Source organism: Aphelocoma coerulescens, chromosome 1A (assembly GCF_041296385.1).
Source record: "Aphelocoma coerulescens isolate FSJ_1873_10779 chromosome 1A, UR_Acoe_1.0, whole genome shotgun sequence".
NCBI lineage: Eukaryota > Metazoa > Chordata > Aves > Passeriformes > Corvidae > Aphelocoma > Aphelocoma coerulescens.
Genome location: NC_091014.1, coordinates 44959073 through 45031161, shown reverse-complemented (window position 1 = coordinate 45031161; position 72089 = coordinate 44959073). Strand labels below are relative to the sequence as shown.

At 37.0% G+C, this 72089-nt stretch overlaps 2 protein-coding genes and 1 long non-coding RNA gene across 3 annotated transcripts; 2 read left to right on the top strand and 1 right to left on the bottom strand.

Moving 5' to 3' along the window:
* Nucleotides 1–5320: 5320 nt before the first annotated feature.
* On the top strand, nt 5321–14047 carry KERA (keratocan). Its single transcript, XM_069003911.1, has 3 exons — nt 5321–5459; nt 7022–7916; nt 12498–14047. Exons 2-3 carry the CDS (start codon nt 7031–7033, stop codon nt 12668–12670), a joined length of 1059 nt encoding a protein of 352 aa, XP_068860012.1. The 5' UTR covers nt 5321–5459; nt 7022–7030; the 3' UTR covers nt 12671–14047.
* Nucleotides 14048–33217: 19170 nt separating this feature from the next.
* LOC138104674 (uncharacterized) lies at nt 33218–37502 on the bottom strand. Its single transcript, XR_011148213.1, has 3 exons — nt 37422–37502; nt 36108–36461; nt 33218–33528 (listed from the first exon to the last, which is right to left on the bottom strand). It is a non-coding gene; the product is annotated as an uncharacterized lncRNA (long non-coding RNA).
* On the top strand, nt 34851–52603 carry EPYC (epiphycan). Its single transcript, XM_069003910.1, has 6 exons — nt 34851–35018; nt 45128–45281; nt 48844–49002; nt 49606–49808; nt 50808–50903; nt 52433–52603. The coding sequence occupies exons 1-6, from the start codon at nt 34851–34853 to the stop codon at nt 52601–52603; spliced, it is 951 nt and encodes a 316-aa protein (XP_068860011.1).
* The last annotated feature ends 19486 nt before the right edge of the window (nt 52604–72089 follow it).

The window sequence follows — 72089 nt, the reverse complement described above, 5'->3', positions numbered from 1 at the left end:
TTAGTTTCAACAGGTTCCATCTGAAAGGATAATCAGTGACTGGAGTGGTCATGGTGAGTGAGATTTGAGCTTGAAGTCGGGACTCTGGAAGAAAACTCAAGTGCTTTGGGAAACGCCAGCTCTTGGAAACAATGACTGATATCGCAATTTAAGAAAATAAAAATCACATAGTTTAATGTTTAATTTCAGTATTTCCCCAGAGTATCTGCATTAAAAATTAGAACAAAAATTGCTACAATTAATGGAAAATAAGACCTGAGTTTTCATATAGCTTATGCCATTTGGCTTTTCTTTCTAAATATTAAAAAAGCCCCGAACCTTGAATTTCTCATGTGGCAAAATCACTATAGCAGAGCATTACTATAAGGGGAATTTTTTTTTTTTCATTAAGTTGTGGGAGTTCTCTTTTATGAAACCCTTGTCATTTATTTTAGAGGGCAGAACTTCATATAAGTTTCAACGTCTGGTAATCTGTAGGGATCCAAGATGAAGACGAATTAAAATATTTTTGGACTTTTTAACAACAGAAGAAAATAAGAAAACAGAAGTTAACATAAATTAAGGATGAGGATATAATTAAATGATAGTGAAAACAGCTTGTTTTCACTATCCTTATGTTATCTCAGAATATTTAATCCTTGATGGCCTATGTTTCAAAACTGCGGGTTTACAGAATGGGCATCCAAACACTGATACATGTTTTAATTTACTGGTAAATGTCTGGAAAATATAAATCATCTAAATAGCCACATGTGGGCCCAGTAACTCTATATATGTGTGTAATTGATAAATGCGTATTAGATATTTAATTTAAGATACATTTAGCATTTTAAAAATCTAAGCTTGCTACCCTGGGTAGCACAGATTTGTTTCAGTGTTGAAATTGTTGAAAGCATGAAAACAAACTAAAGTAAGAGATTGACAGCAACATTTACATGGTAGGTAAAGTAAACCTAGCAAGCCAAGACAAATACCAGATCTTGGCATTGTGTCATGGAACCTTATGGTGTCACTGTGGTAAAGAGTTCAAAACAGAGAGAAAGAGAACAGAGTGCCAAAAAATTACTTAATGAAGCATATTCAGAAGACCAGTATATTTCTCATAAAAGTTGAGCCCTTTTCCATAGTTGTTCTTTTTTGAAATGTGTTGCTCTGCAATGATCTCTTTAAGTTAAGCTACTCAGTTCCCACTGTGGTTTTTACAAGGGAGTGAAGTTGTGCAAAAAGTAAATCACTAGAGTTTTGTTTCTGGACTTTTAGAATAGGATCTTATCTTCCTAAATCCTATATAAACAGGAGGTCAGGTGACATCTCCGTTTAACAAATTAAGCCAGTCAATCTGTTCTCCAGGGTGTCTTTCAGCAATGTATTCTGATCTAAACTGAAAGCTCCCCAGGTAAATTCCCTACACTTCATCTGCCTGCATATGCACAAAAAATGCCTATTTAAATAAGAAATGCAATTTCTTCCACTGAGAGGTCTAAGTGGGTAATTCTAGGCTTTAGGAGTGGTGCAGCATTCCTTCTCCTAAGTCTGTTTTGTTTTAATTTCTTGCGTTCACTAGGAATGATGTAGAGTAAAATACATCCATAGAAGCAGGGTCTGGAGCATCTGGCCTGGCCCTTTGATCTGCCTGCAGTGTCCCTTGGGCTAGCCTGAAGGGCTCAGTCATCTGCTTTATTTTAGACTCTTTGATCTTGTTGACCTTTTGAGGCTTTTTTTTAAAAGGAGCAGCAGATATTATTAATTGAGATATATCACCGTCTGGTGATCAGGGAACTGTTTGGAAATAGAAGTTTTGTCTTTTTGACTCTGGGTAAAACTCAGACCCACAATGCAGAAAGAGAGATGTCTACGTGCTGGTCATCAGAAGTGAAAGAAGCAGACTGAACCCTGAGTAGAAGTCAGCACTCCACTGAAGAAGTCTGGAGCTACTATTGGAGTATATGTTGAAGGATACACAAACTGGGCTTATTGTCTTCAGATTTTGAAATGTTACCTTTCCTCTAGTAACCATGAAGATAATTCAAGGCCTGTTTCAGATGAACTGATTGTCCTGTGGAACAAGGCGCATAGCTTTTTGGTAAAGTACTGCCCAAATTTAGGCAGTAGAGAGTGTGGACTGCAGCCTTTGCTAAATGGAGCAATCCTCAGGGCTAATGAATAAGCTCTGCTTGCAGTGTACTCTTGGGTTTGCTGGTGATGAACTATACACATGCTTGATGCTTAACAGACCTTGCTTCGAATTAAATCTGAGACATATGGCAGCCATTACTGAAAGAAAGCAATGCGTTTTTTCACTGTCAGCAACTCTGATGCTGAAACAGAGCAACAGCTCCAAACAGCACTCCCAGTTGTCCATATCTCCTCCCAATGGGTCTTACTTTTTTACTCTTCAAGTCTTTCTTAAGGTTGTGAGCTGTTTTAGTTTCAAGCATGTACATTACTCTTCTCAAGATGTTACCACCCCCCTGCAGTTGTTGATGCTCCTTGCTTTTTTTATATATTTTTAATACACTTTCTCTTGATTAACAGTGTGGATTGAAAGGAGATACATGTAATAAAAATCCTGTAGTAGCTTGAGACATCTTTCTCAAACTAGACCAATCCCAACAGTATATTTTAGAAATTATCTCCAAAATTCAGAGTGAGTATCGACAGTATTTTTACTGTAATATTTTTTACCACTTCTTTTTATTGCTGTCCAAATACATTTCATACTGTTACTTTTTGGGAGATTGTTTATGGTCTCAGGAGCACTTTGTGTTTCACTGATATTTGCCTTTGATTGCTCAGCTTCTCAAGTTCAAAATTACCTCATTAACACAAAATTCTTAGCTGTCTCTTACTGAAAATAAGGTCCTGGAAAGGGTCTCAGGTTGGATACGCAAAACAAAAAGTCACCCAAACCATTAGTCATTTTTTAAAATCTTGGCTATGGTCTTTTATTAGTCTGTAAAACTTTATCATCATATAGTCCACCCTTTAAATAAGAAATATTTACACCAGATGATGGAGGATTGAACAGAACAAATGCATGATTTGTGCATAATCTTGAAAGTTTCATGGAAAGCAGGCTTTTTGCAAAGTCTGCTTAGACACCCATGTAATCAGTTGTTTGTGCAGAGATATTTCAACAGTTTTTGAGTGCATGTGAGAATACATCTTACAGTTGTCACACCCTCGCTTCCTGATTTTGAGGACATTTCTTGTCTTTTTTTTTCTGCTCTTTGTTTGCATCAGAAGAAATGGAAATTCACATTATTGAGAAAATCTTAGAAAACATATTTTTTTGTTTTCTTCTCCTAATGAAGAACTCCTCCTTTGAATGGGATGGAAACATGTGCTTGATAAAGATGAAATACCTGGTCTCTAAATCCACAAAGGGCAGATTGTGACCCCTTGCTGAACAGCATTTCATACAAGTAGTACCACTGCCTGCCACAAGGTAAACAGCCAGTCCCTTTGCCAGGGACTGCTGTGATACTATAATGAATATCTGGACATGATTAGCAGGTAAATTCAGACCACCATGAAGCGTAAGATAAATCAATCCTTTTTGTTGTTGCTAGATGTAAACGTCTGGCAGCATGAATTTAAGTGTGTCACAACAGATATCTGCCCTCAGGACTCACAATTTTAGACTCTCCAGTACAACATTCGGGATGGACTTGGCTCGTTCTTTAGTGACAAAGAGACCTCAGTGTCTCCGCATTCTCTCTACACAATTTGTGAAGATTTAGAAGAAATTCAAACCATTTTTATATTGCACTGCTTTTTGTTTACAAGAATCATAGATGCAATTTTCATGGTGAAACCTCTTAAGTGGCTCCCAGCTGGACACACAACTATTTTAAACTTCACACAGGGGTGCCTCTGCCTCTCTCCATCTCCCATGAGTGGACTCCAGCTGACAAGCACCCTTGTCACTAGTGTGGGGTACTAGCTCTGCTGCAGGAGGTCCCAGTCTTAAACATGTCAAGTTTTAGGTGTTTAAAGTGACACTAATAATGAAATTTTTTTATGACTTTTGTCCTATGACTAGTACATCTGCTTAAAACTAGAACTTTTACTTTTAGCTATAGATATAAATTAATTTAGTCTGAATTAAACTATTAAAATAATCTACTTAGTATGCATGAAGGAAACAGCTTTATACATGCTTTGTAAGAAATCCCTAATAATCTTTAAAAGGTGTTGAAGGGCCTGGAGTTTTAGCAGAGTGAAACACTTAAGCACTTCTTTTATTTTCAAGCACATAAACAATGCAAAAAATACTGATGGTAAGGGTGCATTTTTTCCTAAACAAGAAACACGGCAGTACAAACATATACTCATGAAAAAAATGTATGACATATTTAACATTAGTCTTACTGAAGTCAGTGAAAGCTGCCCATGAATTTAAGGTTTGCTTTTCTTTTTTGTCTACTTTTTGTCTTTTCTACTTCAAAGCTTCTTTTGAGATATTCTGAGTTTAAGGAGCAAGGTTTTAAAAATTATGAAAGAGGTTGTTACAGGCTTTATGGTTAAAATCAGATAAAATTGAATTAAAATAATTATGTAACTAAGTTTTAAAACTAATATAACTCATTAAAAGTATCAGGATATATTTTATATTTTCAATATTTTTCATTAGCTTTTCTCTTAAAATAGGTATGTCATTGTTCTGGCTTTGAACATGGATAGTTTTTCTGATATTAAGTTGTTACTTTAAGTTTGGACTAAAAAGGAAAACAAAAATCTTCCAAAATACTTAATGTGAGAAATATGTGTCTGTCTTTGGAGAGCAAGTTGGCTGGAAAGAGTTTGCTTTAGATCAATGATAAAAGAAAATTGCAGGAGGCACTGGAGAGTATTATAACTTTGTACAAATATTTGTAAACAACTCTCTCAACAAAAAGGAAACGGTAAGGTTTAATCTTTAAAGAACTGAAAATATGTTATTAAAAAATTCTTAGCAAATGCTTTTGCTCTCTTCTTCTCCTAATCAAGAATTTTGTCTTTAAATAGCATGACAGCATCTGCATTTAATAAAAATCAAATAAAATATTTCCGTAGAAACAGATGGCACTGGTTTTAATTCTTTGTGGCCAATTCAGGTATTATGAGAATGAATTATGATGTAAGTGAGCTTTGCATGTAAAGTGTCTTCTAACAAAAATTTTGAATAAATGTACATTTTGGGTTACCTGTTTCATCTAGACCAGCTCTTATCATCTGATAGAACATAAAAAATCAAATGTCTTCAGCTCTGTGGCTGCTTGATATTGAGGCCAGGATTTCCTTTTTTCCCTGCCTAGGTGCTGGGGTGCCTTGGCTATTTCAGGGGTTAAAAGCTGTAACCACTGATGCGTATATATGAGGCCGTATTCCTAGAACACGGCTTGTAGCCTGACTCAAGCTATTACAGTCTAACAACAGGGACCAATAGAAAGAGAAGAAGATCCAAGAAAGCTGAGGTAAGCCCAAACTCTGAAGCAATGTCAAATTAGAAGCAATAGCTAATAAGGTGTGCATGGAAATACATCTGGGAATACTAGTATGTACTTCCAGTTTTATATGCTGCTAATTCTTAGGAGGACAGGAAACAAACACAGTGGTTAGCAGCCAAAAGCGGTGAATTTACAGTGATTTCTAACTGGCTTCAGATAGCTCCAGGAACCTGACTAACAAGGTAAATTGCTTTATATTTAATTTTTAAATGTTATTAAGGTTATGAATATTTACAGAGTAAGAAGGCTGCAAATTCACTGTGTAAAATATAAATGCTATTCTTTAGAAATACTTTATATGTCCCTTTTTTTGGAATGCTTCCAGATAGCAGTTTCTGGGGCTGGAAAAGCTATAGGATACCACACTTGTTACTGCTAATAACAATGTTGAAAACTATTAAATTACTATATATCATATGCAGCAACTTAACTGAGCTCTTAACTTTACTGATGCATTAATCCTATGAGAGAATATACTTTTTATTTAAATACTATTTTTGCCAAAACCAACCTCCTAATTTTGACCAGAAATTTCAGCTTTCAGTCTTTTGCCTCTACATTGCAAAATGCTTTTTAATCTTCTTGAGGCAGCAATCAAGATAACAGAGTTTGTAAAGCACTGTTTTTGTGCTACACAAATATTTCCTTTTGGAGTAAATTATCTGTGATGATTTTTTTCATCATTCAGTGGTGAAAGAGGCTAAAAAAAGCCAATAATTAAGTAGGAAAAATAGTTAGAAGGTGCACTAGTGTATATGAATAATTTGGTTAGGATTTACTTTCCGTGGACATACTTTTGTTAGGACTTATTTTTTGTGCCATTTAGATCAGGCATTTGGTTTTGTCTGTTTGCTTTAGGGAAGGAAATTTGTAACTTTGGATATGAGAGAGTGAGGCGGGGAATGGATTAGTCAAACATATTCCCTCCAAGCTTTTTAAGAACATGCCCAACAAACAGCTGTTAAAACAGTATTTGATCTTCCACTTTTGAATGAAGACAAAAGACCCTGGAAAATCTGATCCAGATGCCATTATAATTTAAGAGAGAGCAAAAACAGAAAAGGGGCTATGATTGATTTTAAAAGGAAGAACACTGAGTACAATAGTATTTATATCATTGGTATATATGGTAATGATATCTTTTCTGAAGATTATTCATTATATAATGTAGATTAGAGGTCTTTACAGGAAAACTTACACAAATTTAAAAGAAGCACTAATTTATTGTCTAAAAATGATCCATGTTTTCATATTCTTTGAAATGACACTTGTATGAACATCAGTTAAGCTGGTAGCCAATGTGGAGTCTAAGCTGAATCAGGTAAATGTTTATTGACAGATAGCACTGAATCATTTATACCTCTTACATTACTTTTCAGTTTTTCCTTAACATGCCATGGATAATACCCTAGAGAATTTGGCTGTTTATAAAGGAAATATTATTTTATATGCAAAACTGTTTTGTTAATCTAGTATTCTGCTATGGAGTTTTGTTGAGAAACAGCTAATTGTTTTTTTCCCCTCCCAAGGCAAACACAATGATTCTAAAAGTCTATACAAGCCTTTTACTCTTATTCTTGGTCAATTCTGTGTGGACTCGAACTGTGAGACAAGCTTATGATGATCTGGGTCTTGACCATTGGTCTCACTATACTTCTGAGTGTCCACAGGAGTGCTTTTGTCCTCCTAGTTTCCCCAATGCATTATACTGTGATAACAAAGGACTAAAAGAAATACCTCCAATTCCAGCAAGAATTTGGTACCTCTATCTTCAAAACAATCAAATTGAAACACTTTCAGAGAAGCCTTTTATGAATGCCACTCATCTGAGATGGATAAATCTGAGCAAGAATAAGATCACAAACAGTGGAATTGAGAGTGGTGTGCTGAGCAAGCTGAAAAGACTGCTTTACTTATTCCTTGAAGATAACGAATTGGAAGAGGTGCCTGCCCCATTACCAGTGGGTCTGGAACAGCTAAGGCTAGCTAGAAACAAAATCTCCAGAATTCCAGAAGGAGTCTTCAGCCACCTGGAAAACCTTACCATGTTAGACCTGCACCAGAACAGTTTGTTGGACAGCGCTCTTCAAAGTGACACCTTCCAAGGACTCAACAATCTTATGCAACTCAACATAGCAAAAAATTCACTCAAGAAAATGCCTTTAAGCATTCCAGCTAATACACTGCAGCTGTTTTTGGACAACAACTCCATTGAAGTTATACCAGATAACTACTTCAGTGCAATACCCAAAGTGACTTTCCTTAGGCTGAACTACAATAAATTATCTGATGATGGTATCCCTCCAAATGGGTTTAATGTTTCATCTATTCTAGATCTACAGCTGTCTCACAATCAGCTCACTAAAATTCCACCAATCAATGCTCACCTTGAGCACCTTCATCTTGATCACAACAAAATCAAAAGTAAGTATGCATTACCAGTGTGGGAACCTTCAAAACGATATCTATTTTAAAATGTCTATTTAACTATAAAAATACCCTTTGAGATAAAGTGATTAAAATTATAGAATCATTGAATAATTTGGGAAGGAAGGGACCTCTAGAGGTCATTTTTTCCAACCTTCCTGCAATAAGCAGGAACATCTTCAACATGATGAGATTACTCAGAGCCCTGTCCAGCCTGACCTTAAAATTTGCCAGGGATGGGGCATCCTCCACCCCTCTGAGCAAAATGTTTTAGTGTTTTACTGATTTTACAGCATATTTGTTCTACTAAGATTTATGTCCTCAAAATTTTTCCATTTTGTGTAAGTGAGATAAGGTTTTTGTACCTAAGGCAACAGAAGCCTGTTGGTTTTCATAGTTTCACATCTAGGACTGTTTCCAAATTCATCCAGGTGTAGTGGGGATGTGATTAGGAACATCACATACACTATATAATGAAATTATCTGCTCAGTAAATACTTTTTTTCATACCAAAAGCCAAAATAAAACTTTTTATTTACCTCTACACAGAAGGAAGCCAAGTTTCTGTATTTATCTTCCCTTCATGGTGATTTAATTGAATACATGGTCCCTTACCAGTCTTTTGTGCCACTGTATTTCACAAATATACTAAAAATAATGGTTTGACTTTTGTACGAAATAAGGACCTATGAAAGGAAGATACCTATTAATAATTTGCATTTGTTCACTGCATCTGGCAAAATAAATGTATGAAATCATGCAAATGAAAATAAATTTTGTGTAACTGGCACATATTTAAGTGGCCTGGAAGAATTCTAACAGTTAATCAGCGTTAAAGCTTATGACAGATGTTTTTTCTGAATATATTTAATTGCCCCCTGGTTACAAGGGGATTTATTTTAATTGCTCCACTGCAAGGCCTCAGGTACAGTCTTTATTCTGTCACTTTGAGTGGACACAAAATTGAAATCACTGGAATGTAGCGTGTCCAGCTTAAGAACAGTTTTGTGTATAGGTAGTATTTAAAGAGCTGTCCAGTTCTCTTCCTTCCCTGAATAAATTTGACAGAGCTTAAGACCATGAAAATGAACTTTCGTTGTGTGTGCAAACTCAAATCTCACGTTCCAATGACACATGAGTACTTGTGAAACAAAATCATGATAGCTTTCCACAAGCCTTGTGCTCCTTAATGCCTTTACTACTTTCCAAAAATCATTGTCAACTCAAGCAAAAAACTGACTTTAGCAAAAAAAAAAAAAAAGATTCTTAGTAACAGAATATAAAATATTTGCAACCTGATACCTTAAATAAAAACCAGGTATTATGTAAGGCACATTTTACCACATGCCATAATTGTTCAAGAGGTAAGGGGTAATGGTGTAGTCTTCATGAGACTTTGCTCTAATAGAGGATATCTCAAAGGGCCTTTAGGATTGCAAACAAGGAATGTAATCCCATCAGGTCAGAGTAATAAGACATGGCATTATTTCTGCAGATTGATTTTGTCTTCTTAAATCCAGATCAGTCATTATTTTAAGATAATCAATGAAAATTTTGAAAGAAAAATAGCTGTAAAATCCTGGATCTGGTTTCTCCACAAAAGAGTCCTCCTGAAGGTTTACTTTTATGTGTGCAGTACAAGCCCTTTTTATAATATTAGTTTTCAGGTGTTCCCTCACAACTGCAAATCGCTGCTTTATTTTCTATTGGTCAGTTACACTGTTGTTATTGCAAGAGTTCAGACATCAGCATTTTGATGAAAATACCATTTGTCTATGTTTTGCTGTATGTTATTTTGGAAGATCAATTCTTTGTATGAGTGCACAGCCTAATTTCTCTGTAGACCATTTATGAAGATATAAGGCCTTCTTCTGAAGCCCAGGACAGCCAATGATAATCTCATCATTTGTCTCAGTGGAACAAGAATTTCACCTGCATTCCTTCCCTAAGGATCTAGTCCCTTCCCTAAGGATCTCAACACACAGAGGAAAAATTGCTATTCTAATTTGGGAAGTAAAATCAACTTAAAACCAAAGCTAATTATGGCTCCAACAGATTTGCACCACATTTATTCCATGGCATTTTAAAACACACATGCCAACATATTTACCTAGGAGCCTTATGAGGCTCTGGGGAGCTGTTAAATAGTGGAAAAGAGAATGTTAAAGTAAGCAAAGACAAGCTATGAAATGATGATGTAGCAAGTGAGCAAGGGTAAGCAGGTGGTATTACAGTGCTAACAAAGGACAGATGAAAGGGAGCAAACAGTAAGTTCCCCTAGAAGAATAACAGGAGATTGAGATAGATACTCTGAGATAATATTATTCCACATGTAGAGAAAGGGAGAAATCCTTGGGTCAACTACCTAAATTTTGTTTCTAAATTATAAGTTTTACTGGAAAATAAACAGGATCTCCTGCAGTTCTTCAGCAGACATACAGTATTAGCCATTTACGAGAACTTCTTTTGCAGTTTTCCCTTACAGCAGCTCTGCAGTTTTATCTTTCAATATTTTATAACGTAACAACTCTGTTAACAAGCAGTTGAATTCATCTTTTTCGAATAAACTATCCCAAAAGTCAAACAGACTTCCTACTCAATTGATGGAAAGGGATACACTATTGCATAGGGAAACTCATCCCATGTTAAGGAGATGTCAGTCCCCTTTTGGAAGCAATCATCTCTCTCTAGAGTTTATAAATGGAGTCTAAATGGCTTACTTAGACTGACAGTTAACCTCTATATGGATCAGTTTAGGCAGGGTGAATTGCACCTGTGGAAGGAAAGACCTGTTCTTCCTGCTTAAAAAAAATTCAGTAATATGTCCATGAAGAGGGTTAAAAGAGAGAAAGAGAGAGGCTTTTACTCCCCTGATAGTTTGGGTAGGATTTACTGTTTATGGGAAGAGAACAATAAAACCCAAACCACTTCATACCACACATCATTAGGAAATAACTTCTTCCTAGGTGGCCTGTGGTTAGATAACTACTGCCTCACTTCAAGGCTGGAGTAATTGACCCAGTGAAAAGGAGTGCAGTCAGAGAAGTCTCTAGGTCAGAGAAGACAGAGATTTAGGATGCATTTGAAACCATCTTGTCTCTATGAACAGTAGTGCTGACCAAACAAAGCAGATATTTTCTGCTACATAGTGTTGATTCACCTAAAACTTTTAATAGCTGCTTTCATAATGAAAATTCTCAAGCTTTCTGTGTTGTAAATTCACACGTAAAAATAAGTTGTAGCTTGTTTCTTCCAAGAATATAAAAAACTTTGCCAATATTAATCAAATTTCACAAGATAGACAAATACATTTTGATACCACAGATATAACAAAAGTTTCAGGCCTTGGCCAACTGGATGTATTTATCTAGTTTCCATGGCAAAGATCAAGTCCACTCCCAAGATGTTGCAAACATCTGGGCAGTTTTTCAAAATAGAATAGAGGAAAAAAAAATAAAAGTAAGCTATGGAAAAAACAAAAGTAAGTTATGTTGTTTTTTTTACATCATAACATTTATCTGATACTGGGGGTTGTAGTCAGAAGACTTGTGCATGGTATCATTACTAAATATAAAGGGAGAAAATTTTTTTCCTATTTCTTGGTTAGTAAAGTGTGTTAAAAAAAATCTGTTGCATACACATTCTCCATTCACTTTTCTTCAGTTAGTCTGGGACCAAGATCCTTAAGCAGTCAGACCAACCAAAAAATATAATTTGGTCAAAGGAATTTGATGTCTTTGGTAAACAAACACCACTTCAGTGTTTTCACAAGACCTTTCTGAGGCTGAAATAGGGCAGCAGCTGCCTGATTATTAAACAACTGAAGACAAAATATAAAAAGCATTTCAACCAAGTGATGGTGCAAGGGTAACCTAGAGGAGACAATGTAAAGAACCCAAGCTATTCAACACTTACAAATATGAGTAATGATTTAAACCAGAGTTTCAGATTTTATCTGTACAGAAACGAACTATGTGTGATGTATACAGAATTTTAAGAATTTGTTGGCTTTCAGATTAGAAAGAAAATATCCCATTGCACAAGTTATATTCTTGCAATTAATACCAACTCTACTGAATAGTGTGAGAGAACAGAAAAATACAGATGTTAAAAGTTACAAACACTATACTAAACATTCCTCTAATTCAATACGGTCATCGTTTTGAATGCAAGATCTTCATTAGGGAATATTATCAACCTAAAATTAATGCACTGTCATTGAAGTAAGATGTTCAAAATCCTTCAGCAGTAATATTGTCCTCCTCACTCGGGGTGTAAAGAGATATTTCTCAATGCTTACCATGTAGTTGTCTAAATTAGTATCCTCTTTTTCCAAGGTTAAATTATGCATCTAGTGGCCTTTTTTCATAATTGCAGCACAGTAAACATGTGATTCACTGTTCTAAATCACCTTATATTAAGATGCTTTTTTTGCTCCATCAACAAAGTAGTTAAATGTTAACAAAAGCAACAGTCTCACATACAAACATCAGTGGAAGTTTACTTCATTTGTGTCCTAAGTGAATTTTACCTTCATGAATTTTCCCATAACCTAACAATGTTGATCTACATTTTCAGATGTCAATGGTACTCAAATATGCCCAGTTTCCATTGCCTTAGAAGAAGACTATGGTCATTATGGCAACATCCCTCGCCTCCGATACCTTCGTCTGGATGGAAATGAAATTCAACCTCCAATCCCATTGGACATCATGATTTGTTTCCGACTACTTCAAGCTGTTGTCATATAAAGATATTGCAGAGTCACTCTTGTACTCTGAGAGTGATAAGATACAAGTCTTACTGGAATGAAACTTGTTCTAAGTCATAAATCAAGAAGTAACAGCTTTATTTGACTTTAATTTTTTTCTTTGCTTGTATCTTTTCTACAGCTGAAAAGGCTGTTCTTTCAGAAGAGATTTTGTATGGACCTGAAACACGTGCTTAACACCTTACCCTATAAATTCCTAATGTGAATATATTGAAAGTCATCATTGTAAGGTCCCAAATATTCCAAAGAAAATTCTTGCCTACTACATCTTTCTTTACTACATTGTCAAATGTGACAATGCCTACCCTGCTAACATCATTGCTATAGACAAATTGTATGTCCTTATTTTGTTATATAGTAACTAATGCAATGAATTTGGGTGCACTTGGCCAAATGCATATGCTAATAAAATCATGAGCTGCATGATTACTAGTTATCAGAACTGCCACTGACATTTCAGATAATGACTCGTGGTGAATAACCACTTAACATACAAATAACCCATAAATTGCTGTCATCCTTTGAAGACTAATACTTTTAAGGCAAAAAGTACGTGAGGCTTAGCATCCAAAGCAGTATACTGAATATATATAATTGTAGGGATTCATTAAGTGAGTTCCAGAACTGGAATAAACTGATCCAACTCAAATTCAGGGACAAGAGAACATGAGATGTAATCTTGTTCTCTCAAAGTCCCAGTTTTCTGCTGTTTTATTCCATTTCTAATTTTGACACCATTTCTTTCTGCAGCTTTGGGATCATCATTGAATATTTGGTTAATTTTAGTTTGCAGAGAAATACAACCAAGAATAGTAATGATTACATATTTCGTGAACTAGGTACTTCATAAAAATTTGAATGGCTAGTTAATACAATGGTGATGAAGAGAAAATTAAGAAAATAAGCAATACATCCCCTCCCAATTATTTACTGAACTAGGCAAGCACTTGCATAGGAATTGTATCAATTAAGCAAACACAATCAACTCAGAGCCGTATTCAGCAAACTGCTAACTCATATGTATGCACACAATAATACTGGATTTTAGAGAAGTTCAGGTAATTAGAACATGATACATTAACAATTCACTAACAAGGGAGATACCAGAAGGCAACTTTTTATGAAATATGGTTGATTTTATCAAATATGATTGATTTTTTTCTATTTTATAATATTGGCATTTCAATAAATGACTTGAATATTAGAGTCAACTATTCACTGAGAGAGTATGACATTCTTATTTCTGCTAGCCAGCACAACAGGCTATCCATCAGTCATTATTTTAGTCTTCTTGCATTTCTAGATAAACGCAATTAGTTGCTCATTGATATCTTGCATCTATTGATAATATTTTAAGACTGACCTCAGTAGCAAGCATTTAAAGACCATGCATGTGGTATAATTTTTGCTTTGAAGATTAGGTATTTTCTTAAAAGTAGATTTTTAAAAGTGTTGAGAACTACAGTTTCTAACAATCAATCCTTTTTATCTGAAAATCAGTCCTTATTCTACTCTGGAGAACTTGTGGAAACAACCTAGTATAGAAACCCAGTATAGAATTAACCCATTCAGAAATCCTATCACAAAACCATTTACTTTTATCGTTCTTTTTATGTGATTGCTGAGAAACTCTTGCCCTTCTAGCAAAAGTATTTTCTGTACCTCTGTGTTCATCCTATATAAAAAAATACAGATTTCAAAAGTCTTTACAATACGTATGCATGTTATCTATGTTTTTCCCTCAATAATATAATAGTAATTTATTTTTGAAAAAAAAATTATGTGACAATACTATTAATTAGATTACAACATTTATTATGTTCTTGTCTTGGAAATTAATTTCTGCTTTAAGCAAAAAACAAATACATTTACTCCAGAGTGAATATTCAAAGGCATATATGCATATTATTAATATAATTTATAGTTCTAATCATACAGCAAAGCACCTTGAAGGTCCAGTAAAAAATTTTTACCTTTTAGGTACCATATACACATTAAAGAAGAAAAGACTAAACCTTCCCCAAAGAGATGTAAAGCTTGCATAGAAGAGAGGTTGAAATGTAAAATCATAAAGGGGTACTAGAGCATCAAGGTACTCCATTTTCTGGATAGGGGCCATATTATGTTATGGGATCAGAAGCACAAGATCTGATGAAATAATTTTGAACAGTTATTTTTTACCAGCTGTACTGCTATTTGTCCAGTACAGTGTAATTTGGAAATCGTTATAAATCAGTCCTTCAAATAGTCAGTACTTTCCTATGGAACAATTCTAGAACACCTGCAGATTGATGCTCAAGATTTGTCTCTGTCAAATCCCAGTTAATCTGAGTGAAGAGAAAAATTCTATTGGGATGAAGATCTGCTGCTGCCAAGTGCTCTGTATTCTACACCTTTAATGCAATTCGCTGACCACATCTGGGAACTATTTAATTAAGGAGAAAATTTTAAGTATCTTCACTTAGGCCAGTTTGTTCCATCTTGATTCTGTCTCCCAGAACCAGCTCCATGAAATAGAATAAAAAATAGCTATGTTGCTGCAGTGACCTTCATAAAATATGTCAGTATTGATTGGGGGTTAAGCTTCTTTGCTGCATGTACATGGCCATTTACAACAGTTTTAATATTCTTAAATGTCCTGGGAAAGTTGGTAAAATTTCCTTTCAGACTACAATAGAAGGCCTAAATTGCATTATTGTGTGGAACTAAACAATGTAGGCTTTCAGCCACTACACAGTAAGTTCATTCATTGGGCCAGAAGACTATAAAGGAGTATGTAAAACACATTGTCTTTTTCCCAATGTTGAGAGCTGCTAATACTATGTAAAAAGCATCACTGTGCTTGAAAATCTGATGTTAATTCTTCCTAATCCAAGATTGCTCTAAGACTCCCCACTGATATTTCCTGGTTCAGAAAAAATTGTGTTCTTTTCCTCTGAAAGGAGGGAGGAACTCAGCTGTCCTGTCTGAAAGTGCAGCTGGCGTCACAGAACAGCCATTTGCTTGCCTTACTTGTCAGAACACATTGCAAACAGTTTTGAATGGAATACCACATACAGAAATAAAGACATTAACAAAAAGTTGAGAATGGGTCACCATAAGCATACTGCAGTCACGGTTGATCATTAACCAAACCACAAACATCTGGGATTTTTTTGCAGAAATCCATATTGCATATTAGGTAAATTTGAAATTAAGGTTCTTAACACAGATGTGCCATCACCTCAGTCCAGGGTACAGACAGTTGCCCTGTAAAGAAAAACATTAAAGCAAAGTGAGAGACTCAAGAACTGAAAAGTACTGAGACATTTCTGACATGCCTGCCAGCATAATTGGAGGCTGGAACACTGGATCAATCAAAAGGCTGTGGGGATTTATAACACAACTGAATCTGCAAGAAGAAAAGTCCTTTTCGGATGCTGCCAGCACGGTTAAAAATTTGGCCACATGCGTGATTCTCCCTGCTCCATACTCTTCTCTGGCATTTTCTGTTTCTTTCTCAATAGTCCAGTTTGCTACCACTATTCTTCTTCAACATTTTGAGGGAAAAACAACACCATAACAATTGTGCATAGAAGCCAGTGGCCACAGCAGACTGTGTGACACTTGAAGGAACACAAACACTGAGATAAAAATTCGGAAGACAGCTAGAAAACCAACTTGCATGTTTGCAATTTCTAACTCCAGCACTTACCCTGTGTCATTGAAGGGATTTTCAGTCACCCTTGCTGTACCTAAATGGTTTCCAATGTTTGCTACAAGTAGTTACTGTTCACTTTTCCAGCCTAGAAAAACTATTTGCTGATACCAAATTGCAGCTAGTTTCATTACCTACCTGGGATCAGATTACTGTAGCATCTACATTTCTGTGTTGATTGTTAAACAGCTAATATCCCTCTTCTGCCATGTGTGGCTGAGGATTGTTGGCATTGTTAAAACCAGCAAGTTAATATCTTTCTCTTGACTGAAAGTCTCCTCCATAATTGCATTTTTTTACCCAGAATTGCTTACCCATTTAAACATGAAGAGAGGCTCTATAGGGCACCACATTCTCTGTGTAGTGATACTCAGGAATAGTAATAACCACTTCAGGTCAAGAGTAAGAAGCAATATCCATAATTCATATCATGTTCTGCCCTAGCTAAGTTACTATCTCCCCCATTAGTAGAAGTGATACTGCTTCTAAGTCCTGTGCTTCCTCTAGCAGTGTTAGTTCCAGCAGTCTACACTTTAATGAATTCAAAACCTTTCCAAATACAGTTTTTTCTTATACTTCCTGTGCTGTTGCCAAGAGTCTGTATATTCTTCTTACTCTTTTTGTCTTGATTTCTGTAGCATTGGAATGAGTCCAAAGGAGGGCCACTAAGTTGATCAGAAGGCTGGAAAACCTCTCCTGTGGAGACAGACTGAGAGAGCTGGGGCTGTTCAGCCTGGAGAAGAGAAGGCTTCAGAGAAGTTATGGGAGCCCTATGCTTGGAAGTGTTCAAGGCCAGGTTGGATGAGGCTCTGAACAACCTGGTGTAGTGGAAGGTTCCCTGCTAATGACAGAGCTGTTGGAACTAGATCTGTTGTGATCTAAATCACTCTATGATTCTATATCCATTTGATCAAACTCTCTGCCTATCAGTTTCATTTAATTTTGTTTCTTCAGTGTTTTTTCACTTATGCATCTTTACACATGTGGTGTTAATGTCTGTCCTGATGTCCTGCCCTTTCCTGGTGGGTCAACTCCATCTGGAATTCCCCAGGGAAAGGGTTGCCCAGACTGCACACAGCTACAGCAGCAGAACAGCCCCACTGCTCACAGCGCTCACACCTCCTCCAGTGCCTGCATGCAGACCCAGGCTGGTGCTGTCATGTGCAGAGAGTATATCTGGAAATCTCTTTTTCCAAGGCTTACTCTCCCCACCCCCAGTCTTTTTTGTAGGAAAATTTGTGGGGGAAATAGAATCACATCTTCCACAAAGAAAAGCTGTTCCTAATTAGGGGCTGGGGCAATGAAAGTGGCATGTGGACTCAGCAGCTCCCGAGTGAAGCTAGGTTTTTTCAGTAAGTTTGTATTCATTAAAATGGTCTATCACCATTTTTATTAAATTTTAGTGGATTCAGAAAAAAACTTGCAAATAGTTTCAGCCAGAGGAAAGGAAAAATTTCATGCTTCTATTTAATATTCTTCTTGCTAAGATGTCCATGTAGCATGATATGCCCTTCACCAGTTAATGAAATCCTTGAATTTGTCTGAAATCATGCTCCCACTGCTAGGAAGCTTATTTCAAGGGTGGTAATCTCCTTGTGATGCTCTACTTTGTTACAGGACTTGAAATAATCACTGATTCTCTCTCCTGGCAGTGAGGATAGGCTTCATGGTATTATAGGATCTAGGCTCAAGTCCTTGGCTGAATCAGAAGCAGATTGAATTGGAGTGTAGATTTTTTTTTTTTTCTCTCTGAGGAGGCTGTTTTCAGCACCAGACTAGAGGTTCACACTGTTTTGTGAATCCTAATATTTGGTTTTTTTTAATGACTGGAACTGCTTCCAATGAAAAAGACTGATGGCAACGCTCCTCAACTCTGTTTAGCAGCAAAATAGAAGTGAGTTACACTTATACTGTCTTTGACAAATCTGCCAGCAACAAGGTCCCCAAATTCCCTGCTTCTAAATTAGTGTCCAAATTGGGAAGAGAAAGCTGTGCATGAAGGTTTTCTCTGAAGGTCCCAGTGGTTTGGATCTTTTAAAAAGCTAGTTATTTATGTGTTTATTTTGGTTTGGTGCAAGTTCTTTAACATTCAGTTTAAAATACCACATATAAACATGGTGTGAGGTTTATTTTTCATTTTTATATAAAGAAGAAGATTAAAATAATTATTTCTTCCTCAAACAAATATAAATATTTTTACATTGGACTGACTATCAAATAAAAATCAATCAGAAAAGTAAATTTTCTGTTCTTAAGCCAAGAATTCCATGCTTTCCTTTTTTTCTCCATTGTTCTTTATTTACAGCTGCATTCTGTCTGGCATCAATGTGCCAGACTTATTAGGTATTGAGGAACATTGAGGATTATTTCAGCTGCAGTGTTATCCATGCTTCTCGTTTTCGTCAAAGCATTAATAAGACTTGTGCCTGTATTTTCCTACTTTTGCAAACCCTGTGCTACAGCCCCCTTCTGCATCACAAAATCATGGAGAACTGGGAACAGATACAAACTGCAATGAAAAGGAAGTGATGTGATGTGTACAAATCAAAACTCAGTTATCAGGTCACATTCAAAATGGCTGTGGATGGCATTCTTTACTTAGAAAGGTATGCTAACATTAGCTGTATTGATGGCCTTTTCCACTTTTAAAAAAGTGCCCTTTCATGGCATTGTAATTGTAGAAAAAGTGCCTTTTAGGGGAGAATTCTTAGAGATCTCAAAAATCTGTGTAGGACTCTCAGTTGTTACCAGTTTTACTAAGTATTTCCAGATATAGGAAAAGGCTCTTGTTGTGGCCTGTGTCTGAACAAGTAACAAAAATATTTTATCTTTCATTTTCATGTCACTAATATAACTATACTTTGATAAGGAAGAAGAAAAAAGGAGTCAAATACTAGAAGAGAGAAAATAAAAGACATTAAAAAGACAACTAGGAAGGGAAGAAGAAAAATTTGTGATGAGGGGATAAAAGAGGAAGAAGGAAAAACATTTGGAAAAGAAAGTAGCTTGAGAGAGGCCTTCCTTACTGGGCATCCCTTTGCATGAGAATAAAAGAATGGGGAAGGAGACACAAGATGCTCATGTGCTTTTAGGGAGGAAAAATGGGAGCTGGAAAGCTTGGAAAATATCAGTCCACAATGCTGCTTATAGCCTGAGACTTATAACCCGTCAGCCTAATCTAGAGTTATTTCTTTTGGGAACGGGCACAACAGCAACAGCTAAGAGTAAGTGTTCAATATTTGTAATGCTGACTAAAGCACTGATCAATACTCAGTCCAAACACAAAGGAACTGTGCAGATATGTGAATAACACCCATGAGCTTTCTTCAGATCATGCATTGCTGTATTCTGTGCACTGTTTCATGCTTTTTTTCATGTCTTTTAGAACGACTTACAGAAGGAATATGATAATATGCCACAACCATCAATTTCATTAGTTGGAAACCACATGAAGAGGCAATGTCAGCTGGCAAACCAATTCTGGCAGCTTCTCAGGCTTAGCCTTCACCCTGTAAACCATATGCTTCTCTGTGTTTTATCAGCTTATATGCTTAGTTTTATCAGCTGATGTATCAGACACTGGTTGATGTAAGATCCAAGGTCTACTAATTTTCAGAGGTGTGTTTACTTGTTGGGCTTTACGGAAGTGCCATGGCCCCCTCAATACTGTCAGGTGCTGAATCACAGCTCAGATGTACTACAAGATCCAAAGCAAAGTTTTGGCTTCTTGCTAGCCTCCGTTTCACATCATGCAATGAAAAAGTCCCGTTTTTTTTCTAAGAACACCAGAAAAAGGTTGTGCATGCTGAAGGATAAAAGTCAATATTTAATGGTTATAGAAAAAATGTTTAAAGAAATTCTAACTGTCCAAACACTGCTTAATTATAAAATCTTTGCCCATCTAAATTGGCTGGCTTTGTAAATTCATCTTACTCATGATAGGAAAACAACTGGATGCTTAATGTTGATTGATATGGAGCAAATTTAAATTTAAATTCAAATTTTAGAATATCAGAAATCCAACTTGCAGTATTTTTTTTTTTTATTAAAGAACAGGTTACTTTTCAAAATAAACCTTTTTCAGGCTTTTTTTTTTTAAAGGAGATAAACATCTGATCTTACATCCTCTGGGGTTCCAGGAATGTAAAAGTAAACTTCTTATTATACGGATAGATTGGGTTACATTGGTCCCAAATGGCTTCTGGTCAACAATTTGACAGTGAGAACAGCAGCACTGTTTTGAAATGGCCATGACAGCAATAGCAACAAAATTCAGCTGTTCCCTCATTCGGGACAATGAAGTCAGTGAAGCAGTGGTTCCCAGACAGGGAGGATGATCTTATGGGTTCCTATTAAAAACTAAGGGAAAAGTAAGGGCTAAAAGGTAAACTGCTTGAGTTTCCCTAAGCCCTTTTGTACCCTAATCATATATAGAACAGTAGAAAAAGACATTAATTTTGAAAGTGAATTTCAAAGGAAAGGGAAAGCTGAGAAGAAAATACTCAACAGCTTATTAAATCCTTGTACCCACCGTATTTCTTTTTGGCTCACCCTTAACACAACACATTCTTATTTCAATACACAATCTAATTAGGGAATAAAATGTTGGTTTGGATCATTCATTTTCTCTCCACACTGACTCATCTTCTTGCCAGAATTCCACAGTGGCAAGGTTGTTCTTTGTGTCAATAGCTCCCAATTGAGTGATACATATACTAGTTTCAGTATGGTTTTTTCCCAATTAAATATGTGTAGCACACAAAAGAAACATACTGCATGCACGTATGTGACACAGGGTAGAGGAAGAGGCACAAGAATGAGTAAAAGATACTATAAAATGAAGACTTTCATGAAACTGGTTTTAGTTAGAGGAAAATGAAGCTTTTAACCATAATCAATGCTTCAAGCTATTCTGGAAATAATCCAAAAGAAATGAAATGAGAATGAGGTACTTGAAAGCTGCTGGGTTTGAAATAGTAACAGCTGCGTCTAGAGAACCTGGACAAGAGGGCTTCTTATCCAAATATCTGTTTAAATAGTATTTCTGATTCAAGCATACATCTCAGTCCATTAAAACAAAGAAAAAGAACAGGGTAAGCACACAGGACAAACACCATATGATCTTCAATAAACAGCCTTATAATCAAACACCGCGTAATTATTTCAAGAATTGAGTGCCAAAAATATGTTGTGATTCTATGAAATGTACCCTTAAGGATTTGTGAAAAAGAATAGATATTCTAGGATCTGTGCCCATTTATCCCCTTTTGTTCCACATGAAAGAAATTATATTAAATCAACTGAATATCTGGAAAGAATTAAATCATCATCTCTCATTGGCAAACCTAAAGGAAAAATTCACAAGAAGGCACAGTTTTATATAATAAAAGTTCTCATGTTTCATGGAGTAAAAGGGAAAAAACTAACTGCCAAAGGGAAAGTTTTTGTTGCCTTTGGTTATTCTTCTCAGACTATATATTATGGAGTTCTCCTCTGCTCCCTTTATTATCTTTATTCAATGATATAAAATTCCAGACAAAATGAAATGAAACCATTTCAAATTCTCTTGCATTAAGTCCTTCAGGAACAAACTTTTCTCTGTAGCAGCTGATACAGTGACAGTCACTGACACTATAGAGTAGCAACCAAAGCTGACTGGTCCCATCAGCAGGATTCTTTTTAATGACAGAAATGTCTGACTTATTCACTGCCCTTGAATTCTATTTAAAGTAGCACGTGGGCCAAAATCTGCCTGTACTAATGGGGTTTCAGAGGTGTAAATGAAATCAACGACTTTTGCCAACAGACTATGCTCACCACAGGCCCAAATGATTTGCCTCAGAGATGGCTTTACTTCAGTAATGTAGTTTTACAAGTCACACTGCACCGTTCTTTAATTTACATTTAGTTTTGGCATATTATGCTTGCGTGTTAGTTATCATTAAACCACCATAAATTGTTCAGGGCTCAACTTTCATTAATCTGCACTCTGATGGGAAAATCTGATGATTTCCACCAACTGCAGATGTGTTCCTCAGAATTTACTAAGGTAAAGAAAATCTATGAATACTAGAAATTACAAATGAGATGAACACTTACATCTCTGCATAACAGAGATAAACTGTCTTTTTTCCTTCCAGGAAATGATTATGTGAAAAAGTGGTGGTTCAGCATCTTATTTATGGGTTAAACAGCAACATCAGTAACTGGATGTCCTCTTACATCTCAAGTCATTCTTCAGCAGTTCTTAGTCCTTCCCTCAATCTCTTCCACTCCCTGCTGATCTCTCATTGCTCATTTTCCTTAGACAAGTTTATTGATTCACACTTCTTGAACTTTAACCTCTGTGGTGGGGATTCCCCAGTCTCCTGCTGATGACTACATTAAAGAAACTGGAATTTTGAATGGGGAAAATTTTCTTTTTCTTCTGTAATTCTCCACAATGTGATCTATGTGTCTTCCTTACTGATGTTAATATCTCATATCCACTCTTCTTTCGGATCCCACAATCTTCTGTGGTGTGAAGTTTGTCACTACATGTTATGCTGTTTCATATGCCTGAACTATCTGTCATTCCTATGCATGGTTCTTTTCAGCATTTTTGTAAAGCTCTGTTGTTAAAATGCCTTTCTTCTGGTCTGCAGTACAGCAATACTTTTTCTTCTTTCTTCCTTCTCTCCTCACACATGATCATTCAGATACACTTCATACATTATAAATGCCCAGTTGCAAATACTTCTCCTTGCCTACCATTTTGACCACATCAGCCTATAGCTGAATATTCCCACTTATTCCCTTCCCATGGATGGTTAAAAAGCCCTTCTGATTTTCATATACAACTTCTTCATTTGGACCAAAAATCTCCATTACTTGTTATCACATAATCTAGTTAATGCATTTTGGTGCGCAAAAACTACCAAAGGCTTTTCACCATCATAGGAGAATTCCTCCACTGCTCTTACAGATAGGAAACTTTAAAGTTTCCACCTGAACTTATATATGGCTGACAGAAGGCCTTTTGCCATGGTGCCAGCAGATAATTTTTTCCCTGGTTACTTGCAACAGACCAACTGACTACCAAAGGAATCAGCAAATAACTGTGGGCATTTGGGCAAAACAACACTATAATCACTGCACTGCTCATCAAAGGACTGAAACAAAAAGAAAGCACCATTTGTACCATGAAATTCAACACTGTTTCCCTTGCGCCTGTATGGAGAATTTTCCTCTGCACCAGAGCTGGAGTTATTCCCTTAGTCTAAAGCTGGATGAATCTGGATAAATCTGGGTTTCCTGACTTCAGGAAACTTGCACAAGCTGAAACTTCCCCATGAATGATTCCTTCACACATTCATCAGCACAGCTTTTTGCGAAAACAAGACATAAGCAATCTTAAAATAGTATTGAAACACACTAAATTTGTGATTACGTGGAAAGATAACACTTTCCTTTTCCCTTCTGTGCATCATCCAGTCCTTGTTCATTTTCCCAACACTTGCTTAGATCAGGGTTTTGCTTTGTTTGTCTCTTCTGGATGGTATCTGATAGTGAAATTTCACTCAGTGAACCATTTAACTTGTATTTTAGCTCTTTTGACTGTGCTAGAAAAAAGCCTTTCTTTCATCAGCCAATTCTAATCCTGCTTCTGTTAACAGCAACAGAGATGTGACAGAGATTGCAGAGCAAGACCATGGGGTAACTTGGTGCAGGTGGTGAGCTGAGTAAATACTGATTTTAGGCAATGAGGGTCAATGACACATTGTGCAGGCAATGAAGCAAAACAAAGAAAACCCCTAAAAGACAATGCCACAAATTAAAAGTTTAAAGGCCATTTGATTACACTATGCTGAGGTCCTTTGAAGCTACTAGGATCTGTGTGAGTGTGTGTGTGTGTGTGTATATATAAATTAGAAAAACACTTTTGGAAAATGCCCCCTATATTTCAAATAGAGCTGAAAAACAACGTTTTAATACTTCAGTTCAACCACAAATAAGCACAGAGCATTAACTTAAGTATTTTTCTTGGATACCTGCATTTTAAAAATATGACAGTCTGACCTGTAAAATAGCAGAGAATTTCACATGCCGCTCATCAACCAATGATAATTTCCTTCATTGTCATGCTCATAGCAATCTGCACTCTTCCTGAGCTGCTGTCTTTGTTGATATTTTCTAAAAACTTTTTAAAGCTGTTTTCCAAATATTTAATTCATATAAGTGAAGGTCTGGCTAAAAACATGTTTAATTCTTGTTCACAGACACATTATTTTATTGGTAATAGACAAATCCATAGTCATTCCAAGAGCTAAAGTAAATTAATAGTTTTCCTTAAAACCTACAAGAAAAACCAAGATTCTCACATTCTTTGTACATTAGTGTCTCAAAGGACATGTTCCCACATCTACTCAGAAAAGAAACAGTTTAAAGCAGAAATTCAAACCAAATAAACAATATAAAAAAAAAATTGGATGAAGGGTGATGTGTCTCATTTACAGTGCCAGAGGTCCTGGAGTCAGGCTGTGGTTAGCCCTGGCCCAGATCAGCTATGTCTGTCTCACTTTGTGCAACTGGCTTGTTCACTTCTTCCCCGCATTCTCTGACCACAACACCCACCTCCCATGCACCCACTGAGTGCCACCATTCCTTCTGTACCCTCAGCTGTGTAAGCTGAAGCATCCAGAAGCTGGATAGAGCCTGAAATTCTCTTTTGTAGACAAAGTTGGATCATCTAACAGGACCATACGCAATCATAGATTCCATAAGAGAGTAAGAGAATTCATATATTTCCAAAATTCTAGATCAGAGCTATGTAAATTGAGGTTGGTTGAGCATCCCTTGATATCAAAGCCCTCAGAGCCAGTACCTTGGCTCCTGATAGTAGAAACAATGAAAAGGAGACAATGCATATGGTATTGAAGGATGCAACTGATATTTAGAGAACATGAACACTAAATGCATGTCTAACACGCTGGTGACTGTGTAAAGTCTTAAAATTACTGGTTTATACACTGCACTAATGATTCCCAGATTATATTCTGAAGTCTGGAGGAATTATAACTTTTTTTGGATGACTGTGTGTGAGAATTACTTGCTAGTGAGTTGTACTGTTATAAAATTTATGGTACTACAAGTTATTAAGAGCCATGCATTTTGTAAAAAAATCAGTGAAAGCAAAGAACACCTTTATGTTGCAAACATAGGATTAGTTGAAGGCATTCAAATGCAAATGAAATTGCAAATGCCATCTTCTTTACAAACATTTTTTAACATTTTGGAAACCTGTATAGAGGGTATAAACCACAGCAATATATTTAATACAAAATGCAAACCTAAGAGCACATATACAATTTCATATGAAACTGGGACATATTTATGCTAATGAGAAAAGCAACTTTAATTCATTACATCAGTTTCAAATTTTCTCAGGATATTGAGGACATTATGCTTCATAAAATCTCTTACAGTCTCTATCTATGAAATAAGAGCATTATAATAGCGTTCACAATTTCATTTGGATACATGGGTATGTCAACATACAACACAAAGCTTGTCCTCTACTGAATTCCGTATCCTTGTCTTATTGAACTTTGTTTTCCGTTTATTTTTCAGTCCCAAGCAAAACATCATTCATCTTTTAGTGAAAAATATGATAACCCAGCTCTGAACTGTACTTGTTTAGCTAAGCAAAAACATGCTGAAATTTTCCATCTCTGGGGCCAGGAACTGCATTTTCCTGAAAGGGTCTAACACCACCAGTCCACAGGCTGGGCTGAAACAGCAGACAATAACTCAGTATGCTAATAAAAACCATTTTGCAACACCACATGCTTGCATACGCAGCAGTGCTATCTTATATTCAACCATGATTAAAGAAAGAACAGCGATTTCTTTCCCTGCTCCTTCTCAAAACTGATGTAAATTATACCTCTTAAACACAAACTGTAGATTTGGTTTTAGAAGAATGACAGTCTGTCTAATGTGAGTGGAATAGGACCCAAGTATGTGAGTCTGAAGCTCTGACTCCTGCCTTTGGCCTCAGTGGGAATTCCTGAAACTGCTTTCATTAATGAGCTCTAGTATAACCTGCAAAGATCTGTGTGCATGCACGTACCTGACAGACCAACCCACATGTCTAACCCAAGTCATTTCAAAAGTATGAAAGGAATACTAACAAGGTAGAAAAAGTTGACCCATTAAGATTTCTCCAGCAAAGTCGTTAGAAAAAAACATCTCTACTTCTCATATCCTTAGAAAAAATATATTCTCTTGATACTCCTTAATCAAATAAAAAGAAGTGCAAGGAACATAATTTGTTACAAAGGGTATTTCAGACCTGTTTTAGCAGAGTTTGAATAATTGGAGTTCTCTGATTTCCAAAGTTAGCCTTTTCTAGGCTAACAGAATGGTTTATTCACATACACTATATAGTAACAATCTGACAAGCTTTTCACCTGCTTTGAAATTTATAATATGCAGAAAGAGTGAATAACATGCTATGATGGATTTAACTTGTGGGCTTATTATTAAACAAATTTTAGAGATGTAAAATTGAAAATGTATTTAAGGAGGATCTTAGAATTTTACAGCAAGCTTTGCTTAAGATGATTAAAAGTAATAGGTTTTGGATCTTGCTCACAGTTTGCAACAAAGTTTAGTAATTTCAGAAGTGGATATTGAAGGCTTTTCTGAAAGAAAAGTTGGAGCCATCCATTTCTGTTCCTGTAACTATGGATTGTTTGATTCTACTGTAAATGTGCATGGTCTCTGTTAAAGCTAATGCTTTTTCTCAACTTAGAAATTCCAAGTATACTGAATGCAATGATGTATCAGAGACTGTATAGATATAGTCTTTACCTATGCAAGAAATCAGTATTCTGCGTGCTCACTTAGAAATTCATCATAGTCTGGTAGACCAGACTGCATGAAAATATTCTGAGATTTTACTGTTAGTAAGCAATATGAGACAGACCTAGCATACATCTGACAATTTTTAAATTGACATGTTATTTTTTTTTCTGCAAGATTCAAAAAACCCTGACCAACCATAAAAAAACCAACTGAAAACCCCCAAAATCCTAAACTAAACAGCTGGGCAGGCAGTACAAAAAAAGCAACAATAAATATTTGAATGACGGGGAAAAAGTCATATGCTATCTGCCTGCATCAACCATGGAAGTAAGAGGTCACAATAAAAGTAACCACTGAGGAAAAAAATAACAGACTTTAAGGGTATGTGAATTGAAAATGAATCCACCATTAAGAAGCAAAAATCAGGCAAACAAGAAATAAGACACTTCAGTAGATCTGTACGTAACGGGTAGTTATTCCTCTGACTCATTAAAAAGCTTCTTTTTATTACTGGCATTCACTGTTTATGCAGAAATAATTAAATCTAAACAAGGCTTTGCTAGCAGAAACAATTGTAGCTATCTCAAATTTTCTGTTTAACTCTCTTTTCCCTGCTGTTTATGCTGATTTGCTCAGGGGATGGAACAGTTGGAGCACTCTAAATCCTTCTTTTGTACTTCTTTTAACTTTGATGAACAAAATGGAAATGCTAATCCCTTCTACAGACACATGATTTCCTTCCTTTCTCCTTCTCTATGAGATATTTGTTTTTCTGTTATCCAGTCTTTGTTCCCTAGTCCCAGAGAGGTTCATATGATGCTCTCCTTTTCCCAGGGCCCTAGGGTGAACGAAGTTCCACAATCCAGCAATTCATGAAATACAAGTGATACTGAGACAGGCAAGGGATCTATCACAGCAGCCTTCTACCCCTCCATCCTCTCACTATGCCTTTAGAACAAACAAACAAACAAACAAAGATTCAAGAGTGTTCAGTATCGCAGAAGGAATCAGTCTAAAATACTGGCCTGGATTTTAGCCCTCAAACTGATTGTAGGAACTTCAATGATTCCAGGATTTCACATTGTGCTTCTCCTTTGTTCAATATAATTCTGACCACATATTTAAAATTGGAAAATAAATAATAAATAATGATTCAGGAAGCAATAAAGTCACAGATTATAAACAAGGTGAGAAAAGCATTTATTTGGACATGAAGCAGATGCACTGGTGCATCATGTAACATCCACGAAAATGTTGCAGGATTTTCATATTAAAGGCCTGGGAGAAGTAAGATGTAAAAGAAGGTTGATCCAGGTTCAAAAAGGTAGTGCTTTTTGCTATGAACTGTAGTAAAATTCTTCATTCAGTGGGCATAATATGGAGTACTAAATACCACTTTTATTTAGAAAACTAAAACCAATGCATTTGAATTAGATTGAGGTACATATGTGTAGGCAAAAAGATAGTTTAAAAAGTCATATTTCAAATCCTGAAACATTTTTTTTTAATTCCCAATAATACATGTCTTTTCAACAAATTTAGAATGTCTGTAGAAGGAATTACATCTACTTTGCAGTCACTTGTCTACAATAAACTCAAAGAAAACAAACATTCATTTGCTTGCTCATACTAACATTAACAAGCTCATGAGGCATAGCATATTTTGAGAAATGCATATTCATGGCCCTCCCACTTCTGACCAAAACACAACTGTCTCTGTCACACAATGTGAGTGACCCCATTTCATTCATCTGATGGATGCATTTCTGGTCACAAAATATGGAAGAGTTGGAGGAAACTGAGTGCGACTTTTTAAGAGACTGCATAACCCAAGAGTTGAACTTACTGTCACCATTACTGGAACACTCACGTATTACCTCCCCCTTATGCAGGACTGGTCCCTGGCCTAGGAGAAAGTGATCTTTTATTCTGTTACTCTTATTCAAGATGAGAATACATCAACATGCTAATTTATTTTGCTTTATTACTCAGTTTCAGACCAGGAGAATCTTTTAGCCAGGTGCCAAGGTAAAATAGCAAAATGAATGAGTTATTTTGGGATTCCCCTGTCACTCCTTTCAAGCCTGGATATATCTTGCTTTTCTTGTTAAAAACCAGTACTAGAATTTTCCAGAGCAGACACAGTAAACTGAAGATCATTACTTCTGTTCAGACTGGCAGGCCAAGAAGATGACAAGAGGGAAAGTTGGTACAATACCTGAGCTCCTTCTGAGGGTCGGACAGGATTTTTCATTTTATGGCAAAGCTAGCATTTTTTCCACACATTCTTCCTTATCCCAAGTTCCTGGGGATGAATCTGTGAAGACTGAAAGAAAAGAAAACAAAGAAAAAAAATATATTTATAACAAGTGAATGTTGACAGTCTGAATAAAAGGGTCAGTGCTTTATAATCAAAGTTTTGGAAAAACAAGAATAGGACGACCCTGAGGCTTTGGCACTGAGTTCAAGAACACAGTTAGGAGTCATTGCACCTCCAAGAACTGGGAGAACTGAAATGGAAACAAAGCACTCTCAAAAAAGCAGGGGAATAAATTAATTCATTTACTACTGCCAGAAACTATGCAGTGGGAATGCATTCTAACATGGAATGTGTTAGGCAACGGTCACAGCTGGATATGCTTCCAGTTTAAGTAGTGCCCCAAAAAACACTGAATGTGATGGAACTCTCCATTAACTTCAGTAGGCTTTTAATCAAGCCCAACTAAATCAGACAGCAAGATTTAAAGACAACTGAGGAAGTTCACAAGACAGTAACAGGCACAAGGCCAGAGGATCTGGAAAAAACCCAAGTGTCAGTGAAGGGACTAATTAGAGGACACGAAAACTCACTCCCAAATGTCCTTTAGACAGTCTCAGGAATTTCATTATCTTCTGTGATAACAGGATTCAGACAATGAAAGCAGTGATCTGAATCAGTTTCCAACTCAAGCACAAATTTTCTGTGAGCTTTTTTAAATGCTTGGGTTTTTGCTCAGCAATACCACAAGGCCTCTAAGTAGTCTTTTTTTCCTTTTATCTTTTTTTTTGTTGGGTCTCTTGGGTTTCTAGCTGGCCCAGGATTGCTAGCGTCAGGATTTCTGTCATCCAAGTTCAAACAAATTGCCGAACATTAATTTCAGCATCAACTAAGGCACGTCCCCTACTGATACATCACTCATTCTCCAAAGTCTTGTTCTTTAAAGCATAAACCAAAACAAACAAAACTCTTTTCTTATTTGTGTGCTATGCACAACATCATGCTTGTAAGCTTGTAAAATTCTTTTTATAAAATATATTATTTTTCAGATAAGTTTCCCTAGCTCTAACAAAAAATAAAATTCCAATATTTGTAAGTTAACATTTGCCTTTGATTAATTATAGCTACTTAGCGTTTCTGAAAGACAAGGCCAGCAAAGCATAATGTAGTCTGACAGGAATACAGTATACCACTAAAATCAAAGCTAAAATCCAGACACAAAGTGGTTTGAAGTTAATTGGTCTTATAAAACAAAAAAAGAAAACCAACAGACCAAAAATACAAAGTTTTCAGGCCCTAGGTCTCCCTATGCTTAAATCTATTTAGTGTAAGAATGAAGGAAAACATTAGTAACGATATGAATAATTGTTATAGGTAAGATTTTTTCCTTCAATAAAGAATAGAATATTGGGATCTTTTGTACAAGTGAAAGCAATACTGGACCTATCTAGAGAGGATATATTTTGTAAATGAAGGAGACACGTTGAGAGTGAGGATTTAGCAGAATAAATCTTAAATTACCAAGCACAGCAGAAAATACTATATTTAAAAATGAAATAATGTTAATTACTTGCAAACAGAGGAACATAAAAATTACCAGAAGAAGTAAGAAGGTGAAATGATAAATTTTTGTTGCAAGAGATACAGATGTTTGCTTTGTTGTCAGGAAGGAGCATACACAGGCATTGCAAGCAACTAGATCACTAAATTAAAGAGTAAACTGAGGCTCTTGACCTGAAGAAAAAGAGCAACAGGACACAATAGTGTGGTGTTTTCACTGTACTTACTGCCCTGATTCTTCAAGGAAGAATATGCATTTACAATGGGAAGGAACAGTGAATAAAGAAATTAAATACCTGATTTAATGATTCAAGATCCCTATTTTCATAGAAGCAATTAATGCTAAACCTTCCTTAGAAAGAAGTCTGCCATCAAAGAGGGATCATAATACTGTAAGCCAGTGCAGACTTGACTCAGGTGTCAAAACAGCACATGGTACCATTTGGTATGTTCCCTAACCTCTACCTATCTGCTAACAAAGCTATTGCTCTTCTACCCCTTGACCTGTCAGCCAAACCCTGTCAAACACCTTGGATTCACTAGGCTAGCTCTAGAAACTTGATGTTGGACATTCAAATTATTGGCATGTGGCTTAAATTCTTGATGTGCTTCCAGTGCCTCATGCAAATTTGGCCTAGTAGGAAAATTTTTTATTGGAAGAAATAATTTCTGTGGAAGATACATAAAGCAAAGGGAATAAAGTTTCCTTAGCACACTGGAACCTTATACATGAATCTTACATCCCTCAATAGATACAGAAGAGGTTCTGTTGCTTCCTAGCTGTTAGTATTGGACGTTGACAGTATTAGGAGGCATACTCCATGGAAGAGTTGGAAAAATGATGAAAACATTCAGAGGAAGAGGTGCATGTCGTACAAATACTGGTAATATAAAAGTACAGAATTAAGTAGCAACTGATAATAAAGAAAACACAATCAATTAGGAGAAAAGATAGCTTGACTTATGCTAATATAGCAAAAGCTTTTTCTGGTGTAACAGACCACATTATAGTACAGTGTATGCCTATCATTTGCAGCCTATGGTAGAGGTTCATATCTATTAAGAAAGTGGAATTTCATCTTGGAAGGAAAACATACTGGAAATAGTATATTCTCATAAGTACTTACAGAAAAGTAAAGGGGGGAAAAATATCTCTGAATACATACAAGATAATACCTGCAGTAGATGGAAATTCATTAAACATTATCACACATAATAAGTCACAAAATAAAAATGTTACATACAGGAGAAATATTAATATATAACCCCATTTTCTTAAGCCTTGATTTTGGACACTGAAAAATTTCCATTTCTGGGTTATCAGGTAGCACAAAAAGTTGTTTCCAGAATACAGCTGAGAGTGCTATTGGTGTATTGGTAGGAGCAGCAAGAAATTTGAGGGGAAGGGATAAAAAACTGTGACATGAAATAAATGCCATTTCCTCACAACAAATCTTTGTTTGACCTTCCAAAAATTCAGTTCAGCAAAATCATACATATAAAGGTGTTTGCAGTCTGAGAAACTCCCTGGGCTGAGGTCTTCAGCTGAGGTTAGAAGTTGTACTACCTCCCACAGCCCCAGAATGCCACTGCCATTGGTCAGGGTCTAACACCACTCTGGTATTCTGAGTAACTCCATCCCATTTGAGACAGTGGAAGCTAAAGGTAAGTTTTGGCACTTCTCTCTTAGTTGAATTTTTATCGCTGGAAATACTAGTATTTGTTTTATTTTATCATGCTTAATACTGATTCAAAGCTTGCAGATTGTGGAGCCTATTTATTTTTCCCTAGATATGTCTTAGCTCCTTCCTGTGAGAGGTGTACATAATCTTCATCAAAATATTTGATCTTACAGCTACTGCAGATGCCAATGTTTCTGCAGTGCCTTCCAATATATTACATGAAAGGGAAATAAGAGACATGCAGACCGTACAAGTTAGTGCAGATACTATAGCCATGGGTAAACAATTTTTTTCCACAGATTTTGTTTTGTCTACATATATAAAAAATTTAATATTTATCAAGCCTTATACCCCTTAAAAATCTCTTATTTTTAGGCAACATGACATGAAAACAATTTTGCATAGTGAGCAAATTTTTATTTAAGAATTGTTTATTCAGAGGAAAAATTACACCACATATGTTAGTACCACATTTTGGGTTGATAGATGACACCCTTTATAGCTGAATTATCTGGGGTAAATGACATGGAAAGGAAAAGCAAGACCAAAACCAATTCTGTCAAAAATAGGCAGCAGAAAACATAAAGACAGACAAAAAAATGCAAATTCTAGCATACTTGCTTATTTCTGAGATTGATTGAATTTTTATTTTATTTTACATTATTTAATTTTTTAATAAAGCAGAATACTTTTAGAAATATTGAAAGCTAATACTGAAAGGTGAAATTCATCTAAGCTTTCTCAAAGAGAAGACCCAGTGACTCTAGCTTCTTCCAGCAGCAGCTGAAGTCTTTCTGAATAAAGAAAATGAGAGAAAAATGAACGCCTTGTTACTGACCATCCCCAGAGGAATTTCATATCCTCATGCTTAAACCAGCTTTATAAATGAAGCTTTTCATGAAGCTAAAATTCAGCTTGTTGCTCAGCACACACATTAAAAAAAGTCTCATGTATTTCTTATACTTAAAGTAGCTACAATTTTGAAATTAAATATTTAAGTGTGTGTATCATGGCATCCCATAAGGAGTACAATTTATTAGACTTATGCATTGCTTGTTATCATTGTGCTTTTGGTGAAATTAATGTGAGCTGTAGATAAGTAAAGGTGTAAGCAAAGAATGCTGAATAGAGCCTTGTGTCAGGCGTCTTATACGATAATAGCAAACGCACCCCTTACAAGGAAAAGGGAATGCATAAACACTAGTGCTCAAGCCTAGCATGAATTTTCTACCATTTCACAAAATTCTGGAACTTTAAAGGGGTGATAACTCAATTTTACCATTCTGTTTTCCAAGGAGAACAGGTGAATGTACTACACCACCATTTCTCACCACTTTAAAAGTGGTGTTGACTAAATAATGAAGGAATTCAGAGTACTGTCGTTACTGTCCACGGGGCTATGAAGGACACATATTATTTTTTATTTTGCTCCCAAGACCTTTGCAAAAGTATGGTCCAAATATGCCACACCAATTAAAGTTACATTCTGATAAAACAACTAGTGGGTGAAAAGTGTTTTGATTGTGCTCATCCAGAGACAACAGAGTTTCTAATGCTTTCTAATGGATTGGTGGGTTTTTTTGGTTTTGTTCAGTTTGGTTTTTTTTTAGTTTGGTTCAGTTTGGGGTTTATATAATGGAGGAGAAATATAATATTACATTGTTATACATTTCAAAAGATTATTTATTGTGATAAAAACAATTAATATAATAATTTACTTTTTCACTAGTTTCATAAAAGTTCATAACTAATGGTGCAACGAAAATAGGTGAAGTTGGATGAAAGGGGAAAAACACCATTCATACATTCTCATTGAGGTCGGTTTAATTTTACACCAATAAAATTCAACTTTTCTAAATTATATAAATATGAGAATGGCCAAAGCAGTGTGCAGAATTCTCAGGCCCAAGGACTCTTCATGAAGAAAACCAGACTAAACCACTGAGTGCCCATGAATAAATACTAATTATTCATCAGAAATATTGTGTTTTATATATATATATGTACTGTATTTGTGACATTAAATTGTCATACATTTCTTGTGAATACCAGATTACCTACAATCTGTCCATTTTGTTCTCTTTCAGAAAAAAAAAAAAAAAACAAAAAAAACAGAATGCAGACCTTTGTAAATGTTTTTCTGGGATTTTTTATCTTCGAGTTTGTTGGAGCTGCCCCTATCACTGATACCATAATTTATGATTCTGAGTTCTATAACATACCATTTGGAGAGCTGCCTCATCCATTTGCCTTTGATGAAAACAAGCAGTCTGATCAAGTAGAGGTAACTGGAACTTATTTATTCTGTCTTTCCAAAGTGCATAAATGCAGTAGCTACTGATCAGTTTCTCTTTGTCATGAAAACATTTATCAGACAAATCTACTCATGTGGTTTCTATTGCCTTTGCAGTTCATGTACTTTTTCCCTAACCTACAAACAAAGTCAAAATATATTCTGATTGTTTGGGGTTTTATTTGTGGAAATTTTTAAGAGTAGGTGAAAGGTACTCTGCTTTCCTCAGGTCTCCATGTTCCATAAATTCTGTTGGAGATTGTCATTGTGATTTATTTGTCTGTATGATGCATGGAGGCAGCTGAGACAGGACTTCCAGCATTTCCCATTAAATAAGGTTGTAAAATGCTGTTCCCTTAGGTTTATGTTCAGTACAACTATTTCAGGCCGTAAATGCTAATGTTTTCTCTTGCTGTTATAAAAGTGGCAGAAGGAAGAAAAAGAAAGGGAAAGCACCTGAATTTAAACACAGGAAAGTAAGAAAAATTACTGAAGAAAAACTGTTGAAATTCTAATACAATATGAGCTGGTAAGATATGTCACCTGCAGAAGGAAGGGACTCCTCTTGTTGACTTAAATGCTTCCTTCCTTTTCTACATTCCTTTATTTCTTTAAAATTATTAAAAGGTTACATTAATTTTATTCTTGCGCTCCTGATTAGACATCGGCACAACTTCCCTGAAGGTAATATAAGCACTCTGTGTTTCAGGATTGTGTGTGATAGAAGTTGAGTGAAAAATACAACATTTAAATAATATAGTCTTTTCATTTTTATACATAATGTTTAAGTGCTCTTTCACATAACAATACATAATTAATGAAAACACATTCCTTTGAAAGATTCATGATTACAACAGGAGGGATAGGAGCTAGTCTTTCATCAATGTGCGATAGAAATGGGATAACAGCTTTGAAATCAAAGGACATAGACAATTTAAGAATAAATATATCCCAAAACAGGAGAACTGAAGAGGTAAAAATAATCTCAAAGCTAGGGCTAAGATCAGAACGTTATAGTTTGTAGGAAATAAATTTTCAGTCTAAGAGGGACTGAGAAGAACTTTGCTCCAAAGAACTTACCTTGCCTTTGGCCTGTTTCCCTTGTGCCACTCTTGTGCTGTGCTTGATTTTGTTTGAGCTTGATTTCTTGATAAAGTCACTACCAATTTTAGTCGCTGTGCCCTTTCTATTTCACACTGATTAATAAATCACAGTTTCTGTCTCTCTTTGCTCTTAAAAATGAAGCATTTATCATTCTTGCAGAAATTACTTCCTTCCCAGAAATGGGAGAAGCTATTTTGAATGTGCCTCATCACTGAGTTTTTCTCATTCAAACAACAGATTTCTTACTAATGCAGTGAATGGTAGATGGGATTCTCCTGTGCTGTGCTTTCTCCAAAGCATGGTGTTATAGGACCAAACTTTCCCAAGTTTCTGAGTGAAAGATAAAGATAAAGCAAGGCTTTAGTGTTCTTTTCCAGCTGAAAGGAAATTCAGGATGACGGATTTTGCACCCAACAAGAGAAGATACAAGAGATCCCAACACAGGTTGGGATTTTTAAGAAAGCATGGAATAGGCAGAGTTCAGAAAGACTATTCATACTGTCTGGTAAACTTCTTTTCCAGAGCATTATTATCTTCCATTACTGAGCTCTTCAGATGGATTTCTTAAAATTCATCAGGTGAAGCTCATCCGTCACAGTAGTTGAACAGAATTTTGCTTTGCATATGGATGGACCTCCCTGTGTGAGCCATTTTTCATAGATGTTTAGCCAAAATCTTTTTTTTGCTTACATTCCTAATACCATGTACCACCCAAGAGAATCCTGAGCATTCCGTTCCCCATATCCCAGGAGATATGAGTGGTCAGGGCTGAAGAAATCAATCAAATTTTATAGACATGTCAGTGTACTGTTTGATAGGGCATGACATGCAATTTATATTTTAATCACTGAATAATATTGATGTCACTCAAGTTTTAAACAGAATATATTTGATTTCTTGATTGTGGTTATGACTTTCCTGTTTAAAATCTTTTATCATAACGATGTGAACAACACAAGTGGGTCTATGTGTAAAACTCAATATTTATTCAAGGTCACGGGTTAGTTTTTATTATGCATAGCTTACATGATGAGCAATACCACAGAGACCCAGACAAACAGCAGGCCTTCAACAGATCTGGCCTGTGTGCAGTAACTCTTTAAGACCTGAATTTCCCTTTAGAGAGCTCTGAATCATGTCTTTAGACTTCTGAAATAGTGGAGAAAAAATTAAAGTAGCATTTTCTGTTGTTGCTGTCATCAATTTAAGATTTTAAAATTCAGTTATGTGCAAAGATAAGTCATTCTGTTTAACACATTTTTAGACTCATTGGCAAAATGCAAACTTTACCATGGTTGTGCATCCAACTGATTTGCAGAAGGTCCAGGAGACTGACCAGTTCCAGTACCTCAGATGCATTTGGTGTGCTACTCCTGTTAATTTCAAAGTGAATTAACCAACTGAATTAACTCAAGGAGTTAAACTAAAGCACCTGTGCCAGCATGTCCTTTTCCGGACCCATTAGGTACTGTAATCACACATTCAATGTGTAATCACCAAAATGAGGAAAGACTTAAAGGTAATTAGAAAGGTATAGTTTCCACTCATTATGTCTGGTTAAAATTAGGCTTTGCATCCCAAGATCATGCTCCAAAACAAGTATGAATCATTCTCTTGGGATATGTATTGAGGTGGGTTGACCTTAGCTGGCTGCCAGATGACCATCAAAATGTTTTCTCACTCCCCCTTCTCAGAGACACAGGAGAAAAAATTAAGGTAAAAGACTTGTGAGTTGACATATAGGCAGTTTAATGAAGAAAAACAAAGGTTGCATGTAGAACAAAGGGAAAGAAAATGTTTGTTCTCTACTTCCCATCCGCTGGTGAGGGCCAGACACTTCCGGGGAAGTAGGACTTGAGTACATGTAGCAGGTGCTCCTGAAGACAAATACCTTGATAATAAAGCCCACCCCCTGCCCTCGCTGCCTTCTTTCTCTTGGCTTGTATTGCTGACCAGATGCCATATGGAATGTCCCTTTGCTCACCTTGGGTGACCTGTCCTGGCTGTGTCCCCTCCTGAGATCTTGGCCACCTCTGGCCTATTGGTGAGAGTGTAATATTGGAGAGACAGCCTTGGTGCTGTGCCAGCACTGCTTAGCAGTTGCCAAACACAGGTGTGTTATCAACGCCTTTGCAGCTAAAAACACGAAGCACAGCACTGAGGGGTACCATGGGGAAAGCTAATTCCATCCCAGCCTGACCCCATACACCTATGTTCCTCAAATAACTTTTGATGAATCCTAGACATCTGTTTCAGGCTTAGTACAAAACTTTTGTCTTAATACAGTTAACTAAGAGTGACTGGGTCCAAGTTCATGACTTTGTTACTTCTCATACTCTGGAAGTATTTTTTCTTGTGTAGTGTGTATACACACACACACTTCATTGTATTGAAAACATTTTTCTGAAAATGTTTCTAGATAATGGCTCTTGATATTCTTCCACTTGAAGTCTATTTTTGTTATAGATTCTAGAGCAATCTCAAGGTTGGGAAAGGTTACTTGGTGTATACATGGGATACATTTTTAATGCAAATATTTGCATGGGGAAAACAATTGTAGCTGTGAATTACTTGTGAGAATTGTATTGAATCCTCAATCAAAGCTATGTATTGTCATATATTAGGTGGATCAAATTGGCTACAAAATCTATGGTTTCTAAGATCCCAGGTTAGTGAGACACAGAAGACCTAGCTAAAGCTTTGCATCCAAATGGGAATTGCTATTGGAAAAACTTTAAGTAATATCACTCAGAAATAAAATGTGCATAGATACATTAAGATAGCAGAATCAACTCTTTCACAGAAAATGGCTAAAAAAAGGCAATATAAAAGAAAAGTCTATTATCAAGGAAAGAATTCCAAGGTGCTAAAGGAGAAAGATATTGCAAATAAATGTACTGTTAGTGTACAAGCTTTGTGTTGGATTTATCTTCTGAAACAGACAGTAACAACAGTATAAACATGAGCTGCTGTATCTTCCCTTTTCTTTACAATTCATTAGTATTTTGAATTCATTTTATATCATGATAGGGTCCAGAGGCCATAGTCAAGACTGAGTCTCCCAGCTGCTCTGAAAACATATACAAAGAGAGATTTCCTTCTTCAAAATGAATACAATCAAACCAGTCTCTCAAAGGAATTCTTGTGTGAGCTTCTCACTTTTTCCCTCTTTGAAACGAAAACTTTGTTTGGAAAATGTGTGAGAAAAACAAATTGTGGAGAGAGATTCTTATGTACATCAGCTACTAATGCCTAATAAAATGGCACTGCAATTTTATCATAGTATCTGTTAAACATAATCAGTCAGTTTTCCTTTAGGTAGGAAAAACTAAGTTAGAAAAATGAGAAGTGAAAATATAGGCCCATCAGAAAAATATTTTCATTGCTAAGATAGGTAATCAGTGAGGCTGAAAAGCAAAGGAGCACTTAATTAAGAATGGTTTGCCTAGCACTGAATAAACAGAAAAGCAAGGGAGTTAAATTAAATAAGACAGGTTGGTCTGGGTCTGCTTACACAAAATAAATAAGCTGTAAAGTAGGATCCACAAAATACTCAGAAAGAAGCAAAGCGAAAGTCTTGTATTTGATGCATTTGAGCCGATTAGCATTAGTTTGTTGAATTTGAATCAAACTAATAACAGGATATTCAGGTGCCTGCACAAAGCTCAGAACTTAAGTTTGAGACATTTGCTCGTGTCTGTGTGCATACACACACGAAGAGGGGTCATACTTGAAGAAGAGCTCACTCTTGCCATTCTGCAGCGTTGAGAGAGGCTCACACTGCTGTTCATATCATTGTGGTAGGTATAAAATAAGAGACTTCTAAGTGGGTATACAATGACTTTTCAGAACATGACATATACATTTTTAAAAAACCCTTTTAATTAGTACAAGTAGTGTACAATTCAGCCACAGAGTTGATAAGAGAATCAAATTTATCAGTTGAAGCTTTATCCTCAAATAGGAAGTTTTCTACTTTTTCAGAAAGTCTTTGACTACAGCTCTTATTATTCACTTTTCTGAAATGACTAACAAATCTATTTCTTTTTAAGATAGAACAGTAGGAGAAAAAAAGTCTTTAAATGCAAAATTCAAGAAGAAACCAGTACAAGCTACTTTTGGAAAGGAAAACAAACCTCCCTGCCTGTGACAAGGGGGTTGGAAATAGATGATCTTTATGGTTCCATCCAACCCAAACCATCCTGTGATTCTATGAATAACTTCTACTATAATTAGACATATCCTTGTAAGCCTTTGGTAGCTTCAGAACAGCTATGGGGGAAACTAGTTCCTTTTGATGGGTCAGTGTGTGGAACAGCTGTCCCTTCTAGTTTCTAATGTCTCTTTATAAGTTCTGAATTTTCATCTATGTTTTAAGTGTATTTTTTTGCAGTTAAAGAAACATTGAAACAGAACACACTTCATATTCTCCTGTGGATTTAAACTCATCATATGTAATACATCAGTTTTGATCCTAAAAGGTGTAGACATATAACACATAAAATAAATTCCTGAGCCTTTTCTAGTCTTTTGTTTGTCTTGCCTCCTTTTCTGTCAGTGGTGAGAGACAGATACCTAAACAGCCCACCCTAAAAGGAATTTCTGTAGCCAGTGTCTGGAGCTGCTTTTCAGAAGTTTTGTGTCATTCTGTACTGACTGTGAAGAGATGCTAATATAAACTAAGTGCCCAGCCTATGGATGGCAAGTTACAAGTTGGATTTTACCAATTGCTTTTTATCACTTTCTGATGTGTTCCAATATCTGAATTCTTGACCTTTGTAACTTCCAGGTCTGAAAGTGCCTCTGAATTGACCAGCCACTCTAAACAATTTCATTAGAAAATGGAGTCACATTGGATAAATACAAGATGGGGAAAGAAATAGATACTTCATGCAATCTCAGGAAAGATATCACTGTTCTTTGGTGTGCTCTGACACTATCTGCACTGGTATTCTCTAAATCTCTTGATTGATTCCAAAGACAGAATAGGGTAACTATTAACCATATAGTTAGATGTCTAAAGATAGGTGACGTGATACCCCTTCAGTTTTTTTCTTATGCCATGTATTAAAACTGTCTTGGACAGCAGATTATTATTTGAAGACTTGCAGCTATTGGCAAAGAGAAACATACTTTATTATATTTCTCTACAATGTTCTTCCTGCTTTGTGATTTTCCATAAAGCATATTTCTTAAAGTAGCAAATGAAATACAAGCCCACTCCCTGCCTAATTCCAGGCTCCCTTGTCCCTCCAAAAAACCCTATGGAAAATAATGCCATTAAGTGATATACAATCATTTATATTTCAAATTTATTTTGTTTTTAGTAAAGTCCATGTTGCCAAAAATAAACAAACATCTGGAAGATGAGGGATCATTCTGTACAGTATATAGTCCAAGAAACATCTTTGTCTTGTTACAGTCTTGCATGATTTATCAAACATGTAAAAGCTGCATGGATCAGATGACCAATAATGGGAAACAGACTTTTACCTTTAGGTCACTGGTTCATGTCCACGTTATGTACAGCAAGAAAATACTGCTCATGCTCTGGGTCTGGTATGTAAAACACATGTCAGTGAACTTCTACTCTGCTACCAGTATAAAAATGGCAACATCATTAAGCTGACATCAATAATTTTTATTTTCTTATGACACTCACAACTGCAGGAGACTGAATGGATAAAGCTAACTACTTGGAACAGTTTCCCTAAACCCTGGATTTAGTGCATTTGCAAGGAAGCTGCTGGGAGACTTTCAACTGTGCATCTACAAATTTAGAAAACATCCTACAGTAAGAGAGAGATCACAGTCTAGAAACAGAAGTACTAGAGGTTAACACCTCTGCTTTGGTACCCAACAGCTACAGTGATTAATCAACTAAGAACCCCCAGAGAGCATAAAGTAAATCACAAATCCCAAGAGAGTAAGTTCCATAAAGTATGTCCCCAAATATGGACGAAAAAGTCCACCTTGAAAATACTCTTCTCCAGAATATTATTTTCAGTAGAACAAAAGTTGCATATAAAGTCATTAACAGGTCTCAAAATCTCTGGATTCAATTCCAAAGTTCAGAAGAGGTACTCTTATCTGATTTCCACAAAACTGGTGAAGAAGTAGACAGCATGTGCAAGATTTTTAGTGCTGTCCTAACCTGGGTCAATAAAAGTCTGGAATGCATCTCTCCCTCTAGGCTTCCTCCATTCAGAGAACAGCTGTCCCATTTCCTTTGTTCCCAAAGTCTTCTTTTGATTTGTCCCCAAGTCCATTCCTGGTTAAGCTGTCTACTCTCAGTGCTGCAGATGGTAACATTGTGTGTGTTTGTCTGCACAAAATGACAAGGTACATCCTTACTCTTACTTACATCAACTCAAGTTATTCAGTCATAGTTCAGCTGAAGGTCATCTTGCTCATTTGATTATCTTGCATTTTGTGAGGTTATGACCTTGGTAACTGTATTGGGTCACTTTTTATCCATCAACTCTAATTATTAATAGTATCTGTGGCTTTTTAGAATACAAAAAAAGAATATACAGGAAACCTAAATTGTTCTTAGTCAAAATCTGAGCCTGTGTAGTTCAGAGTGCTTACTGGTTTTTTATTGCTCCCATGTTCTCTGTCTTCAGTGAAACTGATACAAAATATTTGAATCTATTGCCATTATATAATATAAACCAAATTATTTTTGTACAGAAAATTAGATTTTAGGTTGTTATTTAGATGTTCTAAGGCAGTCCAGGATCACAATGCTTAATACTGCTTGTAATGATCTATAGCTGCGCTGCAAGATCTAGGTAGCCTATTATGAGTTGTAAAGTGGTTTTTTTCCAAAATTTTCACAGATCATAGAATCATAGAATTTTCTGGGTTAGAAGGGACCAAGATCTTCTACTTCCAACCCCCCTGCCATGGGCAGGGACACTCAACTAGCCCGGGTTGCTCAAAGCCCCATCTATCCTTTCCTTGAGCAAGGGAATCCATAACTTCTCTGGGCAACCATTTTCAATCCCTCACCACCCTCACAGAAAATAATTTAATAATATATAAAAGTTTCAGCTTCAAGCCATTCCCCCTTGTCCTATCACTACATGTCCTTCTAGAAAGTCTCTCTCCAGCTTTCTTGTAGGTCCCCTTCAGGTACTGAAAAGCTACTACAAGGTCTTCCCAGAGCCTTCTTTTCTCTGGGCTGAACAACCCCAACTCTCTCAGTCTTCACCTTCTTGGCCCTGCTGTGGACTTGCTCCCACAGGCCCATGTCTTCCTTGTGATGGAGACCCCAGAGCTGGATGCAGTACTGCAGGTGGAGTCTCATGAGAACAGAGTAGAGGGGCAGAATCACATCTCTTGAGCTGCTGGTTACATATGAAATATATATACACATACAGAGAGATTCAAAGAGGGATCAAATACAGCAAAAGCTTTGCCACTTCTTGGAATCCAGATGTCAGGTGTTTTAGTTCCTTTAACTTCTATAGTCTACATACAAAATCAAATTTTAAAAATTCTAACCATTAGGCTAGTCTAAATGCAATTACTTTTTAACTGTCTTTTACAATCAGAATTTATGACCGCTACTGTGATGGATGTCAACAACTTGCTCTCCATAAAGACAGTAAAGACAGCAGTAGCTGTGGTATGGTCTCAAAAAAGGAGATGCTTGGTCAGGTGAAAGACTCAGGATTCAATAGTTTTATGGTGGTGTTGTGCTAGAAAGCTGCAGTGGACGAAAACTGAAGCAGAATTTTGAGCTTTGGTGCCTTTGCACTTGGAATAATGATACTGTGACAAAATTCCTATATTTGGCTGTGCCTTAGAAAAAGATAAGGAGTGCTAACTGCAGTGCAGGGGTGCAGCACCACAGGATTAGATACATCAAATTTTCAACAGAACCTCAGCTGTGCAAAGCCCTATAAGGACACTAATTAATTGTCTTGGATTTAAAGAATAAAGATCACATTTTCAAAAGGGGCTTAGTGCAGCCAAACAATATTATTACACATGGGGAAATGAAGATACAGAGGGAAAGTAACTTGCAAAGGTCACACAACTATGTCTGGGTAATTACAGAAAACAACTCTGTCTCTTTGCTAACACAGACCCCTCTGCAACAAGCTTGGCAAGTCTGCAATACTCTTTTTATGAACAGTGATATGATACAAGAGAATTGCTACATCTTAATTTTTATCCTAAATTGTCATATAGGAAAATCAACAGAATGCGTTTTTAGAATTAAAGTTAACCTGACAAAATTTACTGGTTTGACTAATTATGTTGAGTGAATGACAAAAAAAAAAAAGTTTTCTATGTCCATGCAAAGATCTTCCAAATTTTATAAGTGTTTTAAAATCTAGATTTTATCCAATATTTTTATATAAATCAATTTTTTCATACCACATAATACAGGTACTAATAAATGAAGCTAACCAGAGTCTTTTGGTATTCAGATATAGGGGAAAAAAAAGACAAAAAACCCACCAACATATTATCAAGTAATATGTGAAGTCAGAATTCAGAATTCATTAATAATATTTTTAAATGATGTTAGTGTTCTAAGCAGAGCCTCTACAGCTATATTGGATTTGGATTTATGATGGTACAACTTACAATTTTATGGTAAATGACTTGCACCTTTTTGATATTTCACAGCAAATTTTCATTTGTCACACACAGTTTATCAATTTTTATCACAAATATAATTTATCTTTAAATAAATATGAAAAGGTAATTTTGCTAGTATATATTCTCCGTAATTAAGTATATGCATGTGTGAATACATAAAAAACATTCAAAACACTGGGATAAAAAGTGAATAAGTATGTTGGATTTTCATGAATTTTTTATATATCATCAGAATTCATTATAGTTCCTGGATAAAATGAAGCTCAAGCACTAAACCTCAGAAAATATGTGACCTCTAGTGGGAGAATATTAATAACTGGAAAAGAAACAGCTTCCAAGGGAAGTAAACAGTAACATTTCCTTTTAATTTTCCCTAGACAGAGATTGGGACAGAACTACCTTCTGTAATTCAGGAGAGTTATTCTTCTGCACCATTGACAGAAGAAACTGAGGATGAAGCATCAACGCCAAAATTAATTGACGGGTCTTCAGCACAGGGGTCAGGGGTTCTTGGACCCCCGACTCAAGATGGTTAGTAGGAAAGAGAAATGAGGTTTTTGTGTGTAGCTTTGGTTTGGAGCAAGCCCACTTTATTTTCTTTTTTACTGAAGATGAAGTACATAAATTCTATACTTCTCTTACTGAAGAAATATATAACATGCCTATCTTGCATGCTCCAAAGTCAGATAGGTGTCTAGTCAAGAGGTTTCCATACTATGTCACTATGAAAACAACTGTGCCAGTGAAGATTTACAACTTAAAAATTTGCTGATAGTTGGCAAATGCTACCAGTACTTGTTTTTTTGTCTTAGATTTCAATATCATTATCAACTGTCTTTATTTATAATGATTTGCTACATGTTTTTTATAAATGTTTTCATACAAAGTGTAGTTAAAATGTTGAAGAATTTTTGACCATGAAAACCTATAGACTGAAAAACTTAAGGAAAGGGAGATGCTTAGAACTTTTGAGTAAATAAGATTTTCAGTTCTGACTACCTATAGTGAAATAAGAACTTTATAAATCTTGCAGGGGAATTAAAATTGCAAAACATAATCTGTCCCTCTCCCCCACAAACTTTGCAATGCTAATTATTGGCATTTGTCAGAAGCTCCTCTAAATTCTAGTAGGTAAAACTCACTAGAGTTATCCATTGCTGTGAGGGATCTTTGTGTTGTATGGTGATCAACATATGGTAGCAGGAAAATCCTACTTTTTACTATGCCTAACACTACAGCTGAGTGCCATAGAAGAAAAATGAAAAAAAAAAAAACTGCAAACATAAACCCCAGAGTTCCTGCTTCCAAAATTGTGTATTCAGTGAAATTAATAATTCATAATCTTATTTTGGTACATACAACAAGTGAGCCTGACCAGGAAAAAAAAAAACACTGTCAAAACAAACAAAAATGGAATGAGAACTTCCCAGCAGATTTCAGAAAAAAGAAAAAGAAAGACCTATACATACATTTTTTTCAATTTTGAAAACTAAGAGATATTACAATATATCCTGTAAATATTATATTTGGTGAATTCTGTATCGATCAACATTTTGAGTACTGCATGCAAATCAAGTAGTGCATCAACTAAAGAAATGCTCAAGACAGTAACATGTAAAATCAAATTTCTCGTGTCTTCCATTTTCTAGCAATACATTTTCCTGTCAGACATTGCTGCTGTTGGCCTGGTACTGAATAGAAGACTACAAGGATCAGTAACATTAAGACAAGCTCATTTTTCTTGTTGATATCTTTTTGAATCCTTCCCCTACCTCTGCATTTTTTCAGTGTCCACCAGACATAAGTGACAAATACCACTCCTCTAAGACCAAAAATAGGACAGGGTGAAACCCTTTCCCAGTACTATGGTACTATATTGCAATATTATGACAAAATATCAGCCATCCTTAACTCTAAATTCATCTAGGCCTAGATTTTCTGGAATAGTTCAAAGTGTGGATATTTTTTCGTGTCAGGCTTGCTCTCTGTAACCAATTAAATCTGTCCTGTGCAGAAAATCAGGGAAAGCATGAAAAGGTTCTTATCTCCCCAGAAATTGCATTCCTGGATGTCCAAGTAGATATTATCACATAAAAATAAAAAGAGTACTCTGGTTACTGATTCTTTAATCTTGTCTCAAAAGGCACCTCAATTACCCACAGGTAATTGAGGCAGATTAAGAAGGCACATCTCTCATGTAGCCACATCTGATCTGGAGAAAAAACTAATCTGCAATAAAAAATGTTCATATTCTTGAATTATCCTACTATTCTATAAGTAATGAGAGCAAACAACCTCATCTGCTACAAGAAGGAGGAAAACGTAACAGAAAAGTATTTCTGTGGGATTAAAAGCTGATAAACAGATATGATTTATACTCATAATCAAGGAAAAGATGTATCAAAAAACTCAATGTCACAAGTATTATGATCCCGCTATTAAAACTGTTAGAGAGATGCCTCTCCCTGAATTAAGGTGCAAACGAGACCATATGCCAAAGTCAATAGGATGAATTTTATTTAATAGTAAATGATGTGAGGGGGAGAGAGAGAGAGAGAGGGATAGAAAGAAATATAAAAAAGGAGGGCAGGGGAGAGAAAGAGAGTAACAAGAGAGATAGATTAAGTAGAAAATATCACCACTCCATGGATCCTGATGGCATCCCATTGATCCTCATTTTCTGGTCTCCTTGGTAGTGAGGGCGCCAGAAAACAGAGTTCAGTGGGTTAATATACATTAGGGCCAGGAGGGAATGCCCCGGTAGCTCTCCTTGGGGGATGACAAGTTTGACACAGGCTCTTGCAGCAGACTCTGGATCTGTTGCAACCCTTTGCATCATGTGCAGACTTGTGGTACAGGGCCTCAGGAATGAGTCTGGGGGCACTCTGGGGGTCTTTGATGGATTATGAAACCCCCTCAGCCACCTCTTAAGTGAATGCCCCATGGATGTGGCCTTCCCAGGGTGGGGAGGGGTATACAGCTGAGCCAGTTTGTGTAAGGGAGGATGGGTGTTCATTGCCTCTGATCAGAGGTTACACCATACACCCAAAAACTCTCCTCCTCCTGCTGTGGTTAGGGGGTTGCTTGTGCCTCCCCAAACCCAGCCAGAGTTTATTTTCAGGACAGCTGCTGGGTTTTGGCTTTCTTGTGGATACATTCTCCCTCAGCCTTGTTTATTTCTCCCCATACCTGAGATAATTGAATAGTGTCACCTTTATCTTATCTCAAGTTTCCTTAGGTGGTTCAGCTCACAGACCAAAGTTCCAGTCAGGAGGCGCCTTCAGGGAGAGGTGGGCTTTGGTGGTCAAAGCTTCTTTATACACTTTTGCCATAATGGCAAAAAGTACTTCATAACAATGTTTAAGACGTTACCTATAACATTTCAGTCTTTCACAAGTCTCACCAAATTTGAACAGTGCTATGAAAAAAAAACCCCTTTTAGCTTCATGGTATTCATGCAGTTTTATGGCTGATATCATATGACTTCATTTTTCATTTTCACAAACTTCTAGTGGCAACCAAATGTTTTAACATGGTCTCCAAGTTACCTTAGCTCAGACTCATATCGAAAAAATTGTCATGATGTAGAATTCCTGTATCTGAAAATGTAATCAAACAACATGCAAACGAAACACAGGTTCTTCTCCACAGCTCCATAGGAAATTACTAATTTCATTACAAAACAGTCAGAAGTAAAATTTACAGAACAAAATAGGAATTACAACAAGTTTCATTCATCAGCTATTATTCCTCTATCTAGATAGAAGTATATGCCTGCTAGCTTACAGGGCAATCAACTTTTGGCTGGTTGCTGTCACCAAATATTCTATTATAGTCTGAGAAACACTATATTAGAACAAGTTAATTGTTCTTCTAGGCATAGGGAGAAAAATAACTTCATTTTTAAAAGAATTTAATCATTTTTTTGTTGTAATTATATGCTTTGGTGATCAAAGCAGAATGGGAAGTGAACTTTACCATAGACAAAATATGATCACTAGGTACTTATGTGAGCATTTCATTGTAATAATTTATATAAAATTTTTATAAATTTCCATTCTAACAAAGTGTTTTCTCTTAAATTTCTTGATAGGTCTTCCCACTTGCCTTTTGTGTACATGCCTAGGAACCACAGTCTACTGTGATGATCGTGAGCTTGATGCTGTTCCACCATTGCCTAAGAAAACCACATATTTCTATTCACGCTACAACAGAATCAGGAAGATCAGCAGAAATGACTTTGCTAACTTAAGTATGGATAGCAGTATTATAGCAATTAACTTTAATTTTGTTTATTTCTGGCTCATATCAAGCTAAAACATAATGATATATTTTATATAATGTTTAATGATGGTAAATTTTACATATAAATGTGCATGCATTTTGCTGCTTTGGAGTAGAAAGGTCAATACATTAGATGCAGATTCTCTGCCAAATTTTTGAGTTATAAATAACAATGATAATTGATCTTTTTGCTGTTACTTGCAATCATCTTTAGAAAGGTAATAAAAACCCCCAAATATTCAATTTAATTTTGGGGTTTTTTTTAATTGGAAAAAGTGCTTAAGTGTATTTTATAAAGAAGCCAATATATCAAATTTCTTAGATATAGGAAAATGTTGGAATAAAGAAATGTGGAACAAGGTAGTAGAGAATATGTTTGTTTCCCTTTAAGTGTTTGTTACCCTTTTTCAAAAGGTAATAATTGAAAAGATTCCCAAAACACACAGAAATCTTAAAACTCTGAACTTTGAAGTCTTCCACTGAAATGTATACCAAGAATGACAAAGGCACGGGTTTTTTTAAATATCACTAAATACATTCTCATGTCTGTTATATCTCATTTCTCTGTCAGACCATTTAAAGAGGATTGATTTGACTGCAAACTTTATATCCGAGATCCACAAGGATGCCTTCCGAAGATTGCCCCAACTTCAGGAGTTGATGCTCCGTGACAATAGGATAAGGCAACTCCCTGAGTTGCCATCTACCTTAACGTTCATTGATGTTAGTAAGAACAGGCTTGGTCGCAGAGGGATACCAAATGAGGCATTTAAAGTAAGTTTGAGTGTGATGGGAAATCTTTTCTTCCCCCCCCCAGAGGATGTGGATAGAAGTGCAGCCTATTCTCATAAGAGAGATGCTCCAGTCCCCTAATCATCTTTGTAGCCCTCCACTGGGCCTGCTCCAGGATGTCTCTCTCTTGTCCTGAGGAGCCCGGAACTGGACACAGCACTCCAGATGTTCCTCACCAGCACTGAGCAGAGGGGCAGGATCACCTCCCTTGACCTGCTGGCTTCCTAATGAACCCCAAGATCTCACTGGCCTTCTTGGCCACAAGGGCACTGGTGGCTCATGGACAGCTTGTTGTCTACCAGGACCCCCAGGTCCTTCTCTGCAGAGCTGTTTTCTAGCAGGTCAGCCCCCAGCCTATACTGCTGTGTGGGGTTATTCTTTACCAGGTGCAGGACCCTGCATTTGCCTTTGTTGAATTTCAGATGGTTCATCTCTGCCAATCTCTCCAGCCTGTTGGGATCCTTCTGGAGGGCTGCACAGCCCTCTGGGTACTGGCAACTCCTCCCAGCTTTGTGTCATCAGTGAACTTGCTGAGGAAGCATCTGTCCCTCCATCCAAGTCATTGATGAACATGTTAAATGGGCCCAGTACTGAACCTCAGTGGACAGTGTTTGTGGCAGACCTCCCACTAGACCCCATGCCATTGATTATGTCCTTCTGGGATCTGCTGTTCAGTCAGTTCTCAATCCACCTCACTGTCCACTCTTCCAGTCCACACTTCCTGATTTTGCTATAGAATATACTATGACAGAAAGAGTTGAAAGCCTTGCTGAAGTCAAGGTAGACAATATTCAGTGTTAGTCCTCATCCATTCTGGTAGTTGTTTCATTTTAGAAGGCAATCAGGTTGGACAAGCCTGATTTACCTTTATGAATCCATGCTGGCTACCCTACTGATCACCTTCTTGTCATCCCTGCATATCGAGATGGCTTTTTCAAATACGTCTGTCATTTCCCCCTGCTTTTTTCCATCTTCCTCTAGAATCTGGATGAACTGCAGCACCTTTATATCACTGACAATAACTTGGATCATATTCCATTGCCACTCCCTGAAAGCCTCCAAGCTCTTCATCTTCAGGTAGGCTACAAAAGAAATGGCTCCTTACATCATGTTCAAATAGCATGCACAACTGGGAAGGGCAACCATTTGTCTTGTAGTTCCTTCTCTTTCTCCAAAAATGTTCTTGCTAAACAAGCTATGGGAAGCATAAAATTAACTAGTGAATGCAACCTTTCAAAGAGGTAAAATTTAGCTCAGCTAAGCATTAATTTTCAAAATTTTTAATACAATATTTTCCAAAAAATCAAATTCTAGAATTATTATTAGTACAAGTTAAAGTTATGTTCACAGCTGTCAAGAGCAACATTAGTCTAAGAGACTTACCGAAGTGTCTAAGAGAATAATGACAAATCCTTTACACCGCTCATATAAATCTTCCAACAGAAATACTTTTGAATACCATGGGGAAGTTATTTTACATATTTATTTGTATCTATACTCAGTGCATTTCATTCTTTTAATAAAGGCAATTCCCAGCTACCATTTTTTAGTCAAATTTTTCCATTTGACTGTGTTAGAACATCCTGTCCATCACCCTTCTGTAATCCTTTTTTTCTCTATTGCCTTTTATCATAGTTTCTCTCTGAATTCTTCCTTTCAGCCTTTTCCAGGTCTGCTTCTTTCCCTTTATCTCCTCTTATAACTATTTACATTTTTGTTTATCAGATATTTTTATTTATTGTATCATACAGAAAAAACCTTTCAGTAAGCAATGTACCTCACTTCATTTAACCTCTGTCTTTCAATAAGTAAATTTATAGAAACTGCCTACTAGCTGACTTGTTTTTTCACCTGTTTGTGACTGTAAATTAAATATTCAGTGCCGTGTGCTACAGAAAAAAGTTAGTGAGCTGGACTTTTTCCACACCAATTTCTGACTAGCAAAGGAATGGAGAAGTGAAGAATTTTCAGACGGCCCTCATTTTAGGTGATGAGCTTTTTAGTCCCAGTTTCCTGACAATATTGTATTCCAGCATTTCATTGTTGAGAATAGTTCATTTCAAGAACAGAAGTTCAGAGAATATAAGGCATATAAGAGGAATTTAAATCAAAGGAATAGAACTGAAAGCATTCTGTTTTCCCAGTATACATACAGATGTGAGTTAAACTAATGTGAGAGGGCCTGGGGGAGAGAAGTTTTCATAGATCAAATTACAGATTTGTGCCTTTGCAGGTTGAGGTACATTAAGATGTCAGGATGATAATTATGTTTCTATGATTTTTAGACTGGCCTATCCTGGTTCAAATTTGTCTTAATAAGGCTCTTCAATATAATCTGGAAATGAAAGTGCTCTATATTTCTACCAGGCTCCTCCTTCAAAGCCTGTCTCTGCTACATGGTTTGAGTTACTTAGCTTTGAAACTTTGCACTGACCAAGAAATTTTCCCCTGCTTGGAAGATTTCTCTGTTGATGACTTGCTGCCACAATCTGGGCCCTTGAGTTCAAACAAGTATCTCTCTAGACACTGAAAATACATCCATAAATGGTTTTACTTTCAGGCAATTATTCTGATAGCTTTGCTTTTGTTTGCTTGTTTTCTTTTAGAACAACAACATTCAAGAGATGCATGAAGATACTTTCTGCAAAATGAGAGATTTTACTTATGTACGTAGGGCTCTCGAAGACATCAGACTGGATGGTAATCCCATCAACCTGAGCAAAACACCTTATGCATACATGTGTCTACCCCGTTTGCCAGTTGGTAACCTCATCTAAGCTTTGACAGCAGCCAAGACTGTCATATGCTATTAGAATGTCTAAAGACAAATCATTAACTCACTGCTCCATTAACCAAGATGAATTTTTACAAATATCATTAAATTGGGAAATATTTCCATTAATATTGGAATTGATTACTGAGATACCAAGATTATGAAATGCTAAAAGACAAATCCATTATCTACCCTACTGCAAGTTATTTAGCAATATCAAGAAAAATCTTTTACTACAAAAACAAGGAAAATACCAATTTTTTTGCTGAATTGTTCAGATCAATGTATGAATTCTAAATTTAAATAATTTTATATATTAAAGTCTAACTATTACATGGTTAATAAAGGAATAAAAGTAAAATATGTGTACACACTTGATTATTTTTTGGCTTTTATTTTAATTAAATATTTTTCGCTCAGAGGCACATCCATTTTTCTACTTCTTTCCTTGAAGGTCCTTTCATTTTGGAAAAGTGCTAGCAATATTCAAAACAACAAGTTTTCTTCAGATAACAGAATATTTCCTTGATTCAATAATGAAATACAGAGCTCAAATTCATATCAGATTACCCTTCCATAATCTATTTATACTTTTGCAGCAACAATTTATTTTTGTAATGCTGATGAGACTCAAAGCTGTTTTCTGTAACTTTGATCAAGTTGCCTGACAGATTATGTGGTAATAAAAATCTCAAATAAAATAGCCTATTTGAGAAATACTAGATTTTATTCCGCATAGAAAATGGAAAAAAAAAAATCCCTTTGTCATATTTACACAGTCAAACAAAATTTTGCAGTTCAATATACTAAGGATGAGGATTCAGAGACCAAAGTCACAAACCTCCTTGTGGAGCTCAATTTCTAATTACTTGAAACAATCTCACAAAAAAATCTCTGCTTTACTGTTCAACAGCCTTTGCAGGTAAAGATTAGAAAATTTCCCTCTTGGGATAGTTTGAATCACTCTTCTCGTTTAGTGGAGAAGATTTAATACATTTTTCTAGGGAGAAAGCCCCCAGGAAAGATCCACTGGATACAACATAGGTACCTGCTCCTTCTGTTCTGTGGTGACAAGGAGCAAATAACACCTGCACATCTTCAGTGATAAAGGTTTGATGAAAGACTTTGGCAAAAAAAAAAAAAAAAAATCCCTTTAAACATAACAAATACACCTAGAAGATCTGGTATTTGTTCAGTATCTAAGTTCCCTTTCATCTAGCTGAACATATATGCTCATTTAAAATGTAAATGATAAATTTCCGTTTGGCCAGGCAACAGAAACTGTTCACAGAGACCTCACTCTTCACCCTTGCTGCCACTTTCTAGAAGTGAACACGCATGGAACAATATCAGACCGACTAAAATCAGCACAGTTTGAGCTGGGAGGAAGGAGATGAGGTGAGCTGAGCTAAGGACAGGATATGGAGTGATATGATGAAGCAAAAGAGGAAGTAAACAATGTTGAGAGCAGAGACAGATCATTCTTGTTCTCTCCTGTCTTGCTGAAAGGCAGAGGGAGAGCAGCAAGATTCCAAAAGTCTCAGACCCTAGCTGCATTTAGTTTTATTTTCAAGAAATTCTATCCTTTTCATTCACGTCACCTCTCATGCCATCATCAGCTCGGTGTGTTCCCAGCAGAACACATGTATTCTGGGAAAGATAAAAATTCAAAGGTTGAGGGGTGAGGGAGACCACTGAAGCCCTTTCCACAGTTGCTGCAGTAGGTTGAATCAGCCCCTGAACTCTTGTACAGAGGTCAAGCTCCATGCCATGGTGAGGGATTTGCTGTCCATTCCACAGCTGTTTCAGGGAAGATGCATTTCTGCTGGAGAGGGCAAACCTTGCTAATCATGAGGAGTATGGTGCACCCCCATTATACAAAGGAATGTGGGTGTTCAGATGTCTAGTCCCCAAGCATATTCTATGGTGCAAACTTGCAGTGTCGAGATTGTTTTGCAAGATACTCTCAGATAAAGGACAGTGAGAAAAGGGTCTACTGTAGACAAAAACAACTATTGCACTCTGGAAGTAAAGAAATACTAGATGGAGTATAATGTCTCTAAACTTTACCTCGGAAGAAACCTCCAAAATCACAGACCAAAACTCCCTCTCTTGTGTAGTGGTCAACTGTACTAATCTAATGCAGACATTATTCATTTGTGGAAATCTAGCCAAGGAGTTCACAGGTTTTGTGCCTATATTTTCCTTTTGTGTGTGCGTGTGTGTTTTCCCTTACTGCATTAGAGTGTTATCAGAGGTAATACAGTTGCTGCTCTTCCCGCTTCAGATAGCAGTTCAGAGGTTAGCAGTAACAATGCCAAGGTCACATGTTTGAGTTACTGATCTGCTACTGCTTTCTACCATTCCTGTCCAGACACATACCAAAGTCATGGAAATGAACAGAACCCTGTCTCTTCAAGGGTACTTTCTGCCAGTTGGCCTCCATTGGGAAGAGAAATCTCTAAGACAAGCTCCTGTTAGTAAATCACAAAAGTAAAACCAGTGCTGATTTTAAAATAAAAGATTGCTATTACATTTTATAGACTGTTCAGTGCAGCAGTTGTGTGCTTGACATCTTCTAAGAATGTTTGCAAGGACTATCACAGGAGAAATTAATAACTTTTAAATAATTTCTTGGCCTGGGAAACTCAACGGTGCTGGGAGAATATAAGGCTCCTGAAACAGTAGAGCTATCTTACCCCTGAGATCTTCTCAGTAAATCCTGTTAACTTAGGCTTTTTAGAGTGATGCAGCTATTCCTGGTGCTGGGTTCTAGAGCTGGGGAGCATACAGGGGTACTTCAGCAGCACAATCCATTGACCAGTACAAATATTTCTTCAGACACAGGCTCAGCTTGGGAGACCCATGAGAATCTCAACCATGTAATTACTTTAAGTTACAGGGAGTTGATGTTAAATGTCTAGTTTCTATTAAAGATCTCACCCGAAAGGAAATCCATGAAGACTTGTTCTGCAGAAAGGCTGAAGCCATCAGTGTTCAACAAGGAGATAAGTAATGACATCAAATCAAACTGATAATTGTGAGTATTAAGCTACGTCTAAAAGACTTTTCCTTTTGTAATGAAAATGAAGTGGCAATGCAGTTTGAAAGAAGTTGTATTTGCTTAGTCAATAGGTCTCTTCAGTAAGCATCTTTGATACTTCACTCAAAATTGATCACAGCTAAGGGAGTATTGTTAGACAAATTGGCTGCTAGAGAAATCTTTGATGTGAGAAGATCACAAACTCTATCTGGGATAACGTCTAGGGTCACCTTGATTAAGAAAAGACCGTGAACCTTCGCCTTTTTTCTTTTTTTTTTTTTTTTTTTTTCATTTCTCTGTGGAGCTAGGCTCAGAACTGTCAATATTTATAAGCAAAAGCTGTAGCTATCTCTAGAAAAAAAGGCCTAAGACAGATTTTGTTTCACCAAGGTACAGCATCAGTTAATCATTTCATGGACCGCTACTGCCACCGCGTGTTGATAAATAGTGACACTTGATACCGTACCAAAGCCCAACATTAAGGGTAGACGAGACTTGTCTTTATCGGTTCGGTAAACTTGACCCTAGGCACATTTTTTTTCTTTCATCTCTAATGAAAGCTGAAGGAATGGAAAACTCTTTGATGATAAAAACAAAGGAACTTTTTGTGGATGTTTTTGTTTGTTTTGGTTGAGGGGGTTGTTTGGTTGGTTTCGGTATTTTGTCTGGGGTTTTCTAATCAACCTAGAAAATAAAGAGAAAAAACATTAAAACCAAGAAAATCTTATTTTTGTATATTGAAAACAAATATTTATATTTTTATATTGAAAACAAATATTTTATAATTTTTTTAAAAATTCTACTATTTTTCTCATTTTGTATTTAAATAAGTGCATTATAAATGCCATCAGAACAATTTATGCTGCAGGGCATGATATTACACAGAGGCTCTAATCATTAAGTACAAAAATTCAGCATCCTTGATAATATCTCTCAGCAAAAGATAGACACAGTTTCTGGTCTAAATGTGGATATGCATCACTCACTGTGAAACTATAAGCCTGATCTGACAGTATTAGTGAATGGAGGGGGAGCCTAAAACAATAAATACCCACTTACTCCCAGCTACACAAACTATGTAAACTTCCAAAGACAAATACAGACCCAAAAATCCCATCCGTGTCTTTGTGTGGTGAGAATGAGGACCCTCTTGCCTTCAACCTAGCTGTCTTCCATATAGCTGTTTCTCTCACCATAACAGACACTTTTAAAAATATTTAATTTTTTATTTTTTTGTTTTATTTAGTCCCATCCTTGGAAGTGTTCAAGGCCAGGTTGGGACTTTTGAGCAGCCTGGTCTAGTGCCTGCTTGTGGCAGGGGGGTTGGAACTAGATGATATTTCTGGTCCCTTCCAGGCCAAACCATTCTGTGATTCTGTGATTTATTAGTTTTTATTCTGTATCACAAAAAGCCAACAAGAGGGATGCTACAAATAGTACCTGGTGTTATATAAATATACTGTGTACAGAAAATTAATCTTGAGATAAGCCTGGTATCTATATTTCTGCCTTCTACACCGAAAAAGTGGGAATTAATTTCAATGGTTGACTTAAAGGGCCAGCTGCAGGATTTTGAGTCAGGAGTGTGCCAGCCTGTGACAGCTACTTAGTCCCACCACACCCTTCTTCACCAGGTGCCCAGGACAACTTTCCCTCAGTCCCACAAGGTGTCGGGAGGGAAGCAGGGACCAGGGCTGGTGATGGTTTCAGGGCTGGCAATGGTATCAGGGCCAGGGATGGGATTTGTTTCAGTGAGGCCTGGTCTGGGCCTTCAGGGCCCACACGTAAGGGAGCCCCCTACTGACTGATGGACTGTGTCGTTGTCACCCGCTCCATGTCACCGCCAAGCACCGCTGGCTCCTCCAGGCAGGGTGGCAAGGCAGTGTGCCACAGCCTGGCCACACGAAGAGCCTCTGCAGGACAGCAGGGTGTCAGCATGGAGAGGGCAAGGCACAAGGCTCCCTCACAGGCCTGCCAGGTAAACACCCGCCATGGGGCCAAGGGCGCTGCCATTGCTGCAGGGCCAGGCCACAGCAGGAGGGGAAACCAACCCCAGCACAGTGTCCCCAGCCGTGCCATGCTGCTGGCTGCGGTCGCTGCGGGGCTGCGCAAGAAGGCACGGCAAGATGAGGACAAGGAGAAGAGATCGAGGCAGTGGCAGCAAGTACAGGCAGATAACATGCTTGTCATGCTCCTGTGTAGCGACAGGGCTAGCAGGGGCAGGACACGACAGCAGGAATGGAAGCACAGGGGCAGAAGGCACGTTAGCAGAGACAATCAGCGAGGGCAACAGGAGGGAGAGAAGGACCTCATGGAGCAGGACCCCTGTGCATCTTCCTCAAATGGCTGTGGGAGACAGGGTGGCCAGCACAGGGGTCCTGTGCATGGGCAGCAGCAGAAGCAGCCTGGGAAGGCACAGTGGCAGGGTCACAGCTGTAGGAGGAATTGGAAGCAACAACCACTACAACATACTGAGCCCCTCCACCAAGACCAGGCAGGTGTGCAGAGTGGCAGTGATCAAAAGAGAGAACTGCTCTGGAATGCGAAGAAGCGCTGCTGGATCACAACCTCGCGTTTGCCAGCAGCACTGCGGCGAGAGGCAAGAACGCGCCTCCGGCCCATGAACATGGCAGGGTACCGCCTGCCAGGGATGTGCACACCTCACCCCACCAGCCGGTACCTCAGGGGCCAGCATGACTACATGCAGATAGATGAAAGAGAAGCGGCAGTGGAGGTGTCTGGAGAAGTTAGCAACTGCAGCACTGAAGGTGAGGATTTTCCCTCTCATGGCCACTTTCCCTCCCACAGCCCAGTAGGCTGAAGTCACAGCAGCAGAAGAGGAGAGCACATAGTCTGCCTGCCAAGACTGCAAGCGCCAAGATGATAACTTGTGTGAAACCTGAACCTGAGTGACAACACAAGGAAAGTGTCTGACTTGTAAAATCATCAGCTATTAAGAGCAGGGAACCACTTGACATTTGGCTCCCTAAATAAATATAAATATGTACTTCTAACGCTGCTGCCTACTGTCTAATGATTTGCATACAACTAAGAGAGGCCTGGCAGAATAAGAACCAGAAAAAGGTTGTCATTGCATATGCCAGAGTGGTCAAAACTGCTACCCCAGAGATTTATGTTTAGAGACACTCTGTTCCCCTCAGGTACATATATCCCATTCAGGAAGGTTTTTAAGTACATTATTATGTTATACTGAAAAGAGAAAGCCTAACTAGATGATGAAATTTAAAAAAATCCCAACACATATTTCAGCCCACATTAGAAAGGAGGCTTTTAAAAAACATTAGGGGAAAAAAGAGTGTTAGATAAATACACTTTTTGATATAAACAGACACTACAACTTGTTTATTGATGACTGAAGTGTGTATTTACATATATAAAAGTAAGGAAATTAAATTCATCTCAAAAATCGAACAAAACCAAAAAAGAACAAAAACATCCCATTTAGATCACAGACCATGCACCCTGAACTGTCATGAATGCTCATAGAGTTTTCCTTTCAGAAGATATCAAGAAGAGGCAAAGGCTTGGTGATATGCCCTAGCTTTGCTTTTTAACATGGCTTAAATAGCCATGGAAAACATCACAAACACATTAGTATTCCCAACAGTTAAAAACTCTCAGCTTAAGAGGCTGCTTGAGAGAGAATGATGTGGGCTAGGCATTTAAAATGGGGAGAAGGAAAAATGTTAGCAGGAAAGGCTGTGGATCTGACCCTTATATTTGTAGCCAAAGATAAAATGAGGTGCCATAAGCCTTTACTGACTTTGGTCTAAGTTGAGAGGAGATCTAAAACTCAGCTTGTTATACAAGTATTAAATTTTTCTTGTTTCTAGTGAAACAAACCACTAAAAAATATAAATAAAATCAATATTAAATACAATGTTGTTATAGAGGTTGATAGGCTTTCTGTGCAGAACAACTATATATATATATTTGTATATATAAATATACATATTTAAATTTCTTGAATACTTCATGAAATTAAGTGGCTACCTAGATCTGTGGATTTATTTTTCTTCTTTGGGCTTTTTTCTCCAACTCATTTTTAAAAATCCTAAATGCTCTTCCTGAAGTTCACCTTTAAATCCCATAATGTTTTAATACTTTTTGGTCTTCCTCCTTCACACTTTTCTTCACTGCTGGTTAATAGAAACCCTCTTAAACCACTAGAACTTGAACATTTATCAGAATGCAAATCTCTTTTTTGGCAGAAAGCCTAGTTTTTAGCTTCCTTATCTTGACATAGCCCACAGGACGATATCATGGACTGTAATAGGATAGGGTGGTGTTGAGAGAGAGAGGGAGTAAGGGAGAGGCAGTAAAGCAAGAAAAGGTTTGATATGCCATAAACTAACAAGTAGAAACTATTAATTCATATCAGACTTATCAAACCCTTGCTTAATTGAACACAATATTAATAAATTTATTCCTAACAGTGTAATTTTCTATCTTTTTACTGTCTGTAAAAATTACTTCAAATCCACTAATCATGAAGAAAACAATTTGAATAAGTGTAAGGTTTATAGCCTCATTATAGTATCTCTTTTTGGTATATTTCTGTCTTTGAAAGACAATAAAACCTTCATAAAACCTTGGCTTACCAAAAGGGATCTTGCTAGACTGCAGCACTTGGCAGTCATTAATGGAACGAAAATTAGCAAGAACAAATGCCAGATTCTGCCGCTAGGAAGAGTAATGCTCTACAGAAGTGTAAACTGGGAGAGGAGTGGCTGGAGAGCAGCTTTGCAGGAAAGGATGTGGGCGTGCTGGTGAGCAGCAGTCTTGATATGGGTCAGCAGTGAGTGAGCCCTGGTAGTCCAGAGGGCAAAATGCATGGGGTGCATCAACCACTGCATGAACTGCTGGGAAAAAGAGGAGATTGTCCCACTGTACTCAGTTTGGACTTACCTGGAGCACTGTGTGCAATCCTGGGCCCCACATTTTGAGAAGGATATGAGGATCCTTGAATGCATCCAGAGGAGGGTAACAAAGGTGAGGAAAGGGCTGGAAGGCTGAGGACTCTGGGCTTGTTTAATTCAGAGAAGAGGAGGCTGAGAGGCTGTCCTGCTGCCTTCTACAGCTTCCCAAGGAGAGAAAGCGAAGGGGGAGCTGCTGGTCTCTTTTCGCAGGTATCCAGGGACAGGATACATGGGAACAGTTCGAATCTGTGCCAGGAAGGTTTAGCCTGGATATTGAGAAGCACTTCTTTACTGAGAGGGCAGTAAAACACTGAAAGAGGCTTCCTGGAGAGGTGGATGAGACTCCAGGCCTGTCAGTGTTTAAGAGGCATTTGGACAATGGCCTAAACCACATGGCTTAACTTTTGGTCATCCCTGGAATGGTCAGGCAGTTGGACTAAATGATCATTGCAGGTCCCTTCCAACTGAAAATATTCTATTCCACTCCTATTCTATTCTATTCTATTCTATTCTATTCTATTCTATTCTATTCTATTCTATTCTATTCTATTCTATTCTATTCTATTCTATTCTACTCTATTCTATTCTACTCTATTCTATTCTATATGTTGGAAGGTTGACAAGAGCTGCGGTATCCCAAGAACAAAAAACAGAGCTTTCCTGAAGGCATTTCAAATGTAGCTCTCAAGTGTTTTGCATTCTCATTCAGACTGCTTCTATACAAATTTTCTTATTGGTTTTTAAATTGAAAGATTAAGATAAACATCCTTATTTTCTTTTATGGATAAGAAAAGATTGGTCCAATTTAATTAAGTATTTTTGTAATGGTTGAATTTATATTTCAAGCAACATCAATTAGCATTCAAAATTCAGGAAAAAAATTTTAGCTTCTTAACTCAAGAGTTCTTTGATCATTGCAATACCAAGGCCATATAAAGCTGGAATTGCTTATTCCCTTTCTCTGTTTTGTTATCCCACTAGAAAAGATGACAATTTAATGCACCACAGTTAGCACAAAATATTTATCATTTTGATACCCAGTCGAATGAGTTCAAATTATTACAGAGTGCTTTCTCCATTCACAGTGTACAAGTCGTATGTCTTCTTTTTGAGTTGTTATGAATGGATGATGTGTGTTTAAATCAGTCCCTGCTTTTTGCCCAGGCCTTTGGCAGCAAGCAGTTGCATTATTGAGGTGGCCAGCACCCCAAGATCCACTCTCATTCACAAATTCTTTAATAATGGCTGATCCGGTCTATTATAGAATGAGTTATGTATTAACAGACACAAAACTAACAGACATAAGACTTAAAACAGACTACTACTGCTACACAGGGATAAGGCAAGAGGGGATACTGGTATCATACATGCAGAGTTAAAAGTACCATTAAATTTACAGCTAGCTAAGAAATAGTATAACTTAGGATCCAATGTTTCTTACCACCAAATTGTTGAAGGGATAGGAATCGAAACCCTTTCCCTCAATTCCCAGAAAAGTAACTGCAAAAGTTCACCTCCAGACTTAAGGGAAGAAAACTTCCTGTGCATTCCCAAGGAGTGTGTAAGAGACTTCTGCCTCTGTGATAATTTGTATGGGCTTTTATAGACATAAGAACCATGTCTTATGGTCACTGATGTTTATTTTCCTTTATCTCTTTCCATATCTGCTCTCATACCAAGATGTGTACTTGAGGCTTGGGCTCAGACTCTCAGGAGCCTGGAGGTGATCTCCTGCTGGGCTCTCTGACTCCTCACTGGGCTATTAATCTGGCCCGAGTTACCTCTTCCAAATGCCCCAGCCATGAGAGAGGGGGGACATCCTGCCACATGAGTTAAGCCGTGGACCACTGACGCTGTACTGCTCGCGTGCTGCTGTAGGACATTGTTTTAAAAGAATCTGAATATAAGTTCAGTTATAAGGTTGAAATGCCTTTCTTCAAAATTAATTTTGCCATTATTTATTTATATATATAAATTAGTCTTTTAGAAGTACTTGAAATCTGGCAATAAAACTGTTTAAATCCCAAGTTTTGAATGTCTCAATTTTTTGTCTATTTCATCTGCTTTTGTGATAGAATCAAGAAAAACAGCTCAGGGTACTGCTTGGTAGAGAAAGGTTTAAATATTGAATTTCTGTTTAAAATGCTTCTAAGAAAAATAGTTTATTGCACTTTTAAAAGTTTCATCTTCTGACAAAAGAAACCACAATTGTTAGAGTAGAGCTGTTCAGGAATATTACCTTATCACAAGAGTATAAGGAAAAATGTGTGGGTTTTTAATTTACTGCTGTGAATTGGAGAAACAAAAAAGATAGAAAGTAGAAAATGTTCTTTTAATAGTAAAGAGCCTGGGCAAAATCTGTGAAAGGGATTGATTATCTATAATGTACCCCAGGAGGGTATGAGTTACTTATAGGAATCTCTAGTGAAAAGCAATAGCTGAGAGAAAATAACAGCTTCTTCATCACCTTCCCCCCCTGCCCCCCCTTTTTTTTAATGCAGGCTAATATAGAAAAATAGTTTGCTCTAAAGTGCTCCCACAGATAGGAGGATGAAACAACCCTAACTTTATGGCAACATTTTGAATTTATCTTATTTATCAAACTACAATTTAAATTTAAGTTCTCCAGAAAGCTAGTATTTATTAATTTCAAGTTGTCTAAATACTTTGAAATATGTGGCACATCACCAGAAGGAGATTTCTTAAGCCTCCCAGATAAAATTTCTTAATGTCTCCTAAAATACACACTTTCTAAAACATGAATTTATTATGAACTGTGTCTTAATAGGTATTTCTGATGACAACTGATGGTACATAAAGATCAGGTTGGAGTTTACACTAAAACCTCATTACATAAAAATCTAAGTCACTAATATTTTTACTGTACTTAATTAAATATATAATTAATTTAATAAATGAGTCTGACATAGTATTACTATGGAATGCCATTAATGGCAGATCACAGATCTGGCAATATCTCTTTATTGCACACTAATGAAGAAGCAAGACTATTTTTACTACTCCTTATATCCTGACAGTGGTGCTGGACAAGAGAGACCCATTCTTCATTTACTGAATGGGACATTGACAGAGCTAGGTACACCTTCCTACTCCTTCTGTGTGGGAGCAGATCATACAGGCAGCACAGCAAGGTGGTCTCTCTTCCTTTCCATGGCCTTATGTGACAGAGACAAGAGATCAGGCTGATCAGTGTTTCATTTTAGGTATTACATGCAAAGAGTGACCAAATACAAGCTGAGAAGAACCTTGCAGCTGAGGCAGATCTTATGAATGTGTGTCAACATCCAAGGAGGACAGTACAGAAGACAGAGTTGGAGATTCTTCTTAGTGGTGCCCAAGTGGGGACCAGAAGCAAAGGGCACAAACTGAAATACAAGCAATTTCATGTAAATATGAGAAATACTGACCACCTCAGTGGGGGAGGTCAAACACTGATTCAGACTGCCCAGAGAGGCCGTGGAGTCTCCCTCTCTGGATCTTCAAGACCTGTCCTGGGCAACCTGCTCTAGCAGACCTTGCTCTGAGCACTAGGGTTTGTCTCCACAATCTCCAAAGGGATCTCAGCCTCAGCCATTGTGTGATTCTGTAAGCATTTTACCTTGGCTGTATTTTTGTCCTTTGGCAACAAAGATTAGTTGCTAAGCGCTACTTTAGCAAATCTGTGATTCTACTAAAAAAACAGTTCTAAACCATTAATGAGAGCATAGTAATTCTCCCTTGTATTTACCTTCCTACTGATCATTAATGCACATTTCAAAAAGCAATAGAAGTCCTGCAGGAATTATAGTTTAAATGGGAGGTGTGGCTTAGTATATACATCTGAAATGTAAACATTAAAAAAATTATGCCGCATAGATTTCAGAAATTGCAACATTAAGGATATACTTAAAAGAAATCCAAACAATGATTTTGTTTAATTTTTTTGCAAATGAGATATCCACATGATTTATGTTTTATTATGTATTGATATCATTACAAAAACACAGGAATGCAACATCCTTCAAAATCCATGGAATCTAATCTGGGACTGCAAAGCCCCAGGTTGATTATCATTCTGTCTGACTGCTATGATTGCTATATCAGAATAGAGATTTGGGCACCTTGCTTTGATAAATGTTTAGGAGATGAGTATCCAGTATTTGAAAATGATGTAGTTGTTTACAAAGAAGGCAATTAAATTACTTTCAGATCCCAGCCTTCCCCATCCAGGAGCTCTTCATCCATGCTAAGCACTTTCTCTAAAACCAGCTTTCTCCCAGCCTTACGTTTTCTGTTTAGACTCCTTAGTCCTCTTCTCTAATGTTCCCAGACTGAGATGTTCAATGTTTTCTCTGTTCCTACCTCACTACCACCAGAAGCCTTCATCTACATGAGAAATGTAAAATGCACAAGGGAAGATGTGTATACCTTCAATATAGAGCTTGGCATCCTTTTGACCTGAAGGAACGAATGCATTTCTTTTCAATACCTGCAGTCAGCAAGGGCTGAAAGACCGTTCAAAGCCAGCAGTCTGGAGAGGCCATCCTATTTTTTGGTGGGACGGGATGGGAGCTACATAGAAATAAGCTATGCTGTGTCAGTAGGCCTCAAGTTCAAATGCAGCATCAGAGACTTTGTTGCTATCTGTATGTCTTTCCTTGTTTGAGCCAACTTTTCTCTACTCCTGGTTCAAATTGTGTTGTTGGTAGCAGCACAGTAGTAAGATTCCTATTCTGAATTTAGTCCACACACACCCTCAACTCAGCCCGCAAAAGATCAGAGCTGCCCAAATCCTTCTGTGCCCCTTTCAATGCTGCCCTAGGAATATGAGCTGGTGCATGTGTCTGCGTGGATAGCACTCCTGTATGCAGAGCAAGTGGAATCTTCAGCCAAACTGTAAAACCTTTGCAAAACCTCCTATAGTCATTATTAAACTGCACTTTTTTAAAAGGTTCGTAAATGGAAGAAAAATTAGTGATGCGTTTTTCATTTGCAACAGAAGAAGTGTGCCCTAAAATAAAAGTAATACTTCAGTTCAACTTTCAGTTCTAAAGTTCCTGCCCTTCAGAGGAAGCACAGGAGGTTGAAAAAGGAGAGCAAAGATTTTTAACAGGGACATGACACCTTTTCATAGTCTCATTCTAAGAAACAGCTAGAATAATTTTATTATAAGTCTCCAAAAGTTAAAACTGAAGAATATATCTAACATGGAAAATTTCAGTCCATGCTCAATTACAGACACCTGAAGACAGGGTACTATAGTGACAATTACAACTGATAATAGGCAGTGCTTAAAATTACAAATTACTGGACTACCAATAAAAACTATAATTGTTCCCCCATGAAATTACACCTGAATAAAAACATTCTGAGAACACCACAGGATACTGGATGGAATAAACAACTTTGGTCTGTGCCAAACTCTCCATACCTAAACCTGTGATAGGAATGATCCCACCTCTTTAGACATCTAAAACATCAATTGTCCCCTGCAGGACTTTAAGAACATGGTCCAGACACAAATGAAAACAATAATGATCTTCATCCCTGAAAGCGTAAGATAAGTTCTTTAGATCATACTGAGCAGAAGTCCATGCCTCATCCATGGCATGGCTGGCTTTAGCCTCCGGAGTAAAAGGTGTTTTCTGAGGCATTATGGAGTTCAAATTACTGTAACATTTTGGCAGACTAATACATGCATTATGGAATACTAGCAGGATGCCGTATTTACCTATCCACTTCTTCAGATAACCACAGAAAATTTTTGTAATCTAGGTAGGAACAAGGTGTATAGAGCCATCGGTCATGATGTTTTCAGTCAGAGAACTAGACAGGTTGTGATACTCGGCTATGACAAATTTGAGATCCCAGTACTGCACCGTTTCTTCAAAACTGTGCCTTAAATTATCTACTATTATCTTTTAAAATCCTTTTGAATGGGAAACATTTGGATGGAAATCCTTGCGTAATTACAGAACCAGCATGACGACACAAGAGAGGGTGCATTAACCAAATTAAATGTGGCAGGCTTGGGGGGGGGGAGGTTATTGTGGTGCTGTGTTGTTGGTTTTTGGTGTTTTTCTTTTATTCCTTCTGTATATGAGTAATTTGCAGCCCCTATATTTTACTCTTGCTTCTCAGAACGCGTTGCTTCCGATTGCCGTGCAGAGGCTGTCGAGGCGGGGCTGCTCCCGGCCGGCGGCGCTGCGCGCCCGGGAACGCGGGGAGGCGGAGGCGGTGCGGGGAAGGGGAAGGGGAAGGGGAAGGGGAAGGGGAAGGGGAAGGGGAATGGGCAGGGGAAGGGGAAGGGGAAGGGGAAGGGGAAGGGGAAGGGGAAGGGGAAGGGGAAGGGGAAGGGGAAGGCGATGGCTGCCGCTCCTCCCGCCCGCTCCGGAGCAGCGCCTCGCTGCCCCTGCCGCACCGCCAGCCGCGGGGCTGCCCAGCAGCGGCACCGCTCCTGTGCACTCAGGGAGCTGCCAAACGGGGGCAGCGGCAGTTCTTCACTGTCAGTTTAACACGTATTTGTCACCACCAAAGTGGCAGATCCTTTGCAGCAAAAAGGTTTTATTTGTAATGGTAGCTTTTTGTCAGATCCGAGCTTTCATTCCTGGCATTGAAACCCGTCTCTGTTCAGCAGTTTTTAGCACCAAGCTACGGCAGCCTGAAAAGAACAGATTAAACTCAAAATATCCTTTCAATTTCCCTGACAAATGGCACCTGGGCACTAAGGCATTACGTTATTTGGGCAGGGAAGGGACAGTCATTTTAGAACAAGTCCTAAATAGTTTAATAGCCTTAATGGTTAAGAAACAAAATAGTTCAAGAAAGCATGAATAATCTGCTCTCAGCCATATAAACCCCAAATTTCAATCTCCACTCCAGTCCTGGCATTCTGAATGGGGATAAGTGGGTTGCCAAACAATTTTAAACTTTGATTTTTCTACAAGCAAAGCAGCAGTCTTTTACTTGAGGCTGCTAGATATGCCAGCATGTTTAATCCATTCATAAACTGTTTAGAAAGCTCTGGATGCACACTGCAAAAGAAATAAAAATGTCTGTGTATCCAGGGGTCATCCCAGCTCTTGTTTCAGGTGGGGAGTATTTTTAACTGTTACTGAGAAGCAAGAAGTGAAAAACAGGAGAAAAGGCTGGTTTCAGCCCCAAAGAGGATTGAGGGTTGAGAGTGGGAGGAGAAAAATTTGAAGCCAGTAAAAATTCCTGGGAAGTGAAAAGCATCAACCCCCTGAATCTCACTGCTGGTGGGAGTAGTACAAGTAGCTTTCCATCTGCTCAGCTCTAGTATGCAGAGCTAGTCAGAGAGCCCAACAGAACATTTTCCTGCTTGAAAACACAGTTTGTCAAAATTAAAGCATAGTTCAGGTTGACAATGAAAAATTTTTGCTGTTTAGAAAATAGAAATGGTGACAGAGGGGAGATTCTGCTAAAAGCAAAATGGAATGTTATGGTTTTGTTTCCAAATAATTTTTTGTTTCTATTAGCATGAGTTTGAGGAAACTGAATTATTTGTAAATGATAAGACCAGGATCAAGTTACATCATACACCCCAAAATATTGCTAAAAATGGCCATTATATTCCACTGCCATGTTATCTAGGTATGCCACAAAGTGTGCATAAAAGCTATTTTAGAAATATTTTGTAGACTTAAAAAAAAAACCCCACACATTGATTTTTTTTTTTTTTAATGTCATTATCTCTATGGAATAGAGCTTGAGAGCATGAACCTATTATGAATTCATTAAGTACAGTGATTATTTTACGCCCACAGCCCCCCCAAAAAAAGAGATTTGCTTAGAAAAGTGCCTATAGCTGGTGCAATATGCCACTGAATTTGGCAATGAATTTGGCAGTGAATTTGACACAAAAAGACAGTTTTACCATTCTAAGGCTGAATGTTCTCCTTTTTAGGCTCAGTAAAATAAAGGTTGGAGATACTTTGCTCTTAAATGTAGAAGAAAACTTACTTATAGTAGATTATCTGAGGAGACAGAGGCAATTTAAAATATAACAGTAAATTTCAGAAAAAGAGGGTGCTTGACCAGAAAATGTCTGAGATCATGGAAGATTCATGAGGACTTCATGCACTGGCAAGTAAAGACAATAAACTATTCTCAGAAGACTTTGTCTTCATAATATTGCTTCTTTCATAGGTACTCAAGCTTATGAAGTCTTTTTAAAGGCTAGAAAATTGTCCAGTTTGATGTACATTTGCAGCATAATGGAAGGTGCAACAAAATTTTTTTACTATTCCTGTGACTTCATGGGAAGGAAGATCCTCTAACTGCCTGGGGAACTGAACTGTGTGGTTATATTTCATCTTGTCTCCCTGCCCTCAGCACCCAGCCCATGATAGCAGGCAGCTGAGTAGTTTGGTAGACACATTACAAAAATCCAAAACACATCAAGCTTAATTTTCAGGCTATATTAATAAGAGTGCCATTTATATCAGTGGAACTCTGTCACTTTATACAGATATACGTCATCCATATTATTTAAAATGCAGGCAGATTTGTCTTGATCTTTTCACCAGCTTTTTCTGCCATCTTACCTAATTATCAAAATGATGTCTTGCCCCTAGAGAGAAAGTAATTTGATATGTTTTTCTAGTTGCTGCAGTAGCTGAGTCATAATACATGGTTTGTGAAATTACATCCTTTCTTTGGTGATGGCAATAAGATAGAAGGAGCCGCATGAATTAGTATATACGTAGGAGAGTTTCAGAGAAGAGAAATTTTGGCAAGGTAAAGTCTACTCTTAATCAACAGAAGTGTCTCTACTGTAGAAAAGAGGACTAAAAAACCCACTGTCAAACTAATGGTTTTGGCAGAACATTTCTCCTGGAAACATGCTTTGGTGTGAATTGTCTCTAAAAAAACCCCCTTAGATAATATATTAAAGTAGCTTGAAAGTACTTCTTGTACATTTTACATCCCTAAGCATGTAATTTCAGAGAATCATGTTTTAAAAATCCAGGACTTCTTTAAGAAGAGGATGGCTAATTAGAACAGACATGTCCCGAAATTACATAACTGCTGTGGTGTACTGAAAAAAGAATCTTTACGGGGAATTTTTTTCCTTCTTTTTTAGCAATTAATCTTTTGAATAAATTCCTATACTGATTAAGATAGCTATCTTGGCCAAATAATTAATTAAGAAAGCAATCAAACAGAAGGCATAAGTGAACAGAGTCCTGTGACTGGAGGGCTTTTTAATGCTGCACATGTTCCTACCAGTCAGCATTTCCTTTGAAAGGCTGGAACACCCTTGTTTGCTCTTCAGTGACAGATTAAGCACAGATGGAAATTCAACAGTCTTGTCTGCACATGTTGGCCCAGAGAACGTGACCTGCATCAGTTTTAAGCAAGAGACTAATGTGTTTGCTCAAGACACCAGCAGGCATTGCTGAGTAATCCTTGGATTCACAAGAGAGCCTCTTTTCTTGCCTCCGAGACTTGTCCAATGTGTAAGAGCAGGTGTTCATACGTGCTGGCTCAAGGTTGAAAGATGGCTTTCTGGAACGTGGTTGAAATTTTTATTTTGAGAGATTTTTGTGGAGAATGTGAAAACAAGCATATTATATTTTAGAGAAAGGTTAGTGGATGCTATGCCACAAAAAATTTTGTTCTTAATATGTAATGGCAGCAGGCCATGATTCAAATGTGCATTTTAAATAAAAATCAAAATATTTGTTTCAAGTCTAAGAATATTTACTCTGTGCATGTACAGCATTATTTGCAGACCAGTATTTTTTGTGAAGTAAACACAAAATGTACATATAGCAAGTTTATCATCAAACAAGTAAACAAAACCCCTTTAAAGTTTCCTTATTGTGTTAACTTCTATGCAACACTGGATAAAATTTAGCATATATTTTGTCCTTTGTTCAGAAAACTGGTAAGATATAATTAACATGGAAAATAAGGACTTTGTGTATTTTCTGAAAACCATTCTAAGGTACTACCCCAGAGTTGTCAGATAATGCTTAGAGCCTAATGGCCAATGTTGGCTTCATTTGTTTTTGGTTTTTTTTTCTCTTAAAACCTTAATGAAATCTTTACCTTGTGTGTAACATTTAAACGATTACTATTAAAAAAAAAAGTGCAGTCATGTTCTGAAGAGCTGCTCAAGCTTCAAATTAGTGGAATTTCTATCTGGTTGTGTCACAGGGTACTTTTTTCCAAAATCAGTTTTAGTTGTCCTTTTTCTACCGTGATAATATTGCATCAGAACAGGATATGATCACGAAACGTAAATTTTGGGTGTTATGGCAGGAAGGCTGAGGACTGCAACAAAGCAATAAGGAGAAACTATTCATAATGTAGGGACAATTGTAAATTTTAGATATTTTTGTTGTCAAATTATATACATTGCTTTCAAGGAGAAGAAATTTCATTGTTTTCACACAATTCAGTTAGCACAACCTGCAATTCAGTAGTTAATTTTAATACTGATATATTTACTTTTTAAAATCCATTAATAAAACTCTTTAAACTCACAAATAGAATTAACTTGAAGTTCAATCTTAAGACACTTATAATTTAACAGGCTTTTGCAATCCTTCCAGCTCTTTTTGCAATTTTTTTTTCACTAGTTCTTTACAAGGAGGACAGATATAAATTCTACAATTTTAAGGGACTAAGAACAGGAGATTTTGGAGTTAGAATATTAAATAATTTCTTGATACAAAACTCCTGCAGCACATCCTTGCACTGTACTGAATGTGTCAGTACATAATACTCCTAAAAAGAAGCTAAATATAATTTTTTGTCAGTTTTCAGCACTAAAACCTTGCAATTTCATGAAAAATCAATATTTTTTCCCTAGAGATGGTAGTTGAACCACGCAATATTTTTTCTTCTCAAATCAAACTCTGGAGCCAAATGGCAAGACCCAATCAATATGACCAAAGAAAATCCCTGATCAGTTTTTCTACTTTCTTTGGGAGCTATTTTTGGGAAAAAATTATGAGAGTCTGACATTAATTTTTTACATGTAACTTGCTCTTCAATAAAAAGTGTCACAAATTAAAACTTTGAATTTTAAGATCACATAATTGTTTAACTGATTTTAAAAGAAATACAAGTAATAATCACAGAAGGTGTCTGCAGTGGCCCTGTCTTAATGAATCAAGCAGTTTTCACCTAATAAATGCTGTTATTTGGGACAGTTGGAATAGATGGTTAGATTATTTTTTTATTTTAATTTTTTTTCATAAGGCAAAAATAAAGAATTTGTCAGGTCATATGTAAATCTTTTTCCCCCTCTTAAGTGTTAGATTTTGTGAACTGAAGCCACTGTTCAAGTTAACAAAGCTATTAAGAATTATTTTCCTGCTAATTTAAAGCCTGTATTCCATTCCACTCCAAGGAGCTTAATTTACTTTTTCATTACCTTCAAAAGAAAACTGTGTTATACATTATGTGACAAATGACACGTGTTCTAGCAAATTATTTTTGCAAGTGGTGGCATATACGTTACCAATGCGTAT

Excerpts from the sequence above, each read along its gene's own strand:
- KERA (XM_069003911.1), top strand. The coding sequence starts at position 7,031 with ATGATTCTAAAAGTCTATACAAGCCTTTTACTCTTATTCTTGGTCAAT. Across the intron at positions 7,917-12,497 it reads TGATCACAACAAAATCAAAA|ATGTCAATGGTACTCAAATA; the intron begins GTAAGTATGCAT and ends CTACATTTTCAG.
- EPYC (XM_069003910.1), top strand. The coding sequence starts at position 34,851 with ATGCAGACCTTTGTAAATGTTTTTCTGGGATTTTTTATCTTCGAGTTT. Across the intron at positions 45,282-48,843 it reads TGGACCCCCGACTCAAGATG|GTCTTCCCACTTGCCTTTTG; the intron begins GTTAGTAGGAAA and ends ATTTCTTGATAG. Across the intron at positions 49,809-50,807 it reads TACCAAATGAGGCATTTAAA|AATCTGGATGAACTGCAGCA; the intron begins GTAAGTTTGAGT and ends ATCTTCCTCTAG.